Consider the following 71,904-nt stretch of genomic DNA (forward strand, 5'->3'; position numbering starts at 1 on the left):
GTCAAGATCGTTCTGAATCCTGCTCCTGTCCTCTGGAGTATTGGCTCTCCCTCCCAATTTGGTGTCGTCTGCAAACTTGATGATCCTGCCTTTTAGCCCTTCATCTAAGTCCTTAATAAAGATGTTGAACAGGACCGGGCCCAGGGGGGAACCCTGCTTGTGGCACTCCACTTGTCACTTCTTTTCATGTTGTGTGATGTTACTTCTCTTGTCAGGCAAGAGTTTTAGAGCAGAGGTTTCTCACCTTTGGTCCTCTAGGTATTTTGGACTTCAGCTTCCAAAATTCCTAAAATTGGCCAAAATGACAGGGAATTGTGGAGGTTGAAATTTCAAACACCTGGAAGACCAAAGGTTGGGAACCCTTGATCCAAAGCAGACATACACAAACTTTGGCCTTCCAGTTGTTTTCAACTCCAACTCCAGTAGGCTGTTAGGAATTGGGGGAGTTGAAGTCCAAAATGTCATAAATATTAAATATTAACTAGATATTTTTGATTACAAAAGTGTGAGTCAAGCACTGAAAGAGTTAGTAGGTCAAAGCCTGTTAGAGTTAGTGAGCCAAAGTTAGTGTCGTCCTGAAGAGTGTGAGGTAAACCTCAGTGTGAGAGAAGCCTTGTGTGAGAAAGCTTCAGTGTGAAGACTGCTGTGTGAAAAGCTACTATGTATCTAGACTATGTGATATATTGGCGAATAATACGTGCAGATCCCAGTAAGGTGGCCTTTTGCAGCTGGCAGATGTTTATCTTGTCAGCACCGATTGTGTTTAAGTGCAGGCCAAGGTCTTGAGGCACTGCACCCAGTGTGCCGATCACCACTGGGACCACCTTGACTGGCTTGTGCCAGAGTCTTTGCAGTTCGATCTTTAAATCCTCATCTCATTTCAGCTTTTCCAGTTGTTTCCCTTCAATCCTGCTGTCACCTGGGATTACAACATCGGCAATCCATACTTTGCTTTTTAACACGATCGTCAGGAGTATTGTCAGGAGTATTGTGCTCCAAAACTCTGTCTGAATTCGGAAGTCCAAGAGTAGCTTGACGTGTTCATTCTCTGTAACTTTTTCTGGCTTGTGATCCCACCAGTTCTTTGTCTCAGGCAGATTGTATCTGTGGCACAAGTTCCAATGAATCATCTGAGTAATGGTGTTGTGCCTCTGCTTGTAGTCTGTGTGCAATCTTCTTGCAACAGCTGAGGATGCGATCTATCGTTTCATCTGCTTCCTTGCAGAGTCTACATTTGGGACCTGTTGTCGACTTTTCAGTTCTGGCTCTTATGGCATTTGTCCTAATGGTGTGTTCTTGGGGCCTGGCCCTCATCATGTCTTCTCCTCACCTTCTCTTCTGCAGGCTAAACATGCCCAGCTCTTTAAGCCGCTCCTCATAGGGCATGTTCTCCTGACTCTTGATAGTTTTAGTCTACCTTCTTTCTCTGTATATTGCTCTGTAATATACTCTGTCCTGCTGAAAACGGAATAAAAGAACCTTTGCAATGTGTACAAAGTATTTACGACAGCATCGCCTGAGCCTCTGGGCGGAATCAGAGCAGCTGCTCTTCCCGAGCCCTGGTCCCCTCTGATCCTTGGCACGATTGTTGACGGAGCAAATCTGATTCCTCGCACGAGAGCAAAAGAGGAAACAGGCAGATGACTTGTTTAATTAGGCTGGAGCTGGCAGCCGGACAGGGTGGGATCTCGAGGCCCTTGCTGTTGCAACTGCTCCGATGTGCTCGCGCGTGGCATTTGGGAGAATGGGCAGTGGCCGTTTGCTTCTGAGCCGGATGCATTCTCCTGCAACTCCTCAAATCTGCACCAGTAGCTCCCCAAAAATGGGCCCTTGCCCTTTTGAAGCCAGGCTGTCATCAGCTGGGAAGTTCCAGGCACCTCCCAAGCAATCTCTTCCCCCAATCTGGACCTGTTGAGGAGAGAGAGAGACCCTCTTAGACTCCCCTGCCCAGCTCTGGTCTGTTTCCAGGCTTATTTTGGTCCTTAGCTCTTTGTGCCAAGAGAGCGAGCGGCACAAAACACTGCAGTGCTTGACATTTTGCAAACAAGGCCAGGAAAAATAACATCCTGGCCTGCCTTCTCTGGACAAGCGGGGAAGAGACTCAGGTAAGAAGCCTACCTTGGAAAGTAGCCGTGCGCTTGTCTGTATTATCCTGAAGTGGCCTTTTTCGAAAATGTGACATATTCAACAGTAGTTAGTGCTTAATGTATCATGCTTATATAACTCTGTCCTGCGACCAGAGGCGGCCCTAGGTAATTTTCTACGGTAAGCAAATAGTATTTTGGCACTCCCCCCCCCCCCCAACCAATCATTGATATATATTTTCTGTTCGTCGTGGGAGTTCTGTGTGCCATATTTGGTTCAATTCCATCATTGGTGGAGTTCAGAATGCTCTTTGATTGTAGGTGAACTATACATCCCAGTAACTACACTTGCCGCACTTGCTCCCTTGCTCCCTTGCGTGCGCACCAAAAGTCACCTCTTCTCCTGACTTTCTCTTCAGCCATTGGGACCGAGAGAGAGAGAGAGAGAGAGAGAGAGAGAGGTGGAGATGCCCACCTTTCCTGAAGGTAGGCGCAAAAAACAAAGGAGGGAGCGGAGGTGGGAGATACCTCCAGCCGGAGGGGCTCTCTCTCTCTCTCTCTCTCTCTCTCTCTCTTGGTCCCAATGGCTGAAGAGAAAGTCAGGAGAAGAGGTGACTTTTGGTGCGCACGCTGGGGTCTTCAGACACGCCTCCGGACCCGAAGTGGGCCAGGTGTGGTGGCTCTGCCCCTTGGCCCACCCGCGGATTGGGGAGAGGAGAGGAGGCGGGTGGAGCGCCGGAGGATCGGGAAAGGGATCTGGTCATGGGGAAGGGATCGAACGCCAGGAACGATTGAGCGCTGGCTCTGCTCGTTCACCCGGTGGCCGGGTGGAGCAGGAACGAGAGGGGCTAGGCGAGTCTCAAGGGCCCGGCCCCTTTGGGAAGAGGATCACCCAGCAGCGAGGCAAGAAAGCTGAGGCTCCCCCTGGACTGCTAGGGCTGTTGTGAGCTGAGGGGGCACTCCTCAAGTGGCGATCGAGGGGCATTTACAAAGGCGCCTCTGCGCCCCTGGCAAAGAAAGTGTTCTGCGATCGCTTACTTCGCGTAATGGACAAGCCGCCCCTGCCTGCGACAACACCCTATTCCTAGATTTTGTCCTCGAAATCCCATAGCTTGGGATGACATTAACTTTGGCAATTTTACATACGACCCTTAGGCATAGCTACAGTGTGCAGTAATCTTTTTTGGCCCAGCTCAAAATCTGCAGGCAGAGCAGGGCGTAATGGCCAAATATTATCATCTGTTTACTTTATTGTTTGTTTTGGTTATACACTTTTAAGTTGGATTGCTGTGAATTTTCTGGGCTGTATGGACATATTCTAGAAGCATTCTCTCCTGATGTTTCGCCTACATCTATGGCAGGCATCCTCAGAGGTTGTGAGATCAGTTGTTTCCAATTTATGAGGTTTGTTACACATGCATGGCGAAGCTTTCATTTAACAAATCCTGGAGTTTCTGGTACATTGCCTAGTAGGCATGGTTAGGTACTGTTGGAATCTTCGTAATTCGGGATAAAGTTGGAAAAATTACCTTTTTGAAGCAATTTTGAAGCTTTTAAGAAAACCGGAAGTCACTTTGCCCTTCCGAAGCTTTTTCCACCATTTTTGTTACAACTCATGAAGTGAGTTGGAAATGATTCAGCTTTTCCCCACTTCTGGTCCCTGGACTCGGCTCAAGCCAGAGAAGCCAATTTTAAACCAGAGTAGGAAGGATTTCCTCCACTTGCTTTTCCCTGCTTCTGGTCCCTGGCCTCGGCTCAAGCCAGAGAAGCCAGCTTTAAAGCCAGAGAAGCCAATTTTAAACCAGCGTAGGAAGGATTTCCTCCACTTTCTTTTCCCTGCTTCTGGTCCCTGGCCTCGGCTCAAGCCAGAGAAGCCAGCTTTAAACCAGAGTAGGAAGGATTTCCTCCACTTGCTTTTCTCTGCTTCTGGTCCCTGGCCTTGGCTCAAGCCAGAGAAGCCAGCTTTAAAGCCAGAGAAGCCCATTTTACACCAGAGAAGGAAGGATTTCCTCCACTTGTTTTTACCTGCTTCTGGTCCCTGGCCTCGGCTCAAGCCAGAGAAGCCAATTTGAAACCAGAGTAGGAAGGATTTCGTCTTCTTGCTTTTCCCTGCTTCTGGTCTCTGGCCTCGGCTCAAGCCAGAGAAGCCAGTTTTAAAGCCAGAGAAGCCAGTTCTAAACCAGAGAAGGAAGGAATTTCCTGGCCTTGGGTCAAGCCAGAGAACCCAGTTTTAAACCAGAGAAGGAAGGAATTTCCTCCACTTGCTTTTCCCTGCTACTGGAGTAAAACAACTACTTTCAAAGTAAAGACCACCCAATGAAACAGGAAATAACACTTTCAAACCATTAACGAAAGGATTCGGAAGTTTTGAAAAGTTTTGAATTTTTTTTCTATGAAAATCAGAATTGATTTTGGAATCAAAACACCCACGCCCCCTTCATCCAAAACGAGTTTTGAACCATTTTTTTGGGATCAGCCAAGCATATTGCCTAGGTGAGGCATGGGCAAACTTGGGCCCTCCAGGTGTTTTGGCTTTCAACTCCCACAATTCCTACGGCTGTTAGGAATTGTGGGACTTGAAGTCCAAAACACCTGGAGGGCCCAAGTTTGCTCATGCCTGGCCTAGACGCATGGAATTCCTACTTAGCTATTCTAGCACATTACATATAGATCTTTATTATCATGTACATTTTGTAAAGTGCATACATACACATGGCCACCCAGTGACTGTTCTGATAGGAATGTTCTTGAAGGGTTTGGGGATGATGGTCTGTTCCCTGGGCCTGAATTGCTACCAGAGAATTCCCAAGGCTTTGAGCCTGAGAAAGCCACAGCACCTGGGCTAGCTGCAGAAATTAATGAGCCAGTAGATAGGAGAAGTGCTTTCAGTCTGCAAAGGAAAACAAACCAGGCTCCTAGGTGCTCTGCCAGATTGAGAGAGAGATTGATAACAGATTCAAGGCTGAAAAGAAATCCATTCCTGGCTGCTTGGGATATAGAGCAAATTAGGGGATAAAAGTGTCAAGTTCAGAATCTGTAGTCAGTCGAAGCAGCGTTGGAATTGAATCAAGACATCGTCCTAGGCCCCTGGAAGCCTTGCCTTGGATAGATTCTTGTATCAAGTGCCTTGTAAATTTCCATGCTGAAGTGCGTTGTTTGATTCATGCTCAAGTTTTGGGATTTTGCCTTGGAAGTTCCAGTGTTTGCTTTCATTAACTTTGATGGACTAATTGCCTGGACTATTTGTTCCTATCTATCTTTCTACCTAATTGGATTTACCTATTTTTGTGGAGTTTTTTTTACTGCTACTGCTTTTAATTATCTTTAATAAACTGCTTGCATTTTACTCAGCTGTGTGGTGTTTAAAGTCAGAGGGCTTCCTGGTCTGGAGTGAAACACAATTACGAAAAAGTAGTTGACTTGTTGTAGTTATGATATGAACCCCGTCCAATTTCAGAAACACTTTAGAAATGATTCACCACCACCACCCCAACCCCTAATTTTGTAATGACTATTGAAACAATTTTTTCTATTGATTGCACCGTGTGCTGGTACGGCTGTACCAGGAGCTCCAACTTTATTTTCTTTCTGTTATCTGTTTTGCAGTCATAGGGCAGGCCTCCTGTCCATCATAATTAAGCTTTGGTTCCACCCCTTGTTCTGGGCTCTGGGAGGGAAAGGAGCCATTTTTTGGGCAGTCTTACACAAGGTAGCTAAGCTATAGGACATAGACCAGCTCGTCCCGTAGAAAAGCTTCCTTTCTCAATAACCATCCAGGGAAAAGGAAATTCCAGGGAAAAGGTCCCAAGGCTCTGGCTGAGAGCTCACAGCCTCTCAGCCTCACAGCAATCAGAGGGAAAACAGCCCTGAAGTTTCAAAGAACTCTCTGAGGGAGGACAGCACTACAGATCCACAGAGAACTCCAGCTGAAATATCTTCAAGCCTCGGCTGGTAGGTCTACTCGATACCCAGACGCATTTGGAATCGGTAATAGGTCCCACACCGATGAGGCATAGATAGAAAGCCTGGGAGAGGTTAAAAATGGTTTTTCCTACAGAGAAAGTTTAGTTAATCAAAGTCAGGTACCAGCCCATTGAGGACTAGACTAAGAAAGCCTTGAAGTGTTGTTTGAACCATTGAAGATTTGTTGTTTGTTCCATAATAAAGACTTTGTTGCATCATTACAGACTCTAAAGACCATCACTTCAGAAAAATCCCTGAGAACCTCTCTTTGAGGCACCCCTGGCTTCCCGCTGGGCTGAAAGTATACGTCCTATAGAAAAGTACAGCTGTTACAGGCCCAGCGAGTGACAGAACACACAGATCTATTAAACAATGGCTGTTCTGCCCCCTGAGCCTGGCTTAATCTCAACACAGTGGGAAACCCCAGGGCTGCTGTGGAACACCCTTTGCAGATTGCACACATGCGCAGACTTGACAATGACCCCCAGCAATAGGGTTTGGCATGTTCTCAGCCTGGCAGCTGGTGTAGAGAGTGTTCCTGAGGTGAGTGGGGGAGACCTCCCTGTTTTGGGGGCAGGGAGTTCAGCGAGGGTGTCCCGGTCTCTTGGGCCTCTGTTTGTTTGAATCCTCCTCTCCTCCAAGTTGGAGGGAGGAAGAGGCAGGCAGCAGAATGGAGTGTCCTTTGAGCGGAGGCCAAGAGGAACAGGTGGCCCCAAAGGCAGAGAGCAGCAGCAGGCGCAGAGTGGCCCGAGTCCTGGGGTAAAAGATACCTCTGGCTCCCTGCACTTAATCCAGCTCCGTTACGCCGAGTATAGAAGCCAGACCGCTCTCGTCCTACTTTTAATACACCCTCGGCAGCCCTACACAACAGGGACGGTAAGTAGAAATTGCTTTCCTCAAGGGGAGAGGGGGCCTTGTTTTCTTTGGGGACTCCCTTGAAGGAGGAGGAGGATGAAGACAGTCCTCTGAGTATTGTCGAAGGCTTTCGTGGCTGGAATCACTGGGTTGTTGTAGGTTTTTCTGGGCTATATGGCCATGTTCTAGAGGCATTCTCTCCTGATGTTTCGCCTGCATCTATGGCAAGCATCCTCAGAGGTAGGAACTGTGGGGAGAGCATGGTGTTCCTGTTGCCTGAAGTCGTCACCTATGACCAAGTCTCCTACACCACCGATATGTGGAGCATGGGAGTGATCACATACATGCTGTACGTAGGAACTGTGGGGAGAGCATTGTGGGGCATGGAGAATCCATAGAAGCAAAAAGTATGGAGAACGTATTGTCGAAGGCTTTCATGGCGGGAATCACTGGGTTGTTGTAGGTTTTTTCGGGCTATATGGCCGATCAGTTGAAACATTCACACCTAGCTCCAACAGACAAGAGTCCTTTGTCCCACCCTGGTCATTCCACAGATATATAAACCCTTTTTCCTAGTTCCAACAGACCTCACTACCTCTGAGGATGCTTGCCATAGATGCAGGTGAAACGTCAGGAGAAAATGCCTCTAGAACATGGCCATATAGCCTGGAAAAACCTACAACAACCCAGTCCTCTGAGTACTCATTCCAGCTTGGTACTTCCTATGGGTCGTGCATTGCTAACTCAACAAGGTTAAACTCAGGGAAAGTTGTCGAAGGCTTTCGCGGCTGGAATCACTTTGCTGTTGTGAGTTTTCCAGGCTGAATGGCCATGTTCCAGAAGCATTCTCTCCTGACGTTTCGCCTGCATCTATGGTTGTGAGGTCTCTGAGGAGGCTCCTTCTTTGGAAGCTTTTAAACAGAGGCTGGATGGCCATCTGTCAGGGGTGATTTGAATGCAATATTCCTGCTTCTTGGCAGAATGGGGTTGGACTGGATGATGGCCCATGAGGTCTCTTCCAACTCTTTGATTCTATGATTCTATGATGCCTACCATAGATACAGGTGAAACTTCAGGAGAGAATGCTTCTGGAACATGGCCATACACCCTGGAAAACTCACAACAACTCAGGGAAAGTTCATCTTAAGTAGCAATCACTTATGCAGGTAAGTTCAGAGCTTGGAGATAGTTGGCTGGCTGACAGAGCTCTGCATATTCATTCCAACTTTCAGCTTTTCCTTTGATTCTTCCTTTGGTTGCGTTGCTTCGTTAACATGGTCAAACCCAAGAAAAGTTCAGTAACTCTCATTAATGCAGGTAAGTTCAAAGCTTGGAGGTAATTATGCTTTTTCGACTAAGCTGGCTGAGAGATTCTTGGCACTGTAGTCGTAGTCGTGATGCATTCATAGAGTTGTAATCCCAAATGGATAACTTTTCCAAGCAATGGGTCGTTGTAGGTTTTTCGGGCTGTATGACCATGTTCTAGAAGCATTTTCTCCTGATGTTTCACCTACATCTATGGCAAACATCATCAGAGGCATCCTCAGAGACTTCACAACCTCTGAGGATGCCTGCCATAGATGCAGGTGAAATGTCAGGAGAGAATGCTTCTAGTACATGGCCATACAGCCCGAAAAATCTACAGCAACCTGCTCTATGGCAGGCATCCTCAGAGGCATCCTCAGAGACTTCATGTCTGAGGATGCCTGCCATAAATGCAGGCAACATGTCAGGAGAGAATGCTTCTGGATCATGGCCATACAGCCTGGAAAACTCATAACAACCCAGTGATTCTGGACAGGAATGCCTTTGACAACTTTCCCTGAGTTAACGTTGTTGAGGAAGCAATGCATCTGAAGTACCAAAGAGAAAGCTGCAAGCTGGAATTTTAAAGAAATGTATGTGTTTGTATAATAAACTATATTAAATAATAATACAATATATTAGTAAATAATATAATATATTAATAAATAATTATATATTATTATATAATATATAATATTGTATATTATATAATAATAAATAATAATAAATATTATATTTATTATTGTATAATAAATTAAATAATATAATAAATATAATAAATAGATAATAGATAATATAATAAATATAATAAATAGATAATAAATAATATAATAAATGTAATATCAAAATATAATAAATGTAATATCAAAATATAATACATAATATTATAACTGTAATAATATAATAAATAATATAATAATAAATTGTATTAAGTAGTCAAATGACTGAAGGCTAATTCCAAGCAAGATGCATGTTGCTTCTGCATTGGCTGCTGCATGGCATAATGTTCTTGCAGGCAAGGACTGTTCCACTGTTTGGCTGGAATGGTTCTTCTCATGATCCCTCCCCACAGCAGCTGCCTTCAGATGGTGGACAGGCTTAGTTAGTTAGTCCCGCTGCCAAGTTTTTCCTTCCTCTTGGCATCCAACCTGTAGCAACCAGGTGGGCCTACTTAGGAGTTGTTGTTGATAGACTCGTTCCATGTACAGAAAGAAGTTAGCACAGCGACAAAGATGCTTTGTTGACGCTTTTGTGTTGCTAGAACCGGATAGCAAGTGTTTGGCACTGCCGGGTAGGTGATTCTGGGAATGTTTTTGGACTCCCAACTCCCACAGTTCCTAACAGCCACTTTGGAGTTGTTGTTGATAGACTCGTTCCATGTACAGAAAGAAGTTAGCACAGCCCCAACGATGCTTGGTTGATGCTTTTGTGTTGCTAGAATCATAGAATTATAGAATCAAAGAGTTGGAAGAGACCTCATGGGCCATCCAGTCCAACCCCATTCTGCCAAGAAGCAGGAATATTGCATTCAAAGCACCCCCAACAGATGGCCATCTAGCCTCTGTTTAAAAACCTCCAAAGAAGGAACCTCCACCACACTCCGGGGCAGAGAGTTCCACTGCTGAACGGCTCTCACAGTCAGGAAGTTCTTCCTCATGTTCAGATGGAATCTCCTCTCTTGTAGTTTGAAGCCATTGTTCCATGTCCTAGTCTCCAGGGAAGCAGAAAACAAGCTTGCTCCCTCCTCCCTGTGGCTTCCTCTCACATATTTATACATGGCTATCATATCTCCTCTCAGCCTTCTCTTCTTCAGGTTAAACATGCCCAGCTCCTTAAGCCGCTCCTCATAGGGCTTGTTCTCCAGACCCTTGATCGTTTTCGTCACTCTCCTCTGGACACATTCCAGCTTGTCAACATCTCTCACCAACATAGACTCGTTCCATGTACAGAAAGAAGTTAGCACAGTGACAAAGATGCTTTGTTGACACTTTTGTGTTGCTAGAACTGGATAGCAAGTATTTGGCACAGGCGGGTACGTGATTTTGGGAATGTTTTTGCCAAACACTTGGGCCCTCCCAAGTGTTTTGGACTCCAACTCCCATAATTCCTAACAGCCACTTTGGAGTTGTTGTTGATAGACTCGTTCCATGTACAGAAAGAAGTTAGCACAGCGACAAAGATGTTTTGTTGACGCTTTTGTGTTGCTAGAACCAGATAGCAAGTGTTTGGCACAGGCGGGTAGGTGATTCTGGGAATGTTTTTGCAGCTCTTAACTCCTTAGAGCAGGTATGGGCAAACTTGGGCCCTCCCGGTGTTTTGGACTCCAACTCCCACAATTCCTAACAGCCTACCGGCTGTTAGGAATTGTGGGAGTTGGAGTCCAAAACACCGGGAGGGCCCAAGTTTGCCCATACCTGCTCTGCCCCTCCTGAGCCCACTGGTGGCTATTGCTGCATGTTGTCTTGCCACTGCCGTATCTCACTATCTCCACTCATGATAGAACATTGTGTCCTGTTCCCAGGATGGATGCAAAACACACTGGCTCAGTCCTGCGCTCCTATATGTGAAACCTTGTCCTTCGCCTCCGGGATCAAAATACCTTGAGCCTTCGCTGCTCCTCCGCCTGTGCTTGATCATTTCAGTGCAGATGAGCTACTCCTCCGAACATTTTAATGGGCCTGTGCTAGTCATGGTTGGAATAGCTTCTTGCGTGGGTGTAGATGTCCCTTCGAGTTGTCTGTTGATTTATGGCAGCCCTGTGAGTTTTGCAGGGCAACCTCAGGGGTTTTTTTTTTGCCTGAAATACAACTTGCAGCTCCTGGCATTAGGTAGTAGTCTTCTGTCCAAATGTGTGATTAGAAGGAGAATATACTGTATTGATTTGAGTCTAATGCAACATCAAATCTAAATGCACATGCACCTCCATTTTCAAAAACCCAAAAACGTATTTACCGTATCAACCAAATCTAATGCACACCCTAATTTTGGGAAACTAATTTAGTCAAAAAGGTGAGCATTAGAATCAAGTAAATACGGTATTTTACTTTATATTTAAAGCCCCTCCTGGGGGTGCAGCGGGTTAAACCGCTGAGCTGCTGAACTTGCTGACCGAAAGGTTGGCGGTTGGAATCCAGAGAGCATAATAATAATATAAAACTTTATTTATATACCACTACATCTCCCCGAGGGGACTCAGAGCGGTTCCCAGGCAACATCACAAAACATACAAAGTAAAACACAACATAACCATGGTGAGCTTCTGCTGTTAGGCCCAGCTTCTGCCAATCTAGCAGTTCGAAAACATGCAAATGTGAGTAGATCAATAGGTACCCCTTCTGTGGGAAGGTAATGGCACTCTATGCAGTCATGCTGGCCACATGACCTTGGAGGTGTCCGTGGACAATGGCAGCTCTTCGGCTTTGAAATGGAGATAAGCACCTCCCCCCAGAGTCGGACACGACTAGACTTAATGTCAAGGGGAAACCTTTACCTTAGCAGTTCGAAAACATGAAAATATGAGTAGATCAATAGGTACTGCTTCTGTGGGAAGGTAACGGCGCTCCATGCAGTCATGCTGGCCACATGACCTTGGAGGTGTCTGTGGACAATGCTGGCCCTTAGGCTTAGAAATGGAGATCAGCACCTCCCTCCAGAGTTGGAGACAACTAGACTTAATGTCAAGGAGAAACATTTACTTTACCTTTTATTGCGCACCCTAATTTTGGGAAGGCAATTTAGTCAAAAAAGGTGAGCATTAGAATTGAGTAAATACGGTACTCTACACTTAGAGCATCCTGGTGGTACAGAGGGTTAAACCGCTGAGCTACTGAACTTGCTGAACTCATCATGCGCTCTGCTATGGCTGACAAATGCAGCGCCCAAACACGAATCAAGGAACATGAAAGGCACCGTGGACTAGTTTAACCAGAGAAGTCAGCCATAGCAGAGCACCTGATGAACCAACCTGGACACAGCATTTTATTTGAGAACACAGAAATGCTGGACCACTCTCAAAACCACCATGTCAGACTACACAGAGAAGCCATTGAAATCCACAAGAAGCATGTGGACAATTTCAACAGAAAGGAGGAAACCATGAAAATAAACAAAATCTGGCTACCAGTATTAAAAACCTCTAAAATTACAACAGCAGAACAACAGAGAGGAAACAAACAAGGACATCTAATCACCCCTCCACAAAAGATTGCTCCAGGCACTGCCAGGCAATCAAATGCTAATCAAGGTGGTCAGTTGAAACATTCACACCTAGCTCCAGCAGACAAGAGTCCTTTGTCTCACCCTGGTCATTCCACAGATATATAAACCCTTTTTCCTGGTTCCAACAGACCTCACTACCTCTGAGGATGCTTGCCATAGAAGCAGGCAAAACGTCAGGAGAAAATGCCTCTAGAACATGGCCATATAGCCCGAAAAAACCTACAACAACCCAAATCAACAACTGATTCTGTAGTTCTACTCCAGCTGGGAGTAACTAATGAATCACACTCAAACCCGTTCAGAAAAAGGATCCGGAGGGGAAATTACGAGAGATCAGGAAGGGTTTGTGGGGCTATATCCAAGCAGATCAATTCATTGGCAGTTGGAAATCCTCTCAATTGGAAAGGGAACAGGGCTAGTGGAACACCAACCTTTAGAACAGTGGTTCTCAACCTTCGTAATGCCGTGACCCCTTAATCCAGTTCCTCATGGTGTGGTGACCCCAAACCATAACGTTATTTTCGTTGCTACTTCATAACTGTAATTTTGCTACTGTTACGAATATCTGACACACAGGATTTTCATTCACTGGACGAAATTTGGCACAAATACCTGATATGCCCAAATCTGAATGTTGGTGAAGTTGGGGGGATTGCTTTTGTCATTTGGGAGTTGTAATTGCTGGGATTTATAGTTCACCTACAATGAAAGAGCATTCAGAACTCCACCAATGATGCAACTGAACCAAATTTGGCACACAGAGCTCCCATCACCAACAGAAAATACTGGAAGAATTTGGTGGCCATTGACCTTGTGTTTGGGAGTTGTAGTTCACCTACATCCAGAGAGCACTGTGGACTCAAACAATTGAGGAAGAACTTCCTGACTGTGAGAGCCGTTCAGCAGTGGAACTCTCTGCCCCGGAGTGTGGTGGAGGCTCCTTCTTTGGAAGCTTTTAAACAGAGGCTGGATGGCCATCTGTCAGGGGTGATTTGAATGCAATATTCCTGCTTCTTGGCAGAATGGGGTTGGACTGGATGGCCCATGAGGTCTCTTCCAACTCTTTGATTCTATGATTCTATGATGAATCTGGACCAAACTTGTCACGAATTCTCAATATGCCCAGTTGTGAACACTGCTGAAGTTTGGGGAAAATAGACCTGGACCTTTGGGAGTTGTAGTTGCTGGGCTATATAGTTCACCTACAGTTCAAGAGCACTCTGAATGCAGTCCACAATGGAGCTGTACCAAACGTGGCACACTACCTACATGGCCAACACTGAATACTGGTGGGGTTGGAGGGGGGGCTGTTTTTGAATTCTAGGAGTTGTAGTTCACCAACACCAAAAAGGAAGAGAAGGGCATAGAATCATAGAATCATAGAATCAAAGAGTTGGAAGAGACCTCATGGGCCATCCATTCCAACCCCATTCTGCCAAGAAGCAGGAATATTGCATTCAAATCACCCCTGACAAATGGCCATCCAGCCTCTGCTTAAAAGCTTCCAAAGAAGGAGCCTCCACCACACTCCGGGGCAGAGAGTTCCACTGCTGAACGGCTCTCACAGTCAGGAAGTTCTTCCTCATGTTCAGATGGAATCTCCTCTCTTGTAGTTTGAAGCCATTATTCCGCATCCTAGTCTTCAAGGAAGCAGAAAACAAGCTTGCTCCCTCCTCCCTGTGGCTTCCTCTCACATATTTATACATGACTATCATATCTCCTCTCAGCCTTCTCTTCTTCAGGCTAAACATGCCCAGCTCCCCAAGCCGCTCCTCATAGGGCTTGTTCTCCAGACCCTTGATCATTTTAGTCACCCTCCTCTGGACACATTCCAGGCAGAGAGATCTTCAGTCTTGTCTGCCAAAGGGGTTCCTAAAACCATTAGAAATCTGTTTTTTTCTGATGGTCGTTGGTGACCCCTCTGAAACCCCCTTGCGACCCCCAGGTTGAGAAACATTGCTTTAGAAGATTATTATTATTATTATTATTATTATTATTAAACTTTATTTGTACCCCGCTAGCATCTCCCGAAGGATTCGATGCGGCTTACACAGGCCGAGGCCTCAACACACAACACAACAATACAATCTAAGCAAATCAAACAATTAAAAACAGAATAAAGCAAAATAAACAACAGGCACAATACAGTAAACACAATAAAACTGGGCCGGGCCAGAGCAATGGGTACAAGATTAAAAGTGCTGATGTGACAGGAGGTGTATATAGGGCTTCCAGGGCAAGTGCGATGTGCGATGTGCAGCAATCATTGGTGGGATTTCCTTCCCTGGAGATTCGTAAACAGAATTTAGATGGCTGCATCTCAGAGTTGTTTTCATGGCAGGTTCCCTGTAGTTATGGAGACGGTCTAGATGGCCCTTGTGGTCCCTTCCAACTCTAGGATTCCCCTACCAGGCTTTCCCCTCCTATGTTTGGCCCTCATTTACAAATTCCAGGAGCAAAAGGTATCATGAAACGTTGGCTGGCGGGGATGTAATGAAGCCTGAGAGATGAGCCAGGAGGCCGAACATGAGAGCAAACTCAGGGAGGTGCCGAGGCCAGAAAGTAATCCCCAAATGAAAGATGGTTCAAGTAAAATGGTGGAAAGAGAGCCAAGGAATGGCAAGAAGATGCTTCCTCAAATTATCAGAGAGAGTAAACAACCTTTCATCAAGAAGTAAACATCAGCAGAGGCTCTTACGAAATACAGTATCCAACCCAGGAAGGTGTCATGTACCCTCAGGTTTACTAGGTCTTAGGTCCTGCTCCATGTCTTCAGTTTCCAGGACCTCTGGACAGCATATCATCATCATCATCCCACCTTTGTCTCTTGATTGAAATGCAAAGCAACTCACAATATTAAAAAAGGAGGGGGTTGAAGTCTAAGGTTGAAGGAGGGGGTTGAAGTCTAAGGTTGGAACTAAGTTTTGGAAAGCTTAGTTCCAGTTGTGAGTCAAGGAATAACTTTCTGCCAGCCAGGTATTTGTGCCTGTTTTTCTTATTGGGGTGGAGGTTTGGGGGTGGTTTCTAACTGCTTAGGCAATGTGCTGAAATTTGCAAATATTAATTAATTTGGTCCATTTTGCATGCTATTTTTATGTTACTATGCAATGTGATCTTGGAAGCTAAAGAGGGTCAGCCCTGCTTGCATGGGAGACCACCAATGAATCCACTGTTACAGTAATACCAAAGTTTTGAATGTCATTAAACATATATTTAGTTCAATGTATCAATATGAAATCAAAGCTAGATAGTAGGCTTGGTTGATTAAAAAAATGGTTCAAAACTCGTTCAAAGCTGGTGATTCAATTCGGAAGTCATTTTCGAATTTTTCCGGAAAAAGTCGGAATTTTCCGAAATTTCTGAATTGCTTTGTTAATGGCGGACGCGATTGCGCAATATGCGGAAAACAGCACTGGTATTTTCAAAATGTTGGAAATGAGTGACTGGAGTCCAAGGGTGGCTTGGAGGAATGAATGGGAGATGTAGTTTTTTGTGGCAATATACAAACACAGAGCCCTCAGAGAGGAGCAGCCCACAGCAGTGACCCTTCTTACCTTTGGAAAGGTAAAATTTCCAATTTAATTATGATTTCCGCAATATCCGAACAAACCTATCCATCTCTACTAGGTAGTTATACAAACACAAATAAATCCATTGCTATACAAGAAAACACAAGACTGTTGCATTCATAGTAAAAATAATTCTATTCTTTTTCTCTTGAAAGATGAATCATAGAATCATAGAATCCTAGAGTTGGAAGAGACCTCAGTCCGACCCCATTTTGCCAAGAAGCAGGAAAATTGCATTCAAATCACCCCTGACAGATGGCCATCCAGCCTCTGTTTAAAAGCTTCCAAAGAAGGAGCCTCCACCACACTCCTGGGCAGAGAGTTCCACTGCTGAACGGCTCTCACAGTCAGGAAGTTCTTCCTCATGTTCAGATGGAATCTCCTCTCTTGTAGTTTGAACCCATTGTTCCTTGTCCTAATCTCCATGGAAGCAGAAAACAAGCTTGCTCCCTCCTCCCTGTGGCTTCCTCTCACATATTTATACATGGCTATCATATCTCCTCTCAGCCTTCTCTTCTGCAGGCTAAACATGCCCAGCTCCTTAAGCCGCTCCTCATAGGGCTTGTTCTCCAGACCCTTGATCATTTTAGTCGCCCTCCTCTGGACACATTCCAGCTTGTCAATATCTCTCTTGAATTGTGCTGCCCAGAATTGGACACAATATGAATGGATTCCTCTTCTCATATATAATAATTGTTATTATTTATTTACTAAGGATGAGTAGACTCCAAATTGACAACAGGTTTCAATTTTAGAGAGTCGTTGTCAAGTGGTTGGGTACTTATCATAAAGCTCAACATAAAGTGGATACTTGTCTTTGTAGTCATCTTTGGGCTTGAGTAAGGTAAGATAGAAATATCGTAAATAAATAAATTTTAAAAATAGTCTTAGGGAACCCATTTTTCTTTATAGAACTGCCAATGAATATCAGGTGTGATGGATGATATCTCAGAGGAAGGAACGGGACAAACAACCTGGAGGTCTTCAGGCCTTTCTACACTGCCATATAATCCAGATGATCAAATCAGATGATCCACATGATCTGCTCTGAACTGAATTATTTGAGTCTATATTGGCATATAATCCAGTTCAAGGAAGATAATCTGGATTTTATATGGCATTGTAGAAGGGGCCTTCCTTGCCTAATAAAAACACAGCCTTAGGAGAGTGATAATTAATCTGCGCTTGAACATAAACCAAACTGTGGGTTGTTGTAGGTTTTTCCGGGCTATATGGCCATGTTCTGGAGGCAATTTTTCTCCTGACGTTTCGCCTGCATCTATGGCAAGCATTCTCAGAGGTAATGAGGTCTGTTGGAACGAGGAAAAATGGGTTTATATATCTGTGGAATGACCAGGGTGAGACAAAGGACTTTTGTTTGCTGGGGCTAGCTGTGAATGTTTCAGCTGATCACACAGATATATAAACCATTTTTTTCTAGTTCCAACAGACCTCATTACCTCTGAGGATGCTTGCCATAGATGCAGGCGAAACGTCAGGAGAAAAATTGCCTCCAGGACATGGCCATATAGCCCGGAAAAACCTACAACAACCCATGGATTCTGGCCATGAAAGCCTTCGACAATACATAAACCAAACTGTTAAGAGAACTATCCAAGGTGCTGAAGCCTTTCCCCAGAATACAGTCCAGCTACATACAGAATTAATGCAGCTTTACGTAGAAATTGCAATATTAATAAAGTAGATCAACAGGTTCTGCTCCAGCGGGAAGGTAACGACGCTCCATGCAATCATGCCGGCCACATGACCTTGGAGGTGTCTACCGACAACGCTGGCTCTTCGGCTTAGAAATGCAGATGAGCACCAATCCCCAGAGTCGGACACGACTGGACTTAATGTCAGGGGAAAACCTTTACCTTTACCTTAACCTACTCTGATCAATGCTTTGAAATCTTGGGGCCTCTCAAAACTACAACTCCCAGGATTTCAAAGCATTGAGCCATGGAAGTTGAAGTGATGCTAAACTGCATTCATTCCACAGTGGGCCCTTTTGGAGAAATGTTTCCTGCTCAAGTTAACTATCTAAAACTTTGATATATTGTTATCGTAGTTCTTAGAGGCATGGAATAACTTTCCTTTGTGTTGTGTGCCATGCAGAAGCTCACCTGAAGCCCAAGGATCTTGGATTTGGAAGTGTCCCTTGAGTCCGTATCTCTGCCAAGGAGGTCTGCTCAGGAGATCAGGCGATGGAGGCAGATGGAGATTCTTGCAATGCTCATGATACTGGAGGAGGAGGAGGAGCTGGAGGAGGAGGAGAACCCACAGCTCCGGTGTTGGTCTCAGCAGAGCCACAAAAAGAGACACAAGGAAGCAATGAAGAGACAGGAGAAGGTAGAGCCCCAGGTGAGACGAAAGCAGGGGAGGATAACCATAAACACCCTGAGGAATCAAGCCAGGCTGCGGCTGGAGGAGGAGAAGCAACTCCAGGAGATGCAAAGGCAATGGAGGCGAAACCAACCCCCCCTGAAGAATCAAGCCAGACTGCGGTTGGAGGAGGAAGCCCAGAGGATGCAAAGGCAGTGGAGGAGAACCCAAGCCAACCTGTGGAATCAAGCCAGACAGTGACTGAAGGAAGCCAAGGAGATGTAAAGGCAACGGAGGAGAACCCAAGCCAACCTGTGGAATCAAGCCAGACAGTGACTGAAGGAAGCCAAGGAGATGTAAAGGCAACGGAGGAGAACCAAAGCCACCTTGAAGGCAGCCAACAGAAGCATCTGCACCTTCAGCCGAGCTTCAGCTGCCCGGCTACCATGCACAGGTAAGGTCCCTATCCTGTACCATCACTGGATGCCATAGGAAATGGGTCCTATATAACAGCACTACTTAAAATCGTAATCTCTGCACCGATGCCTGGCTGCAAGCCATCAGCAGCTGGTCAATGGAGAGTTTCCATGAAAGAAAGAAGTAGTTGTAAGCTGCCTACACCTTAGACCAGGTATGGGCCAACTTCGGTCCTCTAGGTATTTTGGACTTCAACTCCCACAATTCCTAACAATCTGCCTTTCACAAGACTGGGACCCAAATAATAATAATAGTAATAATTTATTTATTTAGCAGTTTTGTATACCGGTCTTCTCACCTCCATCGAAGGACTCAGGTCAGTTTCCAACTAACAATATTACAAACAATCATTAAAACATCATAATCCAAATTACACTAAAACATTAAAATAGCAAAATACAGTCATCATTACAGTGGTCAGTCGTCATCCTAAAATCATTGTTCGTCATCATCGATCCATATCACAGGATCTTGACTCATTCGTCGAATGCCCGTTTCCATAGCCAAGTTTTCACCTGTTTTCTGAACGTCAAGATAGAAGGGGCTGTTCTAGTCTCCAGTGGAAGGGAGTTCCAGAGTCGAGAGGCCACCATTGAAAAGGTCCTGTCCCTCGTCCCCACCAGACGCACTTGTGAGGCTGGTGGGACCGAGAGCAGGGCCCCTCCAGATGATCTTAGCAATCTTGATGGCTCGTAGAGGAGAATACGTTCGGACAGGTAAACTGGGCCGGAGTTGTTTAGGGCTTTATAGGTTAACACCAGCACTTTGAATTGTGCTCGGAAGCTAACTGGCAGCCAGTGGAGCTGGCGCAACAGAGGAGTGGTGAGCTCCCTGTACCCTGCTCCTGTTAGTAATCTAGGCAACCCCACGTAGAGAGCGTTGCAGTAGTCAAGGCGGGATGTAACCAGAGCGTGTACCACCGTGGCCAAGTCAGACTTCCCAAGGTACGGGCGCAGCTGGCGCACAGGTTTTAATTGTGCAAAAGTTCCCCTGACCACCACTGAAACCTGGGGCTCCAGGCTCAGTGATGAGTCCAGCGATGATCACTCCCAAGCTATTATTATTATTAATAATAAAACTTTATTTATACCCCACTACCATCTCCTCGAGGGGACTCGGAGTGGCTTACAGGGGACTCAGAACAACTTAATTGTTTTTGGACCATTTTTAATGGTTTTTGGACCAAAGTGGTCCAAAAACAATTAAAAACATACAAAAAGTAAATATTAAAAATATTAAAAATGGAATGAAACTACAAAAGATGCTCAATTAACCTGCACGATGAGGATGCATAGTTGCCAGATAAATGTAGCTTCTGATTGCTGGAGAGTGGCTATTAAATTAATGCTATACTACACACACACACACAAACACACACACACACAAATACTATACTATACCATATACTCTGTATTGACTTGATATTAATGTTGAAATTCAGTTAATAAAAGCAAATTACAACAAATAAAGACAGACTTAATATAACATACAGTTTAACAATTGTACTGTAACATCAAAACAACTTTTAAAACTTTTAAATTATTATTTCTTTGAAGGCTTTTGCCAGTTGTTGAAAAAGTTCTGGTTGCTTGATTTTCAGAGATGTTGAGAGTCTACTGCAGTTACAATTACTAAATTATTATTGTTGTTGTTGTTGTTGTTGTTATTATTATTACTATTATTGTTGTTGTTGTTGTTGTTGTTGTTGTTGTTGTTGTTGTTCCCCCTCTTTATCTCTCCCAAAGAGGACTCTAATTAAAAACATTGTGTGTGTGTGTGTATACACACACACACACACACATACACACACACAAGTGGTTAAAAACAGTTCAGCCAAAAACGATGTGCTGTAACAGGCTCATTTTAGGGCTGCCATTAGACCTGAAGGGACACAACAACAACAACAACAACAACAACAACCACAACAACAATTTAAAGCAGCCAGCTAAGGAAACCAGCTCCCAAAACAGACCCAATTACTTCTTTGTTCTAAATCGAATTATTTGTAACATATTGTTTGTAACATATTGTTCTGAGAGTGCAGTGTTTCCGCAAGATATCTCCAAAAAGGATAAATACTGTGGTTTTTGTTGTTGTTATTTATGGAAGCTGTGTTAGGAAGTAGTAGTGTTTTTTCTACAGCTGCTGGACTGTTTTAAAATATCTAAATGGTATTTTAGTTGTCGGGCAATTCTTGGCACTAGTTGCCACATTTTATTCCCTCCTTCAAGCAGGTTTCTCTCTCTTTTATCACAATAATAGTGAAATGACACTTTAAAGGGAGTTTTCATACAACAATTGGTTCTTCCAGCTTTATATGTTTACCTTTTTGCAGATTTGTTTGTTTGTTTACCATATTTATATTCCGCCTTACTCAGCCCGAAGGCGACTCAAGTCGGTTTACAATCGGCATAATTCAATGCCCCCAACAACATAAAATATGGGTTGTTGTAGGTTGTTGTAGGCTATATGGCCATGTTCTAGAGGCATTTCTCCTGACGTCTCCTGACATAAAATATAATTAAAAACATTTAAATATAATATAAACCATATAAAAACAATAGGAACAATAAGAACAATAAAACACAAGTCTTCAGCATCTCATTACTAAAATCATTTTCCGGTTGCATTGTCCAATCGTTCCGTGGATCTAAATTAGCCTGTTACACTGCATTTGCAAATGCTTGCTCAAAAAGATAGGTTTTAACTCTTTTTCGAACTGTTAGGAGGGAGGGGGCTGATCTGATATCCCTAGGAAGGGCGTTCCATAGCCGAGGGGCCACCACTGAGAAGGCCCTGTCTCTTGTCCCCGCCAAACGCGTCTACGAAGGAGGTGGGACTGAGAGCAGGGCCTCCCCAGACGATCTTAAAGACCTAGATGGTTCATAGGGAGATATACGTTCGAACAGGTAAGCTGGGCCGGAACCATTTAGGGCTTTAAAGGCTAAAGCCAGCACTTTGAATTGTGCCCAGTAGCAGACTGGCAGCCAGTGGAGTTGGCACAGCAGAGGAGTTGTGTGCTCCCTGAACACCGCTTCTGTTAGTAATCTAGGTGCCGCCCATTGGACCATTTGCAGCTTCTGAACAGTCTCCAAGGGCAACCCCATGTAGAGGGTGTTGCTGTAGTCTATATGGGATGGAACCAGAGTGTGGACCACCATGGCCAAGTCAGACTTCCCAAGGTATGCGTGCAGCTGGTGCACAAGTTAATAAATGTGGTCTCTTTAGCAATGCCACGGAGGACCTAGAAATATTTGCACAAATTCCATGTTTTGGGAGAAATGGTGGTGGAAGCCAAATCCCATTATCTGCAGAGACTTTAAAGATTTTTTTTCACTCCTCAGTGTTGCTGGGGTTAGGTGTAGCACCTGGGAATTTCAAGTTTACTGTTGTTGTTTTGAAAATACCTTTATGAAACAAAACATGCTCACACGAACAATTGTATACTCTATAAAACACATGCGAGATTAATACATGATATCAAGTGCATGATAACGTACAATGTTAAAAGGAATAAATAACACATACACAACCAGGAGATCAATAGGTTGGACTTGCGACCCCCAGCTGATGCTTCCTAAACCTATTTCCTGTAAGGAAAACTTTATCATAGAATCATAAAGTTGGAAGAGATTGCTTGAGAGCATCCAGCACAACCACATTGTGCCATACAAGAGTACATCATTCAACAAGTTAAACATGAGCCAACAATGTGATGCAGCGGCAAAAAATGCCAATGGGATTTTGGCCTGCATCAATAGGAGCATAGTGTCTAGATCCAGGAAGTCCTGCTCTCCATGCTCTATTCTGCCTTGGTCAGACCACTTTACCTGGAATACTGTGTCCAATTCTGGGCACTGCAATTGAAGGGAGATGCTGACAAACTGGAATGTATCCAGAGGAGGGCAACTAAAATGATCAAGGGTCTGGAGAACAAGCCCTATGAGGAGCGGCTTAAAGAGCTGGGCATGTTTTGCCTGAAGAAGATCAGGCTGAGTGGAGACATGATGGCCATGTATAAATATGTGAGGGGAAGTCATAGGGAGGAGGGAGCAAGCTTGTTTTCTGCTGCCCTGGAGACTAGGACGCAAGGGAACAATGGCTTCAAACTACAAGAAAGAAAATTCCACCTGAACATGAGGAAGAACTTCCTGACCATGAGAGCCATTCAGCAGTGGAACTCTCTGCCCCGGAGTGTGGTGGAGGCTCCTTCTTTGGAAGCTTTTAAACAGAGGCTGCATGACCATCTGTCAGGGGTGATTTGAATTCAATATTCCTGCTTCTTGGCAGAATGGGGTTGGACTGGATGACCCAGGAGGTCTCTTACAACTCTTTGATTCTAAGCCAGTGGTTCTCAACCTGGGGGTCGGGACCCCTGGAGGGGTCACAAGAGGGTGTCAGAGGGGTCGCCAAAGACCATCACAGACAGTATTTTCTGTTGGTCATGGGAGTTCTGTGTGGGGAATTTGGCCTAATTCTATCGTTGGTGGGCTTCTGAATGCTCTTTGGTTGTAGGTGAACTATAAATCCCAGCAACTACAACTCCCAAATGTCAAGGTCTATTTTCCTCGAACTTCACCAGTGTTCACATTTGGGCATATTGAATATTCATGCCAAGTTTGATCCAGATCCATCATTGTTTGAATCCACAGTGCTCTCTGGGTGTAGGCAAACTACAACTTCCAAACGCAAGGTCAATGCCCACCAAACCCTTCCAGTATTTTTCGTTGGTCATGGGAGTTCTGTGTGCCAAGTTTGGTCCAATTCCATCATTGGTAGAGTTCAGAATGCTCTTTGAATGTAGGTGAACTATAAATCCCAGCAACTAAAACTCCCAAATAACAAAACCAATCCCTGACCCCCAATCCCACCAGTATTCAAATTTGGGTGTATCGGGTATTTGTGCCAAATTTGGTCCAGCATATGAAAATACTTTCTGCATATCAGATATTTCCATGAGGATTCATAACAGTAGCAAAATGACAGTTATGAAGTAGCAACGAATATAATGTTATGGTTGGGGGTCAACACAACATAAGGAACTGTATTAAGGGGTCGCGGCATTAGGAAGGTTGAAAACCACTGTTCTAAGCCCTCCTGACAGATGGCTATCCAGCCTCTGTTGAAGAGAGTCCCAGGCAACATGTTCCACTGTTGAACAGCTCTGACCATTAGTAAGTTCTTCCTGATATTGAGATGGGACCTCTTTTTCCTGCCATTTGAATCCATTACTCTGCGTCTTCTTTGGCTTTTTTCACTGGCTTTTTGAACTGCTGCGTCACATTGTTGGCTCATGTTCAGCTTGTGGTCTATTCAGACTCCTAAATCTCTTTCACATGAACTGTTTTCAAGCCAGGTATCGCCTTTCTATATGCGCATTTCATTGTCATGATTACTTCCTCCAATGCAAACCTTATTATTACGTTATTGTTTATCAAATTACCGTAGGTAACTAGATAACTAGGTATGATGGTCCTCCAAGATTGAAGTGTAGTGTTCTGGCGTGTGTGTTCCACACGCAATTAATTTCTAATGCACCGGGATTATGGCACAGCTGGCTGAGTGTCAGCTGCATTAAGATCACTCTGACCAAAAGGTCATGGGTTCGAAGCCAGCCCTGGTTGGAGTGGGTTTCCAACCAATTGTGTAGCCTGTTGTCGACCTTTGCAACCCGAAAGACAGTTGCATCTGTCAAGTAGGAAAATTAGGTACCACCTTAAAGTGTGGGGAGGCTAAATTAACTAATTTATGAGGCCATAAAGAAGCACTCCAGCAAAGCATTCCAGCGGGGAAGCATGCGGGGAATGTGGAAGTGCTTCATCAGCGTCGCAGATGGACGATGAAAGCGACAGCTCCCCTGGCGGCCAGAAAAAGTTAAATAGCCTTTGTGTATGTCTGTATATGTTGTATGTCAAAATTGGCATTGAATGTTTGCCATATATGTACACTGTAATCCACCCTGAGTCCCCTGCGGGGTGAGAAGAGCGGAATATAAATGCTGTAAATAAATAATAATAAATAAACTTCTTCTGTTTCACTGTTTCAGCTTGGAAGATATTCCTGAGGAAGCTTTGGACGCTCAAGGGGAGCAGAAGCCAAAAGAAGAACCAAAGGCCGAAGACTCCAAGGATATGGAGGCTCCTGTCCTAGCGCAGGATCCGGCTGGAGGGCAACCGCTTCCGACCGAGAAGGAGGCCGAAAGGACCTTGGCCCAAAAGCCTGATTTGGCTCCAGAGAGCACAAGTGCGGATTCTGTGGCCGAGGCCTCAGCAAAGGAGTCCCTTCCAGCTGGACAGGTACCTTCCGAAAGCAAGGCGGATGTGGCCTCCCCGCCAGAGGTCAGCGCTCCTCCCTTCGTGCCAGCCCCTACAACCGGACCCTACCTCACGCCGGACTTTGGCAAAGAAGACCCGACTATGATCTTGGGTAAGGCCACCCAGGCCTTGGGCATCCCTGGTCTGTGGCCACATTGGTCGGAGCAAGCGGTAGAAGTGGGGAGCAGTGGGAGATGGTGATGGGGAATGAGATACAGGCCATCCATGGGTTACAAACCTTTTATTTATTTATTTACAGTATTTATATTCTGCCTTTCTCACCCCACAGGGGACTCAGGGCGGATCACAATACACACATACATGGCAAACATTCAATGTCATAGACACACAACATATATAGACAGACACACAGATGCTATTTAACTTCATGAGGGACTGTGTCTTGAATTCTGGATTCTGGCCACCGGGGGAGCTGTCGCTTTACCATCCACTTGTGACAAAACCACAAAAAAGATGACTCCACAGCAGACAAGATCACTCTGCTGGTTGTTGTATTGGATCACATGTCAGACACTTCCCAAGCGTCTAGGACTGTGTGATGTATCGGTGAATAATACATGCAGATCCCAGTAAGGTGGCCTTCTGCAGCTGGCAGATGGTAATTTTGTCAGCGCCGATTGTGTTTAAGTGCAGGCCAAGGTCTTTAGGCACTGCACCCAGTGTGCCGATCACCACTGGGACTCCCTTGACTGGCTTGTGCCAGAGTCTTTGCAGTTCAAGCTTTAAATCCTCATATTGTGTCAGTTTTTCCAGTTGTTTCTCTTCAATCCTGCTGTCACCTGGGATGCATCGACAATCCATACTTTGTTTTTTAACACGATTGTGAGGTCTGGAGTATTGTGCTCCACAATTCTGTCTCTCTGAATTCAGAAGTCCCAGAGTAGTTTGGCTTGTTCATTTTCTGTAATTTTTTCTGGCTTGTGATCTCACCAGTTCTTTGTTGCAGGCAGATGTTATTTGTGGCACAAGTTCCAATGAATCATCTGAGCAACGGTATTGTGCCTCTGCTTGTAGTCTGTCTGCGTGATCTTCTTGCAGCAGCCGATGATGTGATCTATTGTTTCATCTGCTTCCTTGCAGAGTCTGCATTTGGGATCTGTCATCAACTTTTCAATTCGACTTTGAAGACATTTGTTCTGATGGCTTATTTATTTATTATTATTATTATTATTATTATTATTATTTGAAACACAACAAGATGAGTCCACAGCAGACACTCGGCTGGCTGTTGTGTTGGATCACACGTCAAACACTTCCCAAGTGTCTAGGACTGTGTGATGTATCGGTGAATAATGCCTGCAGATCCCAGTAAGGTGGCCTTCTGCAGCTGGCAGATGGTAATTTTGTCAGCGCTGATTGTGTTTAAGTGCAGGCCAAGGTCTTTAGGCACTGCACCTTGTGTGCCAATCACCACTGGGACCACCTTGACCGGCTTGTGCCAGAGTCTTTGACGTTCGATCTTTAAATCCTCATATCGTGTTAGCTTTTCCAGTTGCTTATCTTCAATCCTGCTGTCACCTGGGATTGCAATATCAACAATCCATACTTGGTTTTTTAACATGACCATGAGGTCAGGAGTATTGTACTCCAACTCTGTCAGTCTGAATTCGGAAGTCCCAAATAGTTTGTTCATTTTCTGTAATTTTTTCCGGCTTGTGATCCCACCATTTCTTTGTCGCAGGCAGATGGTATTTGTGGCACAAGTTCCAATGAATCATCTGAGCAACGGTGTTGTGCCTCTGCTTGTAGTCTGTCTGTGCAATCTTCTTGCAGCAGCTGAGGATGTGATCTATTGTTTCATCTGCTTCCTTGCAAAGTCTACACTTGAGATCTGTCGTCAACTTTTCAATTCTGGCTTTGATGGCTTGTTGTTGTTGTTGTTGCTGTTGTTGTTATTCTATCAACACACATCCCTAAGCATCTCTAGGCCCTCCAGTGTTACTGTATGGTCAGCTTCCAATATAAGTTGTTCCTTCAAGATGGTTGGCTAATATCCATAGTTTTGCATATCCATGCAAAATAAATCCTGGAACGTGTCCTCTACAGATATTGCAATTGGACTGTATGTCATACAATTGCTCAAAGGCTCTAGAAGGAATATATTTTGCCAGATGTGGGCAAATGAAACTGTGAGTATCAGTCCAGTGGATACTGGGTTCTACTTGGCTTATATAAAGCCAATAATTAAAATGGCAAAGGATAGTAGATGTTGGGTGTTAATGGGTTACGTTGCTTGAGGCTGAATCTATTTTAGGCAACTGCAGTTTCCTTGTGCAGTTGTAAGGTTTGCAGAATTCAGGAGCCTGAGAATCTGTAGCTGAAACCTTGAAAGGCAGGTGAGCAAAATGTCAAGCTACGAGGGTTGAATGAAAAGTAATGCCTCCACCTTCGTAACTCCTCAACAGATGGCAATACTGGTATGCGGCAGGTACTGGCTTGTTCAGTAGACTCTCCTCTACAGTTCCATTTCAGTGGGGAGCCTTAGTATTGAACAGTTGTGTTGTTAAGGTGTGAAGTATGGAACCCTGTGCAGATGGTTGGTCAATGCGACTTAAGCAACTTGCAGTCATTGAATTCTTGACAGCAGAAGATGTCACCCCAAAGGAGATCCATCAGAGAATGCAAGCTGTTTATAGTGATTGTGTTGATGTGCGTACTGTGCATCATTGGGTGAGTAAGTTGAAAGATGTATTGTCGAAGGCTTTCATGGCCGGAATCATTGGGTTGTTGTAGGTTTTTTCGGGCTATATGGCCATGTTCTAAAGGTATTTTCTCCTGACATTTTGCCTGCATGTATGGCAAGCATTCTCAGAGGTTGTGAGGTCTGTTGGAAATAGGAAAAAGGGTTTATATATCTGTGGAATGACCAGGGTGAGACAAAGGACTCTTGTCTGCTGGAGCCAGGTGTGAATTTTTCAACTGATCACCTTGATTAGCTTGTGGATTTCAATGGCTTCTCTGTGTAGTCTGACATGGTGGTTGTGAGAGTGGTCCAGCATTTCTGTGTTCTCAAATAAAATGCTGTGTCCAGGCTGCTTCATCAGGTGCTCTGCTATGGCTGACTTCTCTGGTTGAAGGAGTCTGCAGTGCCTTTCATATTCCAACAGACCCCATTACCTCTGAGGATGCTTGTCATAGATGCAGGCGAAACGTCAGGAGAAAATGCCTTTAGAACATGGCCATATAGCCCGAAAAAACCTACAACAACCCACTAAGTTTAAGGATGTTGAGGTGGGAACATCTGACTTGCAGGACTAACAAAGAGTTGGACGTCCTGTGACAGCAACCATTGAGTTTCACAAGCAAAAGTTTGACAGATTGATTCAGGACAATTGTTGTATCACTCAGAGAGAAATTTCAAGTATAATCGACATTGCACAAGAACGTGTGGGTCACATGGTTGCTTTGCTTGGCTATCGGAAGATCTGTGCACGATGGGTACCCAGGATGAGAGAACTGTGAGACGCTGGTTGCGGAAACAGAGTGTCGACGTCTTCCGTGACGGCTTCAGAAAAATTGTTCATTGTTGGCACAAATGTATCCAATTGTCTGGTGATTATGTGGAAAAGTGAATAGTGGTGGTTAAAGAGCACATACTAAGGATTATTTTTGCATTTGATTTATTAAAATATTCCTATCCAACCCAAGTGATGGGCTGGAGATGTCTCTGCCTTGGTCCTTTCACTACTGGCTGCTACTTCCCGGCGGATGTCAGGTGGTGCAATACCAGCGAAACAGTGTAATTTCTCCAGTGGTGTAGGGCGCAGGCACCCCCTGATAATGCGGCGTGTCTCATTAAGAGCCACATCCACTGTTTTAGTGTGGTGAGATGTGTTCCACACTGGGCATGCATAATCAGCAGCAGAGTAGCATAGCGCAAGGGCAGATGTCTTCACTGTGTCTGGTTGTGATCCCCAGGTTGTGCCAGTCAGCTTTCGCATGATATTGTTTCTAGCGCCCACTTTTTGCTTGATATTCAGGCAGTGCTTCTTGTAAGTCAGAGCACGGTCCAGAGTGACTCCCAGGTATTTGGGTGTGTTGCAATGCTCTAGTGGGATTCCTTCCCAGGTAATCCTCAGAGCTCGGGATACTTGTCTGTTGTTAAGGTGAAAGGCACATGTCTGTGTTTTAGATGGATTAAGGATCAGCTGGTTTTCCCTGTAATAGGCAATAAGAGCACCTAGAGCTTCGGAGAGCTTCTGTTCTACCATCTCAGAGCTCCCTGCTTGAGCGGTAATGGCACAGTCATCAGCATAGATGAAAGTCTCTGTCCCTTCTGGCAGTGGCTGGTCATTTGTGTAGATGTTGAACATGGATGGAGCAAGCACGCTCCCCTGAAACCAAATCAAGTATTTGCTGGCTAATGTAATGTGCAGCAGCAAAAGGTACACTGGACATGCATACTCAGAAGCACAGTAGCATAGCGCAAGGGCAGATGTCTTCACTGTGTCTGGTTGTGATCCCTAGGTTGTGCCAGTCAGCTTTCGTATTATATTGTTTCTAGCGCCCACTTTTTGCATCTCCAGCCCATCCCTTGTTTGGGTATCAGCCAGCATGTCAACGACTTAAATCAAGAAACAGTTTTCTAAGATCTACAGAGACACTCGCTGGAACACCCCAGCAAGTGAGAGTCCAAAAGTGGCAGGCTCAAGCCCAGCACCTCAACCAATGGCTGATACCCAATGAGAGACTCCCCCCCTGGGCACACAGAAAACTGGGCAACTTGAAAGGCGCTGAACAGACTGCGCTCTGGCACCACGAGATGCAGAGCCAACCTTAAGAAATGGGGCTACAAAGTGGAATCCACAACATGTGAGTGTGGAGAAGAACAAACCACGGACCACCTGCTGCAATGCAACCTGAGCCCCGCCACATGCACCATGGAGGACCTTCTTGCGGCAACACCAGAAGCACTCCAAGTGGCCAGATACTGGTCAAAGGACATTTAATCAACTACCAAGCTTGCAAATTCTGTGTTTTGTCTGTCTGTTTGTTTGTTTTTGTTAAAAATGTAATACAAATGTCTGGTTGCTGATGACACGATAAATCCAAACCCAAGTAACGAAGGTGGAGGCATTACTTTTCATTCAACCTTCATAAATCTCTGAAGAAAAGCACAGGGGAGATTAGGAGACAGTGACTGCAGGGCCTCTCCTGCATATCTTTTCCAAGGGGAATACAGGAAGGCAGAACCTGAATCGACACAATGCCTTTGTGGTCTCCAATGTGTCAGGAAGACGCAGAGCTCAATTGCAAAGCAGGTGCCTGGAATGAAAAGTATCCCAATAGCAGTTCTGCTAATACAGAAATAGGCAAACTTTGGCTGGTAGGCTGTTAGGAATTGTGGGAGTTGCAGTCCAAAACCCCTGGATAGCCAAAGTTTGCTCATGCCTTCATCGGAGTTGTAACCTATTATATTTGGAAGGTATATAAACAGATAGTGAGGTAGTTAGAAACTTTTATTTATTATACTAGTAAGTAGACATCACTCTTACATCCTATCCTACTTTTGATGATGGCCTTGTTACATTATTACAGAATGTTACAGAATGGGGGACAATGCCTGGCTTGAGAGCAGAACGTGTGAAAAAGACCTTGGAGTCCTCGTGAACAACAAGTTAAACATGAGCCAGGAATGTGATGCGGCGGCAAAAAAAGCCAACGGGATTTTGGCCTGCATCAATAGGAGCATAGTGTCTAGATCTAGGAAAGTCATGCTCCCCATGCTCTATTCTGCTTTGGTTAGACCACACCTGGAATATTGTGTCCTATTCTGGGCACCACAATTCAAGAGAGATATTGACAAGCTGGAATGTGTCCAGAGGAGGGCAACTAAAATGATCAAGGGTCTGGAGAACAAGCCCTATGAGGAGCGGCTTAAGGAGCTGGGCATGTTTAGCCTAAAGAAGAGAAGGCTGAGAGGAGATATGATAGCCATGCATAAATATGTGAGAGGAAGCCACAGGGAGGAGGGAGCAAGCTTGTTTTGTGCTTCCCTGGAGACTAGGACGCAATGGAACAATGGCTTCAAACTACAAGAAAGGAGATTCCATCTGAACATGAGGAAGAACTTCCTGACTGTGAGAGCCGTTCAGCAGTGGAACTCTCTGCCCCGGAGTGTGGTGGAGGCTCCTTCTTTGGAAGCTTTTAAACAGAGGCTGGATGGCCATCTGTCAGGGGTGCTTTGAATGCAATATTCCTGCTTCTTGGCAGAATACGGTTGGACTGGATGGCCCATGAGGTCTCTTCCAACTCTTTGATTCTATGATGCTATGATTATGACTGCACAGACTTAACTAATTATAGACAATGGTGTTAACTCTGTCGATTTATTGGCATCAGAGTGTCTGCTAAGAGGCACAAAACAAACGAAGCATGCAGCCACCATTCAGCTCCGAAGCCTCAGAACAGCACTTAAAGATTTATTGTTACTTTCTACAAAACTACAAAAACTATGTACAAGAATAGCCAAAGACACATCCCTGGAAGAGACTGTGCTGTTATCTGAACTTTGAAATGTGTGACGTGACAGGAACTGTACAAAGTTGTGCTCTAGGCATAAATCAAAGCTTTGTGCCTTTAACCTTTGCACAGCATTGCACATCTACAGCTAACACACTGAGTTTAAACTATAAACAATATTTTCATCACAGTTAAACAACAGTACTGACAAACTCTACACTAAATGAGCTTAGAATCATAGAATCAAAGAGTTGGAAGAGACCTCATGGGCCATCTAGTCAAACCCCATTCTGCCAAGAAGCAGGACAATTGCATTCAAATCACCCCTGACAGATGGCCACCCAGCCTCTGTTTAAAAGTTCCAAAGAAGGAGCCTTTACCACATGACAGGGCAGAGAGTTCCACTGCTGAACAGCTCTCACAGTCAGGAAGTTCTTCCTCATGTTCAGATGGAATCTCCTTTCTTGTAGTTTGAAGCCATTGTTCTTTGTCCTAATCTCCAGGGAAGCAGTAAACAAGCTTTGTTATTGTTCAATGGACAATTTGGTATGTTATTTTTTTTCATGGAAGGTGATACTCATGCTTTGGAGTCCATATGAGTTGAAAGTTAGATAAAATAAAGGTTTCCCCTTGACATTAAGTCTAGTCGTGTCCGGCTCTGGAGGTTGGTGCTCATTTCCATTTCTAAGCCGAAGAGCCGGTCTTGTCCGTAGACACCTCCAAGGTCATGTGGCCAGCATGACTGCATGGAGTGCTGTTAGTTTCCTGCCAGAGCAGTACCTATTTGGATTCCAATTTTTAATAGGCGTACGTTAATCAATTGTTTTAACTATTGTTTTAATATTTTAATTTTTTTTAATGTAATGTTGATTGCTTTATGATGTCGACACCGTATGGTGCTTTGCGAGGCCATCCTGAGTCCGCCTCGGGGGTGAGAAGGGCGCAATATAAATATAGGAAATAAATAAAATAAATACTCACACTTGCATGTTTTCGAACTGCTAGGTTGGCAGAAGCTGGGGCTAACAGTGGGAGCTCATCCCACTCCTCAGATTTGAATTGTCAACCTTTTGGTCAGCTAGTTTAGCAGCTCATTGGTTTAACCTGCTGCGCCACTGAGGGCTCCGTTTGAAAGTTAAAGCCTTGTGTATTGTTGTAAACTATCATTAGATAATGGGATGATGCAAAACATTTGGTTTGAAGTGAGTTGATCTGGATAGGAGTCAGTCTTTACGAAGGACCTACTCCTAAAGGGGACAAAGGCAGTTCTAGCCCCTTTGTTGATGTAGATATATCGCTCTTCTACACTGCCATATAAAATCCAGATTATCTGCTTTGAGCTGGATTATATGGCAGTGTGGATTATATGGCAGATTATATGACTCATATAATCCATTTCCAAGCAGATAATGTTGATGATCTCCTTTGATGTCTGGATTATATGGCAATATAGAAGGGGCCTTAAGTTAAGGTTATCAGGCACATGGTCAAACCCTTGCATTGTCAACAATATTGGTAGGAACCTCAAAGCAGGGTTCTCATCATATGCGTTCTCCTTTACGGATTCCTCCAAATGGCTTCTATCTCAAATGACTTCATCTTACATTGTCTTAGAGACTGGGGTGACCCTTTTTGGGGATGTACCATGGGGCAAAAATAATTCCCAATGAGTCGTAGGCAAAGTACTGTCCATTACAGTGTCTTCCAGATTTGTATTGACAGAGGCTTTCAAGGCTGGAGTTAATGGGTTGCTCTGGGTTTTTTGGGCAGTATGGCCATGTTCCAGCAGCATTCTCTCCTGACGTTTTGCCTGCATCTGTGGCTAATGGCATCTTCAGAGATCTGTTGGAAATTAGGCTAGCGGAGTGTGTAGTCGGATAGATAGATAGATAGATAGATAGATAGATAGATAGATAGATAGATAGATAGATAGATAGATAGATAGATAGATAGATAGGCAGGCAGGCAGGCAGGCAGGCAGGCAGGCAGGCAGACAGGCAGGCAGGCAGACAGACAGATATGTGGAATAATGTTCAGGGTGGAAGAAAGAAAGAACTCTTGGCTGTTTAAAGCAAGTGTGAATGTTGCAATTAGCAAGCTTGAATAGCATTGAATAGCCATGAAGCTGCACAGTCAATCAGGCAAGAGAGGCAAAGCTACCCTCACTGACTGGCTTTGCAAACCTCGCGGCTTTCAATGCTTGTAGCCTCTTCCAGTTCTATGATTTTAGGATGGATACGGGACTTCTTTAAACAGACAAGAAAGTGTGAATGTTGCAATTAGCAAGCTTGAATGAGTATTTGAGTAGCCATGCAGTTTTGCAAAGTCAATCAAACTCTATGCAGATACCCTCTCTGATTGACTTTGCAGCTTCATGGCTACTCAATGCTATTCAAGAACATATGCCTGCAGTTTGCAAAGTCAATCAAACTTTATGCAGATACCCTCCCTGATTTACTTTGCAGCTTTATGGCTACTCAGTGCTATTCAAGAACATATGTCTGTTTAAAGAAAGTGTGAATGTTGCAATTAGCAAGCTTGAATTAGTATTTGAGTAACCATGCAGTTTGCAAAGTCAATCAAACTCTATGAAGATACCCTCTCTGATTGACTTTGCAGCTTCAAGGATACTCAATGCTATTGAAGAAAATTTGTCAATTTAAAGAAAGTGTGAATGTTGCAACTAGGAAGCTTGAATTAGTATTTGAGTGGCCATGCAGTTTTGCAAAGTCAATCAAACTCTATGCAGATATCCTCTCTGCTTGACTTTGCAGCTTCATGGCTACTCAATTCTATTCAAGAGCATATGTCAATTTAAAGGAAATATGAATGTTGCAATTAGCAAGCTTGAATTGATACTTGAGTAGACATGCAGTTTTGCAAAGTCAATGAAACTCTATGCAGATACCCTCTCTGATTGACTTTGCAGCTTCAGGGCTACTCAATGCTATTCAAGCTGGCTAATTGCAACATAAGAGCCCCCTGCGGTGCAATGGGTTAAACCCTTATGCTGGCAAGACTGAAGACCGACAGATCATAGGTTCAAATCCAGGGAGAGCACGGATGAGCTCCCTTTGTCAGCTCCAACTCCCCATGCAGGGACATGAGAGAATCCTCCCACAAGGATGGTAAAACATCAAAACATCCGGGCGTCCCTTAGGCAACGTCCTTGCAGATGGCCAATTCTCTCACACCAGAAGCGACTGAAGATGACATCCACAGATGCAGCAAAGCATTAGGAGAGAATGCTGCTGGAGCATGGCCATACAGCCTAAAAATAATTGAGATTTCTTGTTGTTGTTTCTGACCTATGGCGATCATACGGTGAATCTAGAATCCAGGGAAAGTATGTTCAGAGGGGATTTTCCCATGCCTTTCTGAGGCTGAGAGGGTGTGACTGGCCTAGGATAATTTAGGGGGTTTCCATGACCGAGATGATTCCCAGTCATTGGCTTTCTTCAAATGCACTTTGGCAAGTTTGCCAGTAGATGTCAGCCTATGAACATGCCTTGAAAATTCTCCTTTGTGGAAGTGATGCAGAATCATAGACTCCTAGAGTTGGAAGAGACCTCATGGGCTATCCAGTCCAACCCTGTTCTGCCAAGAAGCAGGAAAATTGCATTCAATGCACCCCCGACAGATGGCCATCCAGCCTCTGTTTAAAAGCCTAAATAGAAGGAGCCTCCACCACACTCCGGGGCAGAGAGTTCCACTGCTGAACAGCTCTCACAGTCAGGAAGTTCTTCCTCATGTTCAGATGGAATCTCCTTTCTTGTAGTTTGAAGCCATTGTTCCATTGCATCCTAGTCTCCAGGGCATCAGAAAACAAGCTTGCTACCGCCTCACGATGACTTCCTCTCACATACTTATACTTTAGGCTTAGGCGATCCCTCGTAGTCCGAGGATGATGGTCCTCAAAGTTTGGTGTCCTGGGGGTGGGTCCGTAGGTGACTGTGCAGCCCTATTCTTGACCTGCATCTTCTCCCACAGTGAGGGCATTGGTTTCCAGGTGGGAGGCGGTCTCGGTCGGGGTTGGCTTGATGCCCTTCCTCTTGGCACGATTCTCTCTTTCACCCTCCATTTGTGCCTCTTCAAATTCTGCAGCACTGCTGGTCACAGCTGACCTCCAGCTGGAGTGCTCAAGGGCCAGGGCTTCCCAGTTCTCAGTGTCTATGCCAGAGTTTTTAAGGTTGTCTTTCAGCCCATCTTTAACTCTCTTTTCCTGTCCACCAACATTTCGTTTTCCGTTCTTGAGTTCGGAGTAGAGCAACTGCTTTGGGAGACGGTGGTCGGGCATCCGTACAACGTGGTCGGTCCAGCGGAGTTGATGGCGGAGGACCATCGCTTCGATGCTGGTGGTCTTTGCTTCTTCCATCACGCTGACATTTGTCCGCCTGTCTTCCCAAGAGATTTGCCACCATGTCTCCATTTAGCCTTCTCTTCTTCAGGCTAAACATGCCCAGCTCTTTAAGCCGCTCCTCATAAGGCTTGTTCTCCAGACCCTTGATGATTTTACTTGCCCTCCCTTGTTTTGGGTTCTTGTCATCTCATGGGTGCCTTATGAAGATCACAAAAATGCCTATTAACCAGTGCCGGTGAGGTAGAGGCATGGGGCAACTTGGAGAAGGCATGGGCCAACTGTAGAGAAGGCATGGGCCAACTTGGGCCCTCCAAGTGTTTTGAACTCCAACTCCCACAATTCCTAACAGCCTATCGGCTGTTAGGAATTGTGGGAGTTGGAGTCCAAAACACCTGGAGGGCCCAAGTTTACCCATGCCTTTCCAGAATTGTGGTTTGACACTCAAACAACTACATTGCATTGACTCCATGACAAACATTACATATGCCAATCCTTTTTTCTTTCTCTCCCAGATGACACTCCTCCGCCACTGGCACCTTTCGCTCACCGCATTGTCAAACTAAGAACAGGAGAAATCAAAGACACCTACAGCATCAACACCAAGGAGATGCTCGGAGGGTAAGGAGATGATATTTTTCCTCACTGGCCACTTCCTCTCATTTTGGTATCTGGTTGATGGGGATGTTCTTTTAGATGCAGAACTTGGAAAATTCTATATAATACCCACCTTGCCCAGTGACCATGCTGTCTAGAGGATTCTAGGAGTTGTACCCAACTCTTACCCAATGACCACACTGTTTGGAGGATTCTAGGAGTTGTACCCAACTCTTACCCAATGACCACACTGTTTGGAGGATTTTAGGTGTTGTACCCAACTCTTATGCAATGACCACACTGTCTGGAGGCTTTTAGCAGTTGTACCCAACTATTCAAAACTGCCTACAATATTAGCAGCAGTAGTCTTTGCATATATACAATCAGTGTGCACAATGCTCTATAGTTTAAGAGACAAAAAAACTTGCTTCCCCCTTGGAGTTCCCAGTTTGGAGTAGGGTCCTTCTACACTGCCATATAATCCAGATTTTGCAATCAGATAATCCACATGATCTGCTTTGACTTGGATTATATGAGTCTACACTGCCATATAATGCAGTTCAAAGCAGATCATCAGAGGTTTAGCACTGCTGGTAAATCATCAGCAACTATAAGATCTATCAACCGAAAGGTTGCAAGTTCAAAGCCCTGGGTCGGCATGAGCGGCCGACCGTCAGCCCTGCTCACTGTTTACCTAAGCAGTTCGAAAACAGCTTAAGTTGTAACTAGAGAAATTAAGTACTGCTAAAAGCAGGGGAGGTGTCTTACAATGTCATAAAGGAAAAGAATATCAGAAAATGCTGAAATGAGGAAGTCCTGATGGCTCTTTGTCATAGAGGATGGAGCGACAGCACCCCCTGTGTACTGTCTATACAAAAAGCACTGAATGTTTGTCATGTATGTACACTTGTGATCTGCCCTGAGTCCTCTTCGGGGTGAGAAGGGCAGAATATAAATAAAGAGTTACTATTTTTATTATTATTATTTTATATAGCCATGTGGAAGAAGCCTAGGAGAATGGGGAAAAGGGAACATGGAGAGGGATGGATTCTGACTATTTATTTATTGTATCAGGAGCAAACCAAGGGTACAATTGTTATGTATTTTTTAAAACAACAACAAACAAACAAACAAAACCACAAAGTTTGAAAACTTGGCATTATATTAAATGCCTTTTGACCATTAGTTGGCCACTTGGAGTGTCTCTGGTGTCGCTGTGAGAAGGTCCTTCATTGTGCATGTGGCAGGGTTCAGTCTGCATTGTAGTAGGTGGTCTGTAGTTTGGTTTCTTCCACACTCACATGTCATGGACTCCACTTTGTTGCCCCACTTCTTAAGGTTGGCTCTGCATCTCGTGGTGCCAGAGCGCAGCCTGTTCAGTACCTTCCAAGGCGCCCAGTTTTCTGTGTGCCCAGGAGGTAGTCTCTCATTCGGTATCAGCCATGATTGAGGTTCTGGGTTTTAGCCTGCCACTTTTGAACTCTCACTTGCTGAGGTGTTCCTGCGAATATCTCTGTAGATCTTAGAAAACTATTTAGACTGTCCAACTCTGTCACTCCTTTCCACCTGCTACGAAGGAGGCTGTTCAGGTCCACTGTAACAGTCTGGATGAGGGCGAACAAATTGAAATTGAATCCGGACAAGACAGAGGTACTCCTGGTCAGTCGCAAGGCCAAACAGGGCATAAGGTTACAGCCTGTGTTGGATGGGGTTACACTCCCCCTGAAGACACAGGTTCGTAGCTTGGGAGTGATCCTGGACCCATCACTGAGACTGGAACCCCAGGTTTCAGCGGTGACCAGGGGAGCATTCGCACAGTTAAAACTTGTGCGCCAGCTGCACCCGTACCTTGGGAAGTCTGACTTGGTCACGGTAGTCCACGCTCTGGTTACATCCCGTATAGACTACTGCAACGCTCTCTACATGGGGTTGCCTTTGAAGACTGCTCGGAAGCTTCAAATGGTCCAACACTCGGCAGCCAGGATGCTAACAGGAGCGGCACTCAGGGAGCATACAACTCCTCTGTTGCACCAGCTCCACTGGCTGCTAGTTTGCTACCAGGCACAATTCAAAGTGCTGATTTTAGCCTTTAAAGCCCTAAACGGTTCTGGCACGACTTACCTGTCCGAACGCATCTCCTCCTATGAACCGACTAGGACATTAAGATCATCTGGGGAGGCCCTGCTCTCAGTCCCGCCGACATCACAAGCACGCCTGGCGGGAACGAGAGACAGGGCCTTCTCAGTGGTGGCCCCTCGGCTGTGGAATGCCGTTCCTACAGATATCAGATTGGCCCCCTCCTTATTGGCATTTCGGAGGAAAGTGAAGACCTAGCTGTTCGAACAGGCATTCGATTAGGCAGTGTAATTGATTATAGGAACATGGAATAACGGATGATGAGACTGGATTCTGATTCTATTGATGAGACGTGATTGATTTGTCATATTGATGTTTGTTGTTATGCTATTGCTTTTAAATGCTCCCATGATTTTGTAATGTGTGTATTGAAACTGTTGTTAACCACTTTGAGTTGCCTAAGGGCTGAGAAAAGCGGTATATAAATGAAGTAAATAAAATAAAATAAAATAAAATAAACTTGGGTCTACAACAAGGATTAGGGCAGTGGTTCTCAACCTGTGGGTCCCCAGATGTTTTTGGCCTTCAACTCCCAGAAATCCTAACAGCTGGTAAACTGGCTGGGATTTCTGGGAGTTGTAGGCCAAAAACATCTGGGGACCCCAGGTTGAGAACCACTGGAGTAGGGAGTTAAATCAAATGCAAGGAGGGAGTTTTTGGAAAGACTGAAGGAAGATTTGATTTTGTTACAGTAAGTTGTAACAGGATCAAGTATGTGCGTGTGTTTGTGCGTGTGTTAAAGAAATCCGTATGCTGTTAATTATTATGTGCAGCTGCTAATGTAGGTCAGCTAGTAAGTTTGGACCACACCCGGTGGGGTGTAACTGTATGGTTTTTAGAATACAGTTCAGCCTTTGCTCTGAGGAGCCTTTGCTCAGGCATTTTGCTCAACCATTTCTACTGCTCTCTCATTTGAATGAAGGTGAAGAAGACTTATTCTGTATTGCTTACAAAGACTACGTAAGTTTGTTGCACTTTTTGTAACATTGCAAGTTTATGTTTTAACTCTGCTGATAAGAGTAAAAATTTTCTGTTCTTTTTCCTCTTGCCTGAGTGCAATGTTATTGTGTCTTCTGCATTGGATTTGACTGAAATACGCTTAGTGCAATGTTGTTTTCATGCTGTGTTCCACAGAGGGAAGTTTGGAGAGGTCCGTGTGTGCACAGTGAAGGAGACAGGCCTGAAGCTCGCTGTGAAAACAATAAAGGTGATGGGTCCAAAAGACAAGGTATGTCTTCCGAGGAATTGTACAAATATACGTGGTGGTGGTGTGTTTCTTCCTGAGTATATTGTGCTGCAAGTGTCGCTTCATGCCTAGTGTTCCAGAATCGCTGTCATGTGAAGAGGTTCTTTCCACTTCTGGTAAAGCGTTTATAGACATCGTAAGGTGATGCATAGTCTGTTCCATCTCTGGTTGGGCCCGAGAATACAGAAGGTCTCCACACTTCACTGTCATAACAATCTAGTGCCTATTTTATTTATTTATTTATTTGTTTGTTTGTTTGTTTATTATTTAAACTTATATGCCGCCACTCCCCTGGGGCTCGGAGCGGCTTACAAGAATAGCTAAAATCTAACAAAACTTAAAAGCAGTTTAAAACAATTTAAAAACAACAATATCAAACATTAAAAGCCTGTCGAAACAGGTATGTCTTACATGCCCTGCGGAAAACTGGTAAGTCCCGCAAGGCACGGACGTCAAGTGGCAGAGTATTCCAGAGTGATGGTGCCACTGCTGTGAAGGCTCTGCGTCTGGTTGCTGTTAGGCGCAAGGTCTTGACACTGGGGACTTCCAATTGATCTTGGTCCTCAGAACGGAGGGATCTCTGGGGTTGGTAGGGGGTGAGGTGGTCCCTCAGATACATCGGCCCCAGACCATGCAAGGCCTTAAAGGTGAGTACCATCACTTTGAAGGTGATCCGGTGCTCAATTGGTAACCAATGCAGCTGTAGTAAGATTGGTGTTATGTGGCATCTCATCGGAATTCCCGCAAGAAGCCAAGCAGCTGCATTTTGTATCAGCTTGAGCTTCCGGATCACCGACAGAGGAAGGCCAATGTAGAGGGCGTTACAGTAGTCCAGTCTTGAGATGGTTGTGGCCTGAATCACCGTAGCTAGGTCATCCCTGAACAGGGAGGGGGCCAGTCGTCTAGCTTGCCACAGATGAAAAAAGGCGGTTCTGCTCACGGCGGAGACCTGGACTTCCATCGTCAGCAGAGGGTCCAAAAGGACTCCCAGACTCTTGACCAGTGATGACAAGCGTAGTGTCTCGCCATCCAGGGTAGGCAGCTGGATATCCCCACTGCCCGGTCGACCCAGCCATAGGATCTCCGTCTTTGTTGGATTCACCCTCAACCTGCTGGCACGCAGCCATCCAGTCACGGCCTCGAGGCACTGATGGAAACAATTGGGTACAGAGTCCGGTCGGCCTTCCATCTTCAGCACCAGCTGAGTGTCATCGGCGTACTGATAACACTCAAGCCCAAAACCTCGAACCAGCTGAGCAAGTGGTCGTATATAGATGTTAAACAACAGAGGGGAGAGAATGGCCCCCTGAGGAACCCCACAAGAGAGAGAGAGGGGACCTCTCAGAGACCAGGCCTCCCCTCTCCACTTGCTGTCCACGGTTGTGAAGGAAGGAGGAGAGCCAGTTTAAAGCTCTCCCCCTGACTCCAGCAACAGCAAGGCGGTGGGTCAAAAGATTGTGGCCGACTGTGTCAAATGCTGCTGTGAGATCCAATGATACAAGCAGTGCCGACCTGCCCTGGTCAAGCTGGGATCGAAGGTGATCCGTGATGGAGACCAGCACAGTTTCTGCCCCGTGCCCCGCACGGAAGCCGGACTGGAAGGGATCTAGTCCAGCTGTGTCGTCTAGGAATTGCTGCAACTGCTCCGCTGCATATATTTTGACATAGTTCTGGGATTTGTATTTTGCAGTTGTCTGCCAGAGTGTGCTCCATTTCTCCAAAGTACAGTTCCCAAGGAACTCTGTCAAAAAGGACTAGGGCCTTTTCTGGACTGGAATATTATCCAAATTTTCAAAGCAGATCATCTACATAATCTGCTTTGAACTCGATGATATGAGACTACACTGCCATATAATCCGGTTCAAAGCAGATCATCTGGATTTTATATGGTAGTGTAGATCCAGCCTCAGTTAAAGCTAGATACTTTGGGAACTGTAGTTCAGTGGAGTAAATGAGAGTTGTTCCTAGGTTCTTGTGGGTTTTTTCGGGCTATAGGGCCATGTTCTAGAGGCATTTCTCCTGATGTTTCGCCTGCATCTATGGCAAGCATCCTCAGAGGTAGTGAGGTCTGTTGGAATTAGGACAATGGGTTTATATATCTGTGGAATGGCTGGGGTGGGGCACAGAGCTCTTCTCTGCTGAAGCTAGGTGTGAATGTTTAGCTGATCACCTTCATTAGCATTTGAAGGCCTGCCTGAGCCTGGGAAAACCTTTTGTTGAGAGGTGTTAAGTTGTGCCTGGTTGTTTCCTCTCTGCTGTTTTGCTGTTGTAATTTTAGAGTTTTTTAATACTGGTAGCCAGATTTTGTTCATTTTCATGGTCTCTTCCTTCTGTTGAGATTGTCCACATGCTTGTGGATTTCAATGGCTTCTCTGTGTAGCCTGACATGGTGGTTGTGAGAGTGGTCCAGCATATCTGTGTTCTCAAATAATATGCTGTGTCCAGGCTGGTTCATCAGGTGCTCTGCTATGGTTGACTTCTCTGGTTGAAGTAGTCTGCAGTGCCTTTCATGTTCCTTGATGCGTGTTTGGGCAAAGCTGCGTTGGGTGGTCCCTCTGTAGACTTGTCCACAGCTGCATGGTACACAGTAGACTCCTGCAGAGGTGAGAAGATCCCTCTTGTCCTTTGCTGAACGTAGCCTTTGCTGGATTTTCTTGGTGGGTTTGTAGATTGTTTGTATGTTGTGTTTCCTCATCAGCTTCCCTATGCAGTCAGTGGTTCCCAGAAGTCAGCCATAGCAGAGCACCTGATGAACCAGCCTGGACACAGCATATTATTTGGGAACACAGAAATGCTGGACCACTCTCACAACCACCATGTCAGACTACACAGAGAAGCCATTGAAATCCACAAGCATATGGACAATTTCAACAGAAAGGAAGAAACCATGAAAATGAACAAAATCTGACTACCAGTATTAAAAAAACTCTAAAATTACAACAGCAAAGCAGCAGAGAGGAAACAACCAGACACAACTTAACACCTCTCAACAAAAGGTTTTCCCAGGCTCAGGCAGGCCTTCAAATGCTAATGAAGGTGATCAGCTGAAACATTCACACCTAGCTCTAGCAGGGAAGAGCTCCTTGCCCCACCCCAGTCATTCCACAGATATATAAACCCATTGTCCTTTTTCCAACAGACCTCACTACCTCTGAGGATGCTTGCCATAGATGCAGGCCCTATAGCCTGAAAAAACCCACAAGAACCTAGTGATTCCAGCCATGAAAGCCTTCGACAATACGAGAGTTGTTCCGCTATGTAATCCACTGCCGTTGCTTTGCAGGAGATGGTCAACGTGGAAATCGATGTGATGAATCAGCTGAACCACCGGAATCTGATTCAGCTCTATGATGCCATCGAGACGCCAAAGACGATTATGCTCTTCATGGAGTTGTGAGTTGTGAGAGAGAACAAGGAGGGGTTTGGGCACAGGCAGGGGTTGCCCTGTGGCTGATTGCAGAGCATTGACTATAATAATAATAATAATAATAATAATAATAATAATAATAATAATAATAATAAACAACTTTATTTCTATACCGCCCTATCTCCCCGAGGGGACTCAGGACAGTTCACAATAGAAAATTGGCAAACATTCAATGCCGGCATAACATAACAAACAAATCAAATCATAAACAATAAAATAAACAACATCAGGTGTACTTATAGAACAACTCAAAAATAACAAACTTAGATATTTAAATATATAAACCAAACATTTAGAGTAGTGGTTCTCCACCTTCCTAATGCTGCGACCCCTTAATACAGTTCCTCATGTTGTGGTGACCCCCAGCCATAACATTATTTTAGTTGCTATTTCATAACTGTAATTTTGTTACTGTTCTGAATTGCAGAGTAAATATCTGATATGCGGGATATATTTTCATTCACTGGACCAAATACCTGATAGGCCCAAATTTGAATATTGGTGGGGTTGGGGGGGATTGATTTTGTCATTTGGGAGTTGTAGTTGCTGGGATTTGTAGGTCACCTACACTCAAAGAGCATTCTGAACTCCAAAAATGATGGAATTGAACCAAACTTGGCACACACAACTCCCATGACCAACAGAAAATACTGGAAGTGTTTGGTGGGCACCGACCTTGAGTTTTGGAGTTGTAGTTCACCTACACCCAGAGAACACTGTGGACTCAAACAATGATAGATCTGGACCAAACTTGGCTCGGATGCTCAATTATGCCCAGCTGTGAACACTGGTGGAGTTTGGGGAAAATAGACCGTGACATTTGGGAGTTGTAGTTTCTGGGATTTATAGTTCACCTACACTCAGATTATTCTGAACCCCACCAACAATAGAATTGGGTGAAAACTTCCCACAGAGAAGCCCCATGACCAACAGAAAATACTGTCCATTCTTGTGGGTTTTTTTGGGCTATATGGCCATGTTCTAGAGGCATTTCTCCTGACGTTTCGCCTGCATCTATGGCAAGCATCCTCAGAGGTTAGGTGACCTCACCTCTGAGGATGCTTGCCATAGATGCAGGCGAAACGTCAGGAGAAATGCCTCTAGAACATGGCCATATAGCCAAAAAAACCCCACAAGAACTGAGTGATTCCAGCCATGAAAGCCTTCGACAATACAGAAAATACTGTGTTTTCCGATGGTCTTTGCTGACCCCCCTGATACTCCCTCGCGACCCCCCCCCCCAGGGGTCCCGACCCCCAGGTTGAGAAACACTGATTTAGAGCATGTTTACTATTAGATCTAATGATAGCAAACACTCAAAACATTAAAAGTAAAAAGGCGTTTACAAGTCAACAGGGCAGAGGTGGTGTCCAAGTCAGAGTGATTAAGGTGCTGGCCGAAGAAAATTATGATATTGCACAATTCCACAAGTTAAAAAGGACCTATAAGGGTCTCGTTATATTATATAAATATTAGGAGAGTGCAAAGGCAAAATACGTATAATATACAGTGATGGCTTCCCACTGTCTAGCTGGAGCACCCGGTGACGCAGTGGGTTCAACCCCTGTGCCGGCAGGACTGAAGACCGACAGGTCGCAGGTTTGAATCCGGGGATGATATCGAGCCGCTTTTAGAAGGATCTCCCCAGCCGAGGAGATCCCGAGGACCGCACCAAAGAGGGTCCTGGAACCTTGGTGAGGGCAGCGAAGCCAATTCCAGTAGCGAAAATATTAAAATAATAAATCCCCACCAAAGCGGAAGAAACTGGCGACTGAGGTGTCTTTATTAGCGATTCAGCTGAGATCGGATGCATTGCAGGGATAGTTCCACTACAAGCATACCAATACAGAATTTACAGGCATTTTTATAGGCAAAATACAGGTTTGAAAGTTTCAAAACTCCCTCCCTCTTCGGCTCCTTAGCAAATCAGGGAGAGGGAGGCAGGACGGAAGAGGGGCATTGTGTCCAGAGAGGATGATGACATTTACTGTCCTGTGCCCAAGGGATCAGCCAGCCAAGGAAACCAGTTTTTTTGTTCTTGTGATGGATCAGTGATTAGGGATAATCATTTGATTCAGGTTTTCCCCTTCCAAGATCAGATAAGGTAAAAGGTGAGGCTGAGAAGGATGTTTGTTGTGAAGGAAAACTTGGCAGAGGAAATCACAGTCTGATGACCCCCTCCTAAAGTCAAATAGTAACTCCAGGTCCCATTGTTCAGGTGTGAGTTCCAAGTAAATAGGTGTTTTTCTGATTCCTGATTGCCTTTTCAGCCCAGCGGGCCGCTCCCTGATCAGCCTCCCAAAGGGCAAAAGAGTTCATGGCTGGGTCAGACTTGTGAAGGAAATACATCGAAGAAAAGTATATAGATCAATCACCCCTTCTCCATCCCACCCACCAGAGAAATTTAATAAAGAAATTATTTTCAAGCAATGTGAGTCCATGAGCGGGAAAGATGTCCTTGTGAGTCCAAAACGTTAGGCAGAGCTGCCACACTGGGATCGAAGCTGGTCCCTGGGAAACTACAACTCTCATGGAGGGCAGAAGTCCCAAGATCCAGCCGTTTCCCAAAAGCCTCATGGGGTCCTTGTTGTCAGTGCTTTGGCAATGTGACCAAGACTTGACCCTTGTTGTGTAGTCTGTTGCCCTTGCCCTTTGCAGAACTATAAGTCACTATCCCTTATTTGGGGGTGGGGGTGCTCGACATCAGGGAGAGGCGGATGAGCTCCCTCTATTAGCTCCATCTCCTCATGCGGGGACATGAGAGAAGCCTCTCACAAAGATGATAAAAACATAAAAAAAATCATCCGGCCGTCCCTTGGGCAACATCCTTGCAGACGGCCAATTCTCACACCAGGTTGCTCCTGACACGACAAAAAAAACCCCACTGTCTAGCTCAAACTTGCTAATTGCAACATCCACACTTGCTTCAAACAGACATAGGTTCTTTCTCCCACCCCGGACATTCCACAGATATATACGTATATACACTGCACTTGCTTCACTGCCAATAAAACCCCTGAAGATGATTTTCTTAGTTTCTGATCCTAGTATTGACTCTGCTTAGCTTTCAGGAGGGAGCAAGCTTGTTTTCTGCTTCCTTGGAGACTAGGACACGGAACAATGGCTTCAAACTACAAGAGAGGAGATTCCCTCTGAACATGAGGAAGAACTTCCTGACTGTGAGAGCCATTCAGCAGTGGAACTCTCTGCCCCGGAGTGTGGTGGAGGCTCCTTCTTTGGAAGCTTTTAAACAGAGGCTGGATGGCCATCTGTCAGGGGTGATTTGAATGCAATATTCCTGCTTCTTGGCAGAATGGGGTTGGACTAGATGGCCCATGAGGTCTCTTCCAACTCTTTGATTCTATGATTCTATGATTCAGCATCAGATGGGATCCATGCCTTTAAGGTACTTAGGCTATTCTGAAGGTGAAAAAGGCCACCCCTATGTAAACAGCCCCAAATTCATTGGAAATGAGGCAGCAGTCAAAAGTCATGATCAAACCTTATTGGCACAGGGAGCAGGGAAATGGGAGGAAAGCAAAAGAACTGCCAAAAGTGGTGCAGGATTGAGAAATACTTTTCAAAAAAAGCAAAACTAGAAAAAAAGGAAAGAAAGTGGAGAGGAAATGTGAGATTCTGGGAAGAGGCAAACGAGAGATCAACCTCGAGGGTCTTTAATTGGAGCTTGGGAAAGTTCCCCCTTTTTTGCACTGCAGTTCCCAGAATACCTTGGCCTGTAGCCATGGGAGATTCTAGGGACTGTAATCCAAAAAGTAACTTTGCAATGACGCTCTGCCTTTAGGTTCACCTAGTCATGATGCAGGTAAGCAACCCAAGACTCATGCAACCCTTTCTCTGTATGCAGCGTGGAAGGCGGGGAGCTCTTTGAGAGGATCATTGATGAGGATTACCCCCTGACCGAGGTGGACTGCATGGTCTTCGTGCGGCAGATCTGTGACGGCATCCTCTTCATGCACCAGATGCAGGTCCTGCACCTGGACCTCAAGGTATGGTGACACCTTCTGATGGTCCACACACACATACACATGCAAACAAACGTACAACGAGGGTCACACAGCAAGACTTACTTACTTACTTACTTACTTAGGCGATCCCTTGTTTTCTGACTATTGTCTTCCAATATTCTTGTGGGTCCATATGTGGCTGTGGAGCCCTATTCTTGCTCTGCATATTCTCCCACAGTGAGGGCATTGGTTTCCAGGTGGAAGGTGGTCTCAGTCAGGGTTGGCTTGACGCACCTTCCTCTTGGCACGCTTCTCCCTTTCACCCTCCATTTATGCCTCTTCAAATTCTGCAACACTGCTGGTCACAGCTGACCTCCAGTTGGAACGCTCAAGGGCTCGGGCTTCCCAGTTCTCAGTGTCTATGCCAGAGTTTTTAAGGTTGGCTTTGAGCCCATCTTTAAATCTCTTTTCCTGTCCTCCAACATTCCGTTTTCCGTTCTTGAGTTCGGAGTAGAGCAACTGCTTTGGGAGACGGTAGTTGGACATCCGGACAACGTGGTCGGTTCAGCGAAGTTGATGGCGGAGGACCATCGCTTCAGTGCTGGTGGTCTTTGCTTCTTCCAGCACGCTGACATTTGTCCGCCTGTCTTCCTAAGAAATTTGCAGGATTTTCCAGAGGCAGCCTTGGTGGAATCGTTCCAGGAGTTGCATGTGACATCTGTAGACAGTCCACGTCTCACAGGCATATAGCAGGGTTGGGAGGACAATAGCTCTATAAACAAGCACCTTGGTATCCCTACGGATGTCCCAGCCTGTCATTGAACATTGAAAAAACCAAGGTTCTGTTCCAGCAGTCACAAGCCAACCCCTCTCCAATGCCAGTGATACAGCTTAATGGTGTAACATTAGAAAACGTTGATCATTTCTGCTAACTTGGCAGCCACCTCTCCACCAAAGTCAACATCGACACCGAAATACAACACCGCCTGAGCTCTGCGAGCACAACACTTTTCCACACAGCAAGAGACACACAGGCAAGAGAGAGATCAAGCATTTCCCCTCTTTTTTATCACTACCTACTGACTTGTCATCACTAAGGGACAAATGAATTATGCAACCTCTTGTCATAAACCTCACATGATTATAACTCATCCATTTCTGCATGCCATCATTACCCTCTTAGTCATTCCAAAGGTGTGTGATCACATGTCCATCAGAACTGTATTTTACACATAGACACAATGCTGGGGCATTTCTATCCAACAGATTCAACCTGGTCTAACTAGCTCTAGCCCTAACCTAAACCAGTATTTATTTCTACCTGGAGGGTCAAAGGAAACCCTTTTCTCCTGCTTCTGCCTTCTCAGCCTCTCTCTGGGGAACCAGCATCCCTTCCCCACTTCTCTGGAGCTCCATTTCAGACCCTTCCCAACTCCTAACTCGCTTTCTCTTTCCTGCAGCCAGAGAATATTCTGTGTGTAACTTCCACGGGTCACATGGTCAAGATTATCGATTTTGGACTCGCCCGAAGGTATAACTCTGAAGGTGTCTATAATGCACAGATATCTATGTAACAATGTAACAACATCGGTTTCAATAGCAAAAAACAATTCAAAACAATAATATTTCCACAATTGTTTTAGTCTTGCTTCACAATCCCAAATGGGTTCTAATTGTAACTGTACTGTAACTCTAGACATGGTCTACATGAATGTTCAAAGGAAATTAGTACACATGTCAAATTATAACACAACAACAAGTAATCCCGGGTACACTATTCTTGTTTCGGGGATCCTACTTCAGGTTGTGAGTAGTCTATAACAGTCTTTAGGCGTATATTTTCTTCAAATACTCCGTAGTCACAATGTCTCAGTCCTGCTCAAGTACTAGGTTGTAGCATATATTGTCCTGTGGCTCAAATCAAGCTCTATTGGATCTTATTTCTTGCAAATGCTGTGTCTTTAATTGCACTTGCTCAGTCCTGTTACAATTCCAGGCTTTCTTGTGTTTCTTGTATTCTAAACAAAACATAAGTACATACTACTAGTAATTTTACTAAATAAACCAGAATAGATAAGTACAATCAACCCCTGTGTTCTCCATAACCTTGTTAGAATATAAGTCCATTATATAATATTATTTTTATATTCTGTATATATTCTAACAAGGTTATGGAGAACACAGGGGTTGATTGTACTTATCTATTCTGGTATCTAATCACCTCTCAACAAAAGATTGCTCCAGGCACTGCCAAGCAATGAAACGCTAATCAAGGTGGTCAGTTGAAACATTCACACCTAGCCCCAGCAGACAAGAGTCCTTTGTCCCACCCTGGTCATTCCACAGATATATAAACCCTTTGGCCTAGTTCCAACAGACCTCACTACCTCTGAGGATGCTTGCCATAGATGCAGGCAAAACGTCAGGAGAGAATGCCTCTAGAACATGGCCATACAGCCCGAAAAAACCTACAACAACCCAGAGATTCCGGCCATGAAAGCCTTCGACAATACAAAGGAAATACTGTTTGATTAACACGTGGTATATTAATAGCACCTGGAAATGCCTCTAGAACATGGCCATACAGCCCGAAAAAACCTACAACAACCCAGTATTTCCTTTCAGGTTAGAAATGCTTTGCCATTTCTATCTAACATTATGCAACTTGAGGGTTTTCTTTTGCCTGCTTTTGTGGGAGTTTGTTGTCTGGCTGCATTAAATGGTCAGTGTAAATGGGGCCTTCATCCCAAGGAAATGGAAGGATGGATAACGTTCTTCCCAGCTTGATGAATGTGTCCCATTTTCTTTCCCAGAGCCTTTCCTCTGCCCAGACTCTGATGCCTCCAGAGTTTTTGCTTTCTTTCCTCTGGCTTCTGGTGAAAAGGGAGGGAAATAAATAAAGTAAATGAACGGAGGTCTTCTTGAGAACCATGACTGTGTGGTAGAGCATCAATAGAGCTTCTCTTCTCTCCCAGGTTCAATCCCAAAGAGAAGCTGAAGGTCAACGTTGGCACCCCAGAGTTCCTGTCGCCTGAAGTCGTCACCTATGACCAAGTCTCCTACACCACCGACATGTGGAGCATGGGAGTGATCACATACATGCTGTACGTACGAACTGTGGGGAGAGCATTGTGGGACATTGAGAATTCACAGAAGCAAAAAATATGGAAACAAGAGAGGTCTCAAAATGCTCAGAAGATGGTTGTTTACTGTAGAAAAGGAAAGTAAATTTACTTTTCTGCCTATGAATAACTATCGTTTGAGTATCTTGAGATGTGGGTCAGGAGGAGTCTTCAGATTACTATCATCCTGCCCTAGCATTGGCCAGTTCTGTCTGAGACTCAGTAGTAACTGGAGTCCAGGTTCACCAGTTATGCTTTAAAAATAGCTTTCTTCAAGGGGTTTTCTCCTTTCCTCCAACCCACAGCACTCCAATTTAGAAGGTTTTAAGGAAATCCATAGTGGATTATATTCCTTTCTTGGCTCTTAGGTGGGAGGTGGTTCATGGACCTCAACAGTCTGTCCCTGAAGATCACAATTGTTTCATACTCTAAAAAGACTTCTAAAAATGCATCTGGCCACTTTTATTCAACAGTTCCCAAACCAGCAAGCTCCTGAATCTGACCATCCACCTAGTCCTTTTCATTGGAAGTCTAGTGTCCTTCGATCCAGTGTTCCAAAACTTGGAAAACTTCCCTTCTTCTCCTTCTTCTCCTTCACCTGATCCTTCACCTGCTCCTTCTCCCTCCTTTCCCCTTCCCCTTCCCCTTCTCCTTGACCTTCTCCTTGACCTTTTCCTTCTCCTTCACCTTCTAATTCACCATCCCTTCTCCTTTTCCTTCACCTTCTCCTTGATCTTTTCCTTCTCCTTCACCTTCTAATTCACAATCACCTTCTCCTTCACCTTCTAATTCACCTTCTAATTCACCATCACCTCCTCCTTTTCCTTCACCTTCTCCTTGATCTTTTTCTTCTCCTTGACCACCTTCACCTTCTAATTCACCTCACCTTCTAATTCACATTCACCTTCTAATTCACCTTCACCTACTAATTCATCTTCTAATTCACCATCACCTTCTCCTTCTCCTTCACCTTCCCCTTGACCTTCTCCTTCTCTTTGAGCTTCTCCTTGATCTTCTCCTTCTCCTTCACCTAATTTACCTTCTAATTCACCATCACCTTCTCCTTTTCCTTCACCTTCACCTTCTCCTTGACCTTTTCCTTCTCCTTGACCTTCTCCTTCTCATTCTAATTAACCATCACCTTCTCCTTCACTTTCACCTTCTAATTCACCTTCTAATTCACCATCACCTCCTCCTTTTCCTTCACCTTCTCCTTGACCTTTTTCTTCTCCTTGACCTACTTCTCCTTCACCTTCTAATTCACCTTCTAATTCACCATCACCTTCTTCTTTTCCTTCACCTTCTCCTTGACCTTTTCCTTCTCCTTGATCTTCCCCTTCTCCTTCACCTTGTAATTCACCATCACCTTCTCCTTCACCTTCACTTTCTTCTTCACCTTCTCCTTCTCCTTCGAATTCACCTTCTCCTTCGAATTCACCCTCACCTTCTAATTCATCTTCATCTTCTAATTCACCATCACCTTCACCTTCTCCTTTTGGATGACAGTTCCCCAGCATCTTCCCAACTATCATGCTGGGCGCTGTCATCTGAAAATGAAACTTTTCCAATTCTTATCTTATCACCTTGGTATACTTCCAGTCTTCATTGGCCAGGTTTCAACAGTGTTGAATTCATTCCCTGGGTCCAGCAAGGCAATATTCTGCATGGTCGCCTAGAGATTTGGGGTTTTATGTCTGTAGCCAGACTTCTGGCTGCAGAGAAAGTGGGTTTTGCCAAAGGAAACAGAGTTGTGTCCCCAGAGGTTTGTGTTCATTCCTAATGAGGAGCTTTGATTCATGATGTCTTCTCCTCTCCAACTCATGTCTTTCAGGCTGAGCGGACTCTCCCCATTCTTGGGAGACAACGATACTGAGACCCTCAACAACGTCCTGGCAGCCAACTGGTATTTTGATGAGGAAGCCTTTGAGGGCATCTCCGAAGAAGCGAAAGACTTTGTCTCTCACTTGATTATCAAGGACAAAAGGTTTGGATATGGATGAGAAAGTGAAAAACACCAACTTTATAGAAGCCTCTTTCTCTCATACAGACACATACATGATAGATCAGGCATGGGCAAACTTGGGCCCTCCAGGTGTTTTGGACTTCAACTCCCACAGTTCCTAACAGCCTACCGGCTGTTAGGAATTGTGGGAGTTGAAGTCCAAAACACCTGGAGGGCCCAAGTTTGCACATGCCTGATCTACACTGTACAATTAATGTGGATTATCTGCTTTGATAATATGGATTCACTTACTTACTAACTTAGGTGATCCCGCATTGGCCGAGTAGGATAGTCTTCCAGGATCAGTGTTCTGGTGGGTCTGTAGGTGACCGTAGAGCCCTATTCTTAATCTGCATCTTCTCCTGCAGTGAGGGCATTGGTTTCCAGGTTGAAGGCGGTCTCGGTCGGGGTTGGCTTGATGCGCCTTCCTCTTGACACATTTCTCTTTTTCACCCTCTATTCATACCTCTTCAAATTTTACAGCACTGCTGGTCACAGCTGACCTCCAGCTGGAGCGCTCAAGGGCCAGGGCTTCCCAGTTCTCAGTGTCTATGCCAGAGTTTTTAAGGTTGGCTTTGAGCCCATCTTTCAATCTCTTTTCCTGCCCACCAACATTCCGTTTTCCGTTCTTGAGTTCGGAGTAGAGCAACTGCTTTGGGAGACGGTGGTCGGGCATCCGGTCAATGTAGCCGGTCCAGCAGAGTTGATGGCGGAGGAGCATCACTTCAATGCTGGTGGTCTTTGCTTCTTCCAGCACGCTGATGTTTGTCCGCCTGTCTTTGCAGGATTTTCCGGAGGCAACTCTGATGGAATCGTTCCAAGAGTTGCATGTGATGTCTGTAGACAGTCCACGTTTCGCAGGCATATAGCAGGGTTGGGAGGAATATATGAATTATATGGCAGTGTAGAAGGGGCCTTTGAAGTTCAGTGCATAGTACCTGCCACACAACGAAAATCACTGCCTCCTAACGTTTCTTTCCTTCTTCTCCAACCCCACAGCGGGCGCATGAATGCAGCGCAGTGCCTTCAACATCCTTGGCTGAACAACTTGGGAGAAAAGGCCGGGCGCGTCAACCGGCGCCTCAAATCCCAAGTCCTGCTCCGGAAATATGTGATGCGGAGGCGCTGGAAGGTAAGCGCATGGAAGAGGCCGTCGGGGAATTAGGGAAAACAAAGGCTGCAGCCATAGTTGGAAGATGTTGCTTCGTATGTGGCTTGGCTCACTCGCTTAAATAGTTGTTTTCCTCTTTTCTCGTGCAGAATGGGGATTCCTCAACCTTTTGGGAAGAGAGGGATGGATACACTATGTAACAAAATGTGAAAAAATTCCTGTTCATGGTTTGAAAGTGTTTAATTGTGCGGTACTTACTTTGAAAGTTTTTGTTCAACTCCAGGAACTTTGTATTTTCAAAGGCTTTCATGGCTGGAATCAATGGGTTGTTGTAGGTTTTTTCGGGCTATATGGCCATGTACTAGAGGCAGGCGTTTCCCCTGCATCCATGGCAAGCATCCTCAGAGGTTGTGAGGTCTGTTGGAACTAGGAAAAGGGTTTATATATCTGTGGAATGACCAGGGTGGGTCCAGCAGACGAGGGTTCTTTGTCCCACCCTGGTCATTCCACAGACCTCATAGACAACATGTTAAACATGAGCCAACAATGTGATGCGGCAGCAAAAAAAGCCAATAGGATTTTGGCCTGCATCAATAGGAGTCTAGTATCTAGATCCAAGGAAGTCATGCTCCCCATGCTCTATTCTGTTTTGGTTAGACCACTCCTGGAATATTGTGTCCAATTCTGGGCACCACAATTGAAGGGAGATATTGAAGGGAGATATTGAAAAGCTGGAATGAGTCCAGAGAGGGGTGACTAAAATGATCAAGGGTTTGGAGAACAAGCCCTATGAGGAGTGGCTTAGAGAGCTGGGCATGTTAAGCCTGAAGTAGAGAAGGCTGAGTGGAGACATGATAGCCATGTATATGTGAGAGGAAGTAATAGGGAGAATGGAGCAAGCTTGTTTTCTGCTGTCCTGGAGACTAGGACGCAATGGAACAATGGCTTCAAACTACAAGAGAGGAGATTCCATCTGAACATGAGGAAGAACTTCCTGACTGTGAGAGCTGTTCAGCAGTGGAACTCTCTGCTGAACAGCTGAACTCTCTGCTGAACTCTCTGCTGAACAGCCCTGGGGTGTGGTGGAGGCTCCTTCTTTGGAAGCTTTGAAACAGAGACTGGATGGCCATCTGTCAGGGGTGATTTGAATGCAATTTTCCTTCTTCTTGGCAGAATGGGGTTGGACTGGATGACCCATGAGGTCTCTTCCAACTCTAGGATTCTATGATTTTATGGTAGTAGAAATTTCAGAATCTTAACAGGTGGTCAACTAAATTCTGCAAACAAAAAAGTACACGATGTAAATAAGTTTCGCTTGCAGAACATAACATGCCTGTGTTCTCGGTGCATAATGTTGACATCCTTGAAAAGCAAACCATCTGTGTCCATTCTTTATAGCATGAGAGTTCAAGCCTTGTCTATTCTCTTTTCATGACCTTTTCTTCTTCTTCTTTTTCTTCTCCCACTGAACAGAAAAACTTCATTGGCGTCTGCGCTGCTAACAGGTTCAAGAAGATCACCAGCGCGGGGTCCCTGACTGCACTAGGGGTCTGAGCGCAAGGGTGCGTGTTGTGTGTATGCGTGTATATGTGCCGGGGATGGGGCTGGAAGTTCAGGGTGGAACTGAGAGCAACTCATGGAACTGCAAGGAACAAACTCCTCCTCCTCCAGCGAGAATCGTGGACTGTATTTTTGGTGTTGTGATGCCCTACATCCGGGAGGTCGCACAGCCAAGAGAGACAGGACGCACGGTGCCGGTTCCTAGGTGGGCTCTGACTTGGAACTCGGGAGAGGATCCATCTGTGCATCTTGAAAGCTTCCCCTTTGGCCATTCAACAGACCTCACATCCCTGCGCAGCTCCCAGTCGGAGACGGCTTCCTCCTTATCTGCTGACATGAGCCTTGCCCTCTTCCCGTTTCTGCTGCCCTCCTGCGTCAGGACGTATTGCTTCTGTGGATGCTCCTACGCCACCCACATATACCTCACCGGGCACATATTGGAATGTTTTCTGCTTCAAAGTGGGGCTTCTCATGCGCTGAAGACACCGGAATTGTCTCTCCCACCAGCTTGACTTTCTCAACAATCCCATTGCTTGTGCCTTGGCTGGCCCATGATCAAAGGTGGTCCTGCTGTCTCCATCCTACCCACTAGACAGAAGGTAAAACCTTACAAGGAAGACGCCAGGTAGCAAAGGACATGTTGTTGGCTCCACTGTTGGTAACACCCTAGCTTTTCCCCAGCTCTCCGCTCTGCCACATCTTATGATGTTCCTGTTGGACCATGTTGTCCTTTCAGAGAGGTTCCCGGTGGATGATGCTCTATTACCCCATCGCAACAACCACATTGGCGGTTCCCTTGCACATTGAATTTCTTATTACACCTTCAGCAAGTTCACATCCTGCTTCCCCAATGCCATAAGGAGCCTTATAAGGTTCCCGGTGGGTGATGCTCTATTACCCCATTGCAACAACCACATTGGCGGTTCCCTTCAGAAAGCTCACATCCTGATTCCCCAATGCCACAAGGAGCCTTATCTTCTCGCCCTCCGGTTCTGCACATTGGCACTTTGCTTCCCTGCCTCCCCACAATGGAGAGGACGACTGCCCAGACTTATCTACTGAGGTTTGACCCTCTTGCAAAGACTGAAAATCGCATTTCCTCTGTAAAATGGCTTTCTTTGCTTAAAAATTCAGATTTTCGAAATGAGGTCATCATCTCTGGGATATTTTTGTTCTGTGTGTTTTAACAGAAGCAGAATATGATCTTATCAGGAGGGCCTTCAGACCCATCCAGTCACCAGCAGCAATGCCACTTTGCTCCACGGAGTGACACTTACTTATGCCTTCATCACATTGAAGCGGGGAAGTGTTTGGCAGAGTAGAGCTCCGTTTTGAAATGAAACGGATGATTTTCCTACAATAATAATAATAATAATAATAATAATAATATTTATTTATTTATTTGACTTGTATACTGCCACTCCCAATTTGGCTCGGAGCGGTTTACAACAATAGATTAAAACAATACAACCAACTTTAAAATACAATAAAAATGAGAACAGACATAGTCCCGAGATTGTTCACCCATCGAAAGCTTGTCGGAAAAGAAAGGTTTTACAGGCTTTCCGAAAAGCAAGTAGGTCTCGGATGGTTCGGGTTTCAACTGGCAAGGCATTCCATAAGTAAGGGGCCACGATCGAGAAGGCTCTCTGCCTAGTGGATGACAAATGATAAGTCCGGATGTTGGGGACTTCAAGCAAATTTTGGTCTTCAGACCGGAGTAATCTCTGGAGTTGGTAGGGGGATAAGTGGGCCCTCAGGTACGCTGGCCCCAGACCATATAAGGCCTTAAAGGTTAGTACCAGCACCTTTTTTTTTTCAAATGGTCTTTATTGAAAGTTTTCTTTGTGTTACAAAACATATGAAAGTCAGTATAAAGAGTGTGAGTGAAATAAGAACAGCGCAGGGGGGAAGAAGAGAGGGGGGTATGGGGAAGGGTAGGTTAGTACCAGCACCTTGAAAGTAATCCGGTACTCAATAGGAAGCCAGTGCAGCTGTTGGAGAATTGGAGTGATACGACACCTTGCCGGCAAGAAGACGAGCTGCCGCATTTTGCACCAGCTTCAGTTTCCGGATCACTGACAAAGGGAGGCCAATGTCGAGGGCGTTACAGTAGTCAAGCCTCGAGATGACCCTCGCCTGGATCACCGTAGCCAGGTCGTTCCTAGATAGGAAGGGAGCCAGTCGCCTAGCCTGACGCAGGTGGAAAAACGCAGATCTGCTCACAGCAGAGACCTGGGCCTCCATTGTGAGCAGAGGGTCCAATAAGACGCCAAGACTCTTTACAGAAGGTGACGGACATAGTGTCTCGCCATCCAGGGTACGGTATTTATACCCCGCCACCATCTCCCCAAGGGTACTCGGGGCAGCTTATTTATTTATTTACTTATTTTGAGCATTTCTACCCCGCCCTTCGCAACCCCTGGGGGGACTCAGGGCGGCTTACCATTGGCAATAATTCAATGCCACATCCTAAAATACAGAATAACAAATATAACAATTAAACATGAACATTAATAAATAAAGATTAAAACAGCATACTTACACTCTGATTATAGCTATTGCCCATCTGGTGGCTGTTTAGCTAGCCATCTACTAATGATTACTCCACTTAACTTATCCAAATCCTCTTCCATGCCATAGTCAACATTATCGATTGTCCTTTAACCTGATTGCCCAAAGACCTGGTCCCACAGCCACGTTTTAACCTATTTTCTAAAGGTGAGGAGGGAATACAATGACCTAATTTCCCCAGGGAGCAAATTCCACAGGTGGGGGGCCACCACTGAGAAGGCCCTGTCTCTCGTCCCCGCCAAGCATGTTTGAGACAAAGGTAGGGCCAAGAGCAGGGCCTCCCCAGACGATCTTAAACTCCGAGGTGGGACGTAGAAGGAGATACGTTCGGACAGGTATGCTGGACCGGAGCCATATAGGGTTTTATAGGTCAAGACCAGCACTTTGAATTATGCTCGGAATTGGATCGGCAGCCAGTGGAGCTGGCACAGCAGGGGGGTGGTACATGAGGCCAAGCCCAACAATGCAATACATCAATATACAACAAAACACAACAATAGAATATACAGAATAAAATACAATACAAAACCATTACAAATAGTACATCAACAATATAACATCGCGACATTTAAGACAAGGAAATCAATCACTGTGGGCAGGGCCAGATCCAATAAATTAAAAATTAAAACACTGGGTGAGACAACAGTTTAATGTATCTGGACAGGGAATCCGAGGGATAAGTAGGATTTGATTGCACTATCAGGTAAAATAAAGTGATTGCGAGTGCATTTCGCAGGACTTGGTCAGATCAGGGAATTATTGTTCATTCATTCATTGAAGGCACACTGGAACAGCCAAGCTTTCAAGCTCTTCTTAAAGACTGCCAGGGTGGGGGCTTGTCTAATATCTCTAGAGAGTGAATTCCAGAGCCGGGGGGCCACCACAGAGAAGGCCCGCTCCCTTGTCCCCACAAGTCGTACTTGCGAGGGAGGCGGGAGCAAGAGGAGGGCCTCTCCAGAAGATCAAAGAGATCGTGTAGGCTCGTAAACAGAAATGCGGTCACTACCTTCATCACACTGTTAAATCGATCAGTGTTACTCAGTAGTACTCAGCATTCTTTGAGTTTATTTGCCATCACACTCTAAAGATTTGGCCCTGCCCACCATCCCTCCCTGTGTTCTTTGTGTGGGGATGGGACTTCTCTCTTTGAAATGTTATGTGTCTTCAATTCCGTAAGCAAGGAAGCAGGGAGGGAGAGAAAGCGGCAATGCACTCTCTTGGCTGCCCCATAGAAAAAAGGATGTGGACATTGAAAAACTATAACTCTCAGTACTGCATAGTATGGAGCTATGGTACTTAAAATAAGGTCCAGCTGCATTCATTTCCCAAGACCAACTCATGGAGACATAGCGATATGTCTGGAGAACAAGCCCTATGAGGAGCGGCTTAAGGAGCTGGGCATGTTTAGCCTGAAGAAGAGAAGGCTGAGAGAAGACATGATAGCCATGTTTAAATATGTGAGAGGAAGTCACAGGGAGGAGGAGGGAGCAAGCTTGTTTTCTGCTTCCTTGGAGACTAGGACGTGGAACAATGGCTTCAAACTACAAGAGAGGAGATTCCATCTGAACATTAGGAAGAACTTCCTGACTGTGAGAGCCGTTCAGCAGTGGAACTCTCTGCCCCGAAGTGTGGTGGAGGCTCCTTCTTTGGAAGCTTTTAAACAGAGGCTGGATGGCCATCTGTCAGGGGTGATCTGAATGCAATATTCCTGCTTCTTGGCAGAATGGGGTTGGACTGGATGGCCCACGAGGTCTCTTCCAATTCTAGGATTCTAGAATTCTGTATCCCCTTCTCTCAACCTTCTCTTCTCCAAGCTAAATATCCCTAGCTCCCTAAGCCGTCCCTCAGAGGGATTCATAAACTATGCCTTTGACCATTTTGGTCACCTTCCATCTTCTCCATCTCCTTCTTGAATTGCTTTGCCCAGAGCTGGATCCAGGGCTATTCCAGGTGAGGTCTAACCAACACAAAGTTGGCTCATGTTCCGCTTCTGGTCTGCTAAGGCTCCAAAATCCCTTCCATACTGTTAATGAGCAAGCTGTTGGCCATTCTATATCTGTGCCTTAGTGTCGTATTTTACATCTCTCCCTGTTGACATTCATCTGCTCCCCCTGAACCAAAGATTCAGATCCGTGTGGGTTTCAGAGTTGGAGTTTTGTGCAGGAAACGGCTCCTTCCTGCTTGAGCCAAGCTGCGGGTCGGAGCTCCTCCAGGCTCTGGGCGGGCAGGAAGAAAACTCCCAGCCTTCCCGGAGCATCCCACAGATGGGCCAAAACAAGGCTGCCTTGTGCAAACCTCTGTGTGCTGCTAACCTCTTTGCCCTTCTGAGCTCCAAGAAAGGGAAAGGGAGAGGCCGGGTGCGTTGTGTGCATATGTGTGTGTGGCAACAACGCACACTGAGCCCTCCCGAAACACAGCAGATTTGCCTAATGTAGACCATCTGTGCAGGCTTTTCCTCCTCCTCCTCCTCACCTTCACCCATTTGCCACCAACAGACAGGAACTGCTGTATGTGGGGGAAACACACAGCCGTGCTTCTCCTCTGCTCACCCCAGGGTCGGCTCCCTGTTGGGAAGAGAGCTTGAGAAACCGGCCTCAATGAAGCCCAGCTGAGTTTGTTAGAGAGGCACTTGCTTTTAACCCGGTGGTTCCCAAACCTTGGCCCTCCAGGTGTTTTGGACTTCAGCTCCCACAATTCCTAACAGCCTAATTGCTTTCCAATTGTGCTTCCATTTAGCCACCGGTGTGTCCATGATTCCATTTGTTTACAGCCCTGATCAGCTGTTTTTAAAATGAGGACATGCACTGGAGCAGTGCACACCAGAATATAGGAACGAAATCACATGTTTTCAATGACTGCAGGAATATACAGTCATGGGTTAGAAGGCAGGATCATCAAGTTTGCAGACGACACCAAATTGGGAGGGATAGCCAATAGTCCAGAGGACAGGAGCAGGATTCAAAACGATCTTGACTGATTAGAGAGATGATTGGCCAAAGCTAACAAAATGAAGTTCAACAGTGACAAATGCAAGATACTCCACTTTGGCAGGAAAAACGAAATGCAAAGATACAGAATGGGGGATACCTGGCTTGAGAGCAGTACGTGTGAAAAAGATCTTGGAGTCCTTGTGGACAACAAGTTAAACATGAGCCAGGAATGTGATGTGGCGGCAAAAAAAGCCAATGGGATTTTGGCCTGCATCAATAGGAGCATAGTGTCTAGATCTAGGGAAGTCATGCTCCCCATGCTCTATTCTGCTCTGGTTAGACCACACCTGGAATATTATGTCCAATTCTGGGCACCACAATTCAAGAGAGATATTGACAAGCTGGAATGTGTCCAGAGGAGGGCGACTAAAATGATCAAGGGTCTGGAGAACAAGCCCTATGAGAAGCGGCTGAAGGAGCTGGGCATGTTTAGCCTGAAGAAGAGAAGGCTGAGAGGAGATATGATAGCCGTGTTTAAATATGTGAGAGGAAGCCACAGGGAGGAGGGAGCAAGCTTGTTTTCTGCTTCCCTGGAGACTAGGACGCGGAACAATGGCTTCAAACTACAAGAGAGGAGATTCCATCTGAACATGAGCAAGAACTTCCTGACTGTGAGAGCCGTTCAGCAGTGGAACTCTCTGCCCCGAAGTGTGGTGGAGGCTCCTTCTTTGTTAGCTTTTAAACAGAGGCTGGATGGGCATCTGTCAGGGGTGCTTTAAATGCAATATTCCTGCTTCTTGGCAGAATGGGGTTGGACTGGATGTCCCATGAGGTCTCTTTCAACTCTTTGATTCTATGATTCTATGAATAAGCTCATTTTTCAGCCAAAATCAGGCTTTAAGTGCACATTTTTCAGCTGTTCACTTTTCATAGAATCCTAGAGTTGGAAGAGACCTGGTGGGCCATCCAGTCCAACCCCATTCTGTCAAGAAGTACAAAATTACTGCTCTCGAGCCAGGCCTGGTTCCCCATTCTGTATCTTTGCATTTCCTTTTTTCTGCCTAAGTGGAGTATCTTGAACTTCATTTTGTTAGTTTTGGCCAATCATCTCTGTAATCTGTCAAGATCCCTTTGAATCCTGCTCCTGTTCTCTGGAGTATTGGCTCACCCTCCCAATTTGGTGTCGTCTGCAAACTTGATGATCCTGCCTTCTAACCTTTCATCTATCATTCCTAACACCCTGAATGAAAGGAAAGGGAAATATATAACACAAGCCAGTCTAGCATAAGCATTGGCAAACTTTCAGCTGTTAGGAATTGTTAGAATTGAGGTCCAAAACACCTGGAGGGAAGGCCCAAGTTTGCCCATGCCTGGTTAGCACCCGACTCCACACACACACATCTTTCCCAGCCCAAAAGAGAGTTGAAATGGACAAAAAGCTTAACAAACCACCACTATTTATCATATTTTCCTGGCAAGAATCCCGTTTTCTGGTGAACGACCAGAAAGGGTCAGAAATTGCATCATCCCTTGTTCTCAGGCAGCGAGCGTGCTGGGCTTGATCCCAGGAGAGCCATCTTCTCACTCCCCAATCAGCCCTATAGACTCACTGTGGGTGGCCTTGGGTGCACCACCCACACACCAAAGCCAGGAATGAGACCCCAGAGAGGGATCGGGGCTGACCCACCTCTCCTCTTCCTCCCTCCTGCTTCAAAACACAATGAACACTGTCTCCGTTTCCTCTGCATTGGGGTGGGCGAGTCCAGTCTATCTGGAGGGGCATATTTGGCTCCAAAGGCACCAGATCTTGTCTGATTGTAGAGGTGAAAGAGTTGGATGAGAGCCTGCCAATGAACCTCAGGCTACGTTTCATAGGAAGGCAATGGCAGACCACCTCCGAGTTTTCCTTGTCAACAAAACTCTAGGAAATTCATAAGGTCACTATAAGTCAACAGGCAAACTGGAAGGTGTGCATACACCTTGAAGGCAAGCAAAGAATAGAGTACGTTGTATAACACAGGCATGGGCCAACTTTGGAACTAGGCAAGTGGGGTTTATATATCTGTGGAATAATGGCCAGGGTGGGAGAAAGAACTCCTGACCGCTCGAGACAAATGTGAATGTTGCAATTGGCCACCTTGATGGCCTGACAGTTTTTAGGTGTGCCTTGTTCCTAGATTTTATATGGCAATGTAGAAGGGGCTTTAATTAATGTTGACTCTACAGATAGATATCTACATTAAAACTCCAACCATCACCCAAGTCAAAAAAGAAGCACCATTAAAGCCTTGGCAGACTGTGCAAAAAGAATCTGCGAAGCCCACCTCCTCCAAGAAGAACTGAACCACCTCAACTGGGCTCTCCAGGCCAATGGAGACTCCACCTCAGACATCAGAAGAGCTGCAAGACAACCGAGAGGAAGACATGAGAGTAACGATGAAGATCCACCCAGAGGAAAAGTGTTCCTGCCATACATCAAAGGAACCACTGACCGCATAGGGAAGCTGATGAGGAAACACAACATACAAACCATCTAGAGACCCACCAAGAAAATCCAACCAATGCTACGTTCAGCAAAGGACAAGAGGGATCCTCTCACCTCTGCAGGAGTCTACCGTGTACATTGCAGCTGTGGACAAGTCTACAGAGGGACCACCAAACACAGCAGCATTGGCCAAACACGCGTCAAGGAACATGAAAGGCACTGCAGACTAAGTCAACCAGAGAAGTCATCCATAGCAGAGCACCTGATGAACCAGCCTGGACACAGCATCTTGTTTGAGAACACAGAAATGCTGGACCACACCAACAACCACCATGTCAGACTACACAGAGAAGCCATTGAAATCCACAAGCATGTGGACAATTTCAACAGAAAGGAAGAGACCATGAAAATGAACAAAATCTGGCTACCAGTATTAAAAAATCTCTAAAATTACAAGAGCAAAACAGCAGAGAGGAAACAACCAGGCACATCTTAACACCTCTCAACAAAAGATTTTCCCAGGCTCAGCCAGGCCTTTAAATGCTAATGAAGGTGGTCAGTTGAAACATTCACACTTAAAATTGCAACAGCAAAAACAGCAGAGAGAAAAACAGGCAGGGACATCTAATCACCTTTCAAGAAGAGTTTGCTCCAGGCACAGTCAGCCTATTGTATGCTAATCAAGGTGGTCAGTTGAAAGATCCACACCTAGCCCAACTGACAAAAGCCCTTTGTCTCACCCTGGCCATTCCACAGATATATAACCCCCCCCCCCTTTTTCCCAGTTCCAGCAGACCTCACCTCTGAGGATGCTTGCCATAGATGCAGGCGAAATGTCAGAAGAAATGCCTCTAGAACATGGCCCTATAGCCTGAAAAACCCACAAGAACTGAGAGATTCACACCTAGCTCCAGCAGAGAAGAGCTCTTTGCCCCACCCTGGTCATTCCACAGATATATAAACCCATTGTCCTAATCCCAACAGACCTCACTACCTCTGAGGATGCTTGCCATAGATGCAGGCGAAACGTCAGGAGAAATGCCTCTAGAACATGGCCCTATAGCCCAAAAAACCCCACAAGAACCTAGTGATTCCAGCCATGAAAGCCTTCGACAATACAATGTTGACTCTTCTTGATTGGTATTGACAAACACAAGGCTTGTGTTGACTTCCTTCTTAACATAAGGAATGTCGCAAACATTTCTGTTATCACTGTCCCGTTCTTATCAGAGTTTACTTTTTCAGCTGTCATTAGCAACTTTTAATTACAGTCCAGCAAGCAGGTAGTTTGTCATTGCAGGCCTTAATATTTTACTGGCGTCTCCAGAATTATTAACTTCACTCATACAACTTCCATTCTTGCATTCCCAAACATCATTATTAAATTCGCACTTATCAAATCTGCAATGATATTTTTGTGACACTTTTAAAATGTCCCAGGTTTTCTCTCTCCTCCTCTAAGTTGATAGAATCATAAAATCAATCATAGAATCAAAGAGTTGGAAGAGACCTCATGGGCCATCCAGTCCAACCCCATTCTGCCAAGAAGCAGGAATATTGCATTCAAATCACCCCTGAGAGATGGCCATCCAGCCTCTGTTTCAAAGCTTCCAAAGAAGGAGCCTCCACCACACTCTGGGGCAGAGAGTTCCACTGCTGAACGGCTCTCATAGTCAGGAAGTTCTTCCTCATGTTCAGATGGAATCTCCTTTCTTGTAGTTTGAAGCCATTGTTCCTTGTCCTAATCTCTATGGAAGCAGTAAACAAGCTTGCTCCCTCCTCCCTGTGGCTTCCTCTCACATATTTATACATGGCTATCATATCTCCTCTCAGCCTTCTCTTCTTCAGGCTAAACATGCCCAGCTCCTTAAGCCACTCCTCATAGGGCTTGCTCTCCTGACCCTTGATCATTTAAGTCGCCCTCCTCTGGACATATTCCAGCTTGTCAATAACTCCCTTGAATTGTGGTGCCCAGAACTGGACGCAATATTCCATGTGTGGTCTAACCACACCTGATCATCAACTTACTTCAATTGCTGCAAACGGAAGCCCCACCTAGAATTCCATATAACACATTTTCAAACTGCATTATATGGTAAATGTAGTAGACTCATATAATGCAACTGGACTGCATTATATTAGCCTACACCGACCTTATAATGTAGTTTGTGTTATATGACAGTCTAGACAGGACCTGAGTTCAAAGCCCAAAAGTAGTTTGCATTCAGTGTTAGCTCAACATTTGGGAGAGGAGGGAGCAAAATCTTGCCTTTCCCAATAGGCCAGCGTTTCCCAACCCGGGGGTCGGGACCCTGGGGGGGGGGGGTCACAAGAGGATTTCAAAGGGGCTATAAAAGACCATCAGAAAACATATATTTCTGATAGTCTTAGGAACCCCTTTGGCAGAGAAGGCTGTAGATCTCTCTGCCGGTCCTTCTCTTCCTTTTTGGAAACAGATGGCAAATCCACCAAAAGCAAATCCTCCCACCTCTCAGCCTAGGGGAGGGCTGTTTCTGAGACTCCAAGCGGGAAGGGGAGAGCATGGAAGCATGGTGCACATGTACTAGCGAGGGAGAACATGCAAGTTGGAGGGAGGCTCACACCAACAGGTCCCTTCAAGGCATGGGGGTTCTGTGTGGGAAGTTTGGCTCAATTCTATCGTTGGTGGCATTCAAAATGTTCTTTGATTGTAGGTGAACTATAAACCCCAGCAACTATAACACTCAAATGTCAAGGTCTATTTTCCCCAAACTCCACCAGTGTTCGCATTTGGGCACCTTGAGTATTCGTGCCAAGTTTGGTCCAGATCCATCATTGTTTGAGTCCACAGTGCTCTTTGGATGTAGGTGAACTACAAGTCCAAAACTCAAGGTCAATGTCCACCAAACCCATCTAGTATTTTCTGCTGGTCATGGGAGTTCTGTTGGCCAAGTTTGGTTCAATTGCATCATTGGTGGAGTTCAGAATGCTTTTTTATTGTAGGTGAACTATAAATCCCAGTAACTACAACTCCCAAATGACAAAATCAATCCCACCCCCTACCCCCCGCCAAACACCACCAGTATTCAAATTTGGCCATATTGGGTATTTGTGCCAAATTTGGTCCAGTGAATTAAAATACTTGCTGCATATCAGACATTTACATGATGATTCGTAACAGTAGCAAAATGACAGTTATGTAGTAGCAACAAAAATAATGTTATGTTGCAGGGTCACCACAACATGCAGAACTGTATTATTGCTATCTTGACTGCTTTCTGATGTTGCTTAGCCACACAAGTTGGAGGATAGACAGATCCTTCCTTCCTTCCTTCCTTCCTTCCTTCCTTCCTTCCTTCCTTCCTTCCTTCCTTCCTTCCTTCCTTCCTTCCATCCTTCCATCCTTCTTTCCTTCCTTCTATCCTCCCTTCCTTCCTTCCTTCTTTCTATCCTCCCTTCCTTCCTTCCTTCCTTCTTTCTATCCTTCCTTCCTTCTTTTCTTCTATCCTTCCTTCTATCCTTCCTTCCTTCCTTCTATCCTTCCTTCCTTCCTTCTTTCTATCCTTCCTTCCTTCTTTCCTTCTATCCTTCCTTCCTTCTTTTCTTCTATCCTTCCTTCTATCCTTCCTTCTTTCCTTCCTTCTATCCTTTCTTTCCTTCTATCCTTCCTTCTATCCTTCCTTCCTTCCTTCCTTCTTTCTATCCTTCCTTTCTTCTTTTCTTCTATCCTTCCTTCTATCCTTCCTTCCTTCCTTCTATCCTTCCTTCCTTCCTTCTTTCTATCCTTCCTTCCTTCTTTCCTTCTATCCTTCCTTCCTTCTTTTCTTCTATCCTTCCTTCTATCCTTCCTTCTATCCTTCCTTCCTTCCTTCCTTGTATCATTCTTTCCTTCCTCCCTCCCTTCTTTCCTTGTATCCTTCCTTCTCTCTTTCCCTTTCTCCTTCCTTCCTTCCTTCCTTCCTTCCTTCCTTCCTTCCTTCCTTCTTTCCCTCCCTCCCTCCTTCCTTCCTTCCTTCTTTCCCTCCCTCCCTCCCTCCTTCCTTCCTTCCTTCCTTCCTTCCTTCCTTCCTTCCTTCCTCCTATCCTTCCTTACATCCATCCATCTTTCCTTCGTTTCATTCTCTGCCTTAGAGCTACAACTCCGAGCACACAGGATGATGGAATAATCTTGTTTCAAGGGTTTAAAAGTTCTTGGGATGGTGGAGTGAAATATTTTTTAGAGCCGCACCCTTTCCTTTCCTTCCTTTCATGCTGTTCTTCCTCCCTCTGTGACTCTAAGACACATTTTCGAGGGAGATAAAATTGGGAAAGAATATCACCCCCTCCCTTCTCTTCTCTGCCTGCGACTTGGCTGTCCAGCCAAGGATGCATAGTTTTGACACATCTTCCCAACTTCCTTTTGTGGAGCCTGATGTCATGAGAACTGCCTTCGGTGAACTAGCTCTACACATATCTTTATCAGTTTGAGACATTTTTCCAATGCCTAGGCTCCATCCTATGGAATGCTGGGATTTGTAGTTGAGTGAAAGACATAAATTCCCTGCTAGAGTGCCAGTCTGTTCCACTAAACCAGGCATGGGCGAACTTGGGCCCTCCTGTCATTTCCGACTCTTCGTGACCTCATGGACCAGCCCACGCCAGTGCTCCCTGTCAGCCGTCACCACCTCCAGCTCCTTCAAGGTCAAGCCAGTCACTTCAAGAATGCCATCCATCCATCTTGGCCTTGGTCCACCCCTCTTCCTTTTTCCTTCCATTTCCTCAGCATCATTCTCTTCTCCAAGCTTTCCTGTCTTCTCATTATGTGGCCAAAGTACGTCATCTTCCCCTTGGTCAGCCCCTCTTCCTTTTTCCTTCCATTTCTCCCAGCATCATTCTTTTCTCCAAGCTTTCCTAACTTCTCATTATGTGTCCAGAGTACTTCATCTTACCCTTGGTCAGTCCCTCTTTCTTTTTCCTTCCCTTTTCCCCAGCATCATTCTCTTCTCCAAGCTTTCCTATTTTCTCATTATGTGGCCAAAGTACTTCATCTTGCCCTTGGTCAGCCCCTCTTCCTTTTTCCTTCCATTTTCCACAGCATCATTCTCTCCTCCAAGCTTTCCTATCTTCTCATTATGTGTCCAGAGTACTTCATCTTACCCTTGGTTGGCCCCTCTTTCTTTTTCCTTCCCTTTTCCCCAGCATCATTCTCTTCTCCAAGCTTTCCTATTTTCTCATTATGTGGCCAAAGTAGTTCATCTTCCTCTTGGTCGGCCCATCTTTCTTTTTCCTTCCCTTTTCCCCAGCATCATTCTCTTCTCCAAGCTTTCCTATCTTCTCATTATGTGGCCAAAGTACTTCATCTTCCCCTTGGTCGGCCCATCTTTCTTTTTCCTTCCCTTTTCCCCGGCATCATTCTCTTCTCCAAGCTTTCCTATCTTCTCATTATGTGGCCAAAGTACTTCATCTTCCCCTTGGTCAACCCCTCTTCCTTTTTCCTTCCATTTCTCCCAGCATCATTCTCTTCTCCAAGATTTCCTGTCTTCTCATTATGTGGCCAAAGCACTTCACCTTGCCCTTGGTCGGCCCCTCTTCCTTTTTTCCTTTCCTTTTCCCCAGCATCATTCTCTTCTCCAAGCTTTCCTGTCTTCTCATTATGCGGCCAAAGTACTTCATCTTGGTCGGCCCCTCTTCCTTTTTTCTTCCATTTCCCCCAGCATCATTGTCTTCTCCAAGCTTTTCTGCCTTCTCATTATGTGGCCAAAGTACTTCATCTTCCCCTTGGTCGGCCCATCTTCCTTTTCCCTTCGGCATCATTCTCTTCTCCAAGACAAGAAACAATCAGGGCCAGTTAACACCTCCCAACAAAGGATTCTGCCTAGCAGGAAGCAGCTAAGCTTTGAAGCTGCAAAGCTATTCAATGCTAATCAAGGTGGTCAATTGCAGCACTCACTCTTGCCTCCAGCAGACAAGAGTTCTTTCTCTCACCCTGGACATCATTCCACAGATATATAAACCCCACTTGCCTTGTTTCCAACAGAGCTCACGGCCTCTGAGGATTCCAGCCATAGATGTGGGAGAAATGACAGAACAGAATGCTTCTGGAACATGGCCAGACAACCCGGAAAACTCACAGCCACCCAGTGATTCTGGCCATGAATGCTCCCCATGCTCTATTCTGTTTTGGTTAGACCACACCTGGAATATTGTGTCCAATTCTGGGCACTACAATTCAAGAGAGATATTGACAAGCTGGAATGTGTCCAGAGGAGGGCGACTAAAATGATCAAGGGTCTGGAGAACAAGCCCTATGAGGAGCGGTTTAAGGAGCTGGGCATGTTTAGCCTGAAGAAGAGAAGGCTGAGAGGAGATATGATAGCCATGTATAAATATGTGAGAGGAAGCCACAGGGAGGAGGAGGGAGCAAGCTTGTTTTCTGCTTCCCTGGAGACTAGGACAAGGAACAATGGCTTCAAACTACAAGAAAGGAGATTCCATCTGAACATGAGAAAGAACTTCCTGACTGTGAGAGCCGTTCAGCAGTGGAACTCTCTGCCCCAGAGTGTGGTGGAGGCTCCTTCTTTGGAAGCTTTTAAACAGAGGCTGTATGGCCATCTGTCAGGGGTGATTTGAATGCAATATTCCTGCTTCTTGGCAGAATGGGGTTGGACTGGATGGCCCATGAGGTCTCTTCCAACTCTTTGATTCTATGATTCTATGAAAGCCTTTGGCAACACAAGTTTTAATTGTGTGATTGCTCTCCTGGCCACTGCCGAGACCTGGGGTTCCAGACTCAGCGATGAGCCCAGGAGAACTTCCAAGCTGTGGACCTGTGTCTTCAGAAGGAGTGTAACCTTGTCCAGCACAGACTGTAACCCTATACCTTGCTCAACCTTACGACTGACCTGCAGTGTCTCTGTCTTCAGTTTGTTTGCCCTCATCCAGATTGTTATTGCTGCCAAGCACCGGTTCAAGACCTAAACAGCTTCCTTAGCAGCCGGTGGAAAGGAGTAGTAAACATGTCATGCTTACAGATGACGTATTGCCCAGAACTGGACGCAAGGTTATTCTAGGTGAGGCCGAACCAAAGCCGAAGAGAGCAGGATTATGGCTTCATAGAATCATAGAATCAAAGAGTTGGAAGAGACCTCATGGGCCATCCAGTCCAACCCCATTCTGCCAAGAAGCAGGAATATTGCATTCAAATCACCCCTGACAGATGGCCATCCAGCCTCTGTTTAAAAGTTTCCAAAGAAGGAGCCTCCACCATACTCCGGGGCAGAGAGTTCCACTGCTGAACGGCTCTCACAGTCAGGAAGTTCTTCCTCATGTTCAGATGGAATCTCCTCTCTTGTAGTTTGAAGCTTCCCTTGACTTTTCGCAACAGATTCTTTCCACCAAGGGCGTTTGCTCCATCTTCTTCTTCTTCTTCTTAGGCGATCCCTCGTTGGACGAGTAAGATGGTCTTCCATTATGGATTTCCTTGTGGGTCCGTATGTGGCTGTGGAGCCCTATTCTTGCTCTGCATCTTCTTCCGCAGTGAGGGCATTGGTTTACAGGTGGAAGGTGGTCCCGGTCGGGGTTGGCTTGACGCGCTTTCCTCCTGGCACGTTTCTCTCTTTCACCTTCCACTCGTGCCTCCTCAAATTCTGCAGCACTGCTGGTCACAGCTGACCTCCAGCTGGAGCGCTCAAGGGCCAGGGCTTCCCAGTTCTCAGTGTCTATGCCAGAGTTTTTAAGGTTGGCTTTGAGCCCATCTTTAAATCTCTTTTCCTGTCCACCAACGTTCCGTTTTCCGTTCTTAAGTTCGGAGTAGAGCAACTGCTTTGGGAGACGGTGGTCAGGCATCCGGACAACGTGCCCGGCCCAGCGGAGTTGATGTTGGAGGACCATCACTTCAATGCTGGTGGTCTTTGCTTCTTCCAGCATACTGACGTTTGTCCGCTTGTCTTCCCAGGAGATTTGCAGGATTTTCCGGAGGCAGCGCTGATGGAATCGTTCCAGGAGTTGCATGTGACATCTGTAGACAGTCCACGTCTCACAGGCATAGAGCAGGGTTGGGAGGACAATAGCTTTATAGACAAGCACCTTGGTCTCCCTACGGATATCCCGGTCCTCAAACACTCTCTGCTTCATTCTGGAAAATGCTGCACTTGCAGAGCTCAGGCGGTGTTGTATTTCGGAGTCGATGTTGACTTTGGTGGAGAGGTGGCTGCCAGGGTAGCGGAAATGATCAACATTTTCTAATGTTACACCATTAAGCTGTATCACTGGCATTGGCGAGAGGTTGGCTGGTGCCTGCTGGAAAAGCACCTTGGTTTTTTCAATGTTCAATGACAGGCCGAGCTTCTCGTATGCTTCTGCGAAGGTGTTTAGAGTGGCTTGTAGATCTTCTTCTGAATGCGCACAGACGACATTGTCATCAGCATACTGGAGTTCTATAACAGATGTTGGTGTGACCTTCGTTTTGGCTTTCAGTCTGCTGAGGTTTGCTCCATATCTGCTGCTTGGCTGACCTAGAGTGATCCTCCATATCTGTGGCTTGACAAACCGCAGAACCCCCCTGGCTGACCCAGAATGATCCTTCTCCGTTTTCCCCAGGGCCAAGTCTTCCAAGACCCTTCGCCTGGGTGGTATGGATCATTGTAATGTTATACAACTATATATAATATAAAAATATTATGTCTATTGTGACTCTCTTGGCCTCTGACTCCCAGCAAAAAGGAGCACCAAGGTAGCCGTGGCAGAAGAGTGCATCACTGGCGACTTGTTGGCCAAGGAAGCGACGTGAGGTTGTAGGCCATGGGATGCGCCAAGACATTCCTTCCACCTCCCTGGGAGTTT

At 45.4% G+C, this 71,904-nt stretch overlaps 1 protein-coding gene across 2 annotated transcripts; it reads left to right on the forward strand.

The window, feature by feature from the left end:
- The first annotated feature begins 6,700 nt into the window (after positions 1-6,700).
- Positions 6,701-55,482, forward strand: MYLK2 (myosin light chain kinase 2). Of its 2 annotated transcripts, none has more exons than XM_067468280.1 (12): positions 6,701-6,923; positions 18,113-18,773; positions 24,843-25,222; positions 36,466-36,571; positions 39,818-39,911; positions 43,213-43,322; positions 47,222-47,363; positions 48,782-48,852; positions 50,297-50,425; positions 52,275-52,427; positions 53,445-53,577; positions 55,030-55,482. In XM_067468280.1, exons 2-12 carry the CDS (start codon positions 18,202-18,204, stop codon positions 55,108-55,110), a joined length of 1,971 nt encoding a protein of 656 aa, XP_067324381.1. In that variant the 5' UTR covers positions 6,701-6,923; positions 18,113-18,201; the 3' UTR covers positions 55,111-55,482. The 2 variants fall into 2 exon arrangements, with proteins under 2 accessions (XP_067324381.1, XP_067324382.1); XM_067468281.1 differs by lacking the exon at positions 6,701-6,923 and adding an exon at positions 15,365-15,401.
- The last annotated feature ends 16,422 nt before the right edge of the window (positions 55,483-71,904 follow it).

The sequence above is a fragment of the Anolis sagrei genome, chromosome 4 (assembly GCF_037176765.1).
Source record: "Anolis sagrei isolate rAnoSag1 chromosome 4, rAnoSag1.mat, whole genome shotgun sequence".
In the NCBI taxonomy this organism is placed as follows: Eukaryota; Metazoa; Chordata; class Lepidosauria; order Squamata; family Dactyloidae; genus Anolis; species Anolis sagrei.

Coding starts and splice junctions, on each gene's coding strand:
- MYLK2 (XM_067468280.1), top strand. CDS start 18,202: ATGGAGGCAGATGGAGATTCTTGCAATGCTCATGATACTGGAGGAGGA. Junction 18,774..24,842: donor TGCCCGGCTACCATGCACAG/GTAAGGTCCCTA, acceptor TCACTGTTTCAG/CTTGGAAGATATTCCTGAGG. Junction 25,223..36,465: donor AGACCCGACTATGATCTTGG/GTAAGGCCACCC, acceptor TTTCTCTCCCAG/ATGACACTCCTCCGCCACTG.